The sequence below is a fragment of the Dipteris shenzhenensis genome, chromosome 12 (assembly GCF_047967505.1).
Source record: "Dipteris shenzhenensis isolate YYH24624 ecotype China chromosome 12, Dip_SZ_1.0, whole genome shotgun sequence".
Classification (NCBI taxonomy): Eukaryota; Viridiplantae; Streptophyta; class Polypodiopsida; order Gleicheniales; family Dipteridaceae; genus Dipteris; species Dipteris shenzhenensis.
The window spans coordinates 23,078,478-23,150,566 of record NC_141607.1 but is presented as its reverse complement, the minus strand read 5'-3'; the positions used below and the strand labels follow the sequence as shown (position 1 = coordinate 23,150,566).

At 43.4% G+C, this 72,089-nt stretch overlaps 1 protein-coding gene across 1 annotated transcript; it reads right to left on the bottom strand.

Moving 5' to 3' along the window:
* Window positions 1-20,955: 20,955 nt before the first annotated feature.
* Window positions 20,956-64,553, bottom strand: LOC147895989 (mechanosensitive ion channel protein 1, mitochondrial-like). The gene is made up of 7 exons (XM_087382849.1): window positions 64,417-64,553; window positions 62,927-64,295; window positions 54,600-54,877; window positions 32,769-32,869; window positions 30,668-30,775; window positions 21,758-21,979; window positions 20,956-21,653 (listed from the first exon to the last, which is right to left on the bottom strand). Exons 2-7 carry the CDS (start codon window positions 63,673-63,675, stop codon window positions 21,555-21,557), a joined length of 1,557 nt encoding a protein of 518 aa, XP_087238975.1. The 5' UTR covers window positions 63,676-64,295; window positions 64,417-64,553; the 3' UTR covers window positions 20,956-21,554.
* Window positions 64,554-72,089: the final 7,536 nt, after the last annotated feature.

Below are 72,089 nucleotides of genomic sequence, written 5' to 3'. Positions count from 1 at the left end.
GGGATTTATTGATTGGGATTTACTGATTAGGATTTACTGAAACCAGCGTGGTGGTTGTTTGGGATTTACTAAAGGTTATATTTTGTGGGGGTTGCAAACCAACAAAAATGCATTTCCTTGCTAGTGCCTACCTCCTCTAGCCTTAACTATCATACAACTAACCTGTCATATTCATCAATGTAATGTGTGGGGAATCTATGGGTACATGGGTCTTCAAAGATGGCAAAGATCTCACTAGATTACATCATTGAGCATGTCAAGACGGCTTGATTTGACATATTAGAATATGTAGACAATTACAACTTGGATAGCACGAGAGCAATCTAGTTTAAAAACATGACAGGTATCGACTGAAGGGACAAGAGAGGAACAGTGGAGGAACAGAGATGGAAAGCCATAGAGGCAATGACGTTTTTTCTGCCGCTTGTCCTGAGCTTGATGAAGCCATGTCCCTCGACAACCCAATATTATCATACATGAGATTGATCACTTGGAGGAGGAACATAGAGTTCCCAAGAGTGTCATTCACAAGATGGTCATATTGCAGGAGGAATTGTGGGAAGACCTTCGATACTATAAGAACCCATAGTTTGTGAATTATGTTGTTGAAGGCTCCCATTGTGCGAAGTGTCGAGCCCTTGTCCTGGAATCCTTGCATAAATATAAAGCCCTTCCAAGATCTCGAACTTGATCTCTTGGAATCTTGGATATATATTACTCTGGATTTTTTTAGGGGCTGACCACCCATCTAATACAGTCGACTTTTCAGTAGAACTTGAGTTAAGTAGTAAATTGTTTTCTTTGAAAAAAAATTTAGTAAATTGTCTTTGTATTTATCCATCCTTAGATACGATGGTGGTCTCTTTTCGAAAATGTAGAAGAGTAAAACTTGGTTGTATACTACCCGAGTATATAACTTTAGGGGCTAACTATACATTTGGCTTTTCTATATAACTTCAATTTTAAAGTAATAATATGCCACTTATCCATGTCTTATGCATTATGAGTTACGCACTATTTTGAATTGGGATGCCCCATGCCCTAGGTTGCCTATCACTATGGGTGAATCATGAAAGAGAGTTGAACTGGGAAATGGGTGAAGTGCAAGCGACATAAGTAGTTTATGAGGGAAAGCGAGAGAATTCTTGACTTGTGAAAGAGAGATGACAGACATGTCAATAGATGAAATGCAAGCAAGAAAACTAGTTAAGGAGATAGAGCACATTTGAATCTTTGATTCATCAAAGACAACTGAACATGCCAATGGGCAAAAGACAAGTGAGAAACTAGCTTAGGAGGGAAACCAAATTTAAGTCCTTGATCTTTTTCAAAGATGACATTGTTAGATTTAAAATCTTGTCAAGATCCAAAAAGGATCATTTCAATTATCTTTTGCAGTTGTATATCCATAAAGTATTGTATGTTTCTCTTATTTTATGGAATTATGCTAGTTTTTTTAAAATTTCCGAACATTATGTTGGTCCTCTTGTGATTGGTGGAGAGAAATTTTTTATTTTGGCTAAAAGGCCCAAAAATGAGTTATTTTCTTTCCTAATGGTACATATGATCAGTCAACCATCATTATGGAGTAGGGACAAAATGTCATAAACATGTATGATGATTGATGTCAGTAGCTCAAGATAGCCCTAGCCTTATTAGGCCAAAATAGAATGGCAACCATACCAAGACTTCCATGTGGAGGGGTAGCAAGTACTCAATCACCATGTGGAAGGTTAGGGTTGGTCAAGGTCCTATAGACTAAGCCAAGTAACATGTGGTAGGGCAACAACCTAATAGTACAGTCATTGTGGTAGGGTGCATGTGTGCGTGCATGCAGTGCACGTGCATGTATATGTGTGTGTGTGTGTGTTGGGGGGGACTCTCTCTCTCTCTCTCTCTATATATATATATATATATATATATCTTTCACACTTACCTTTCCTCTACCTCCTCTCGTGGTTAATGTTCTTTTCCTTTTCTCACAATCTTTTCACTATTATTCCCTTTCCATACCCATTCTCTTTCTCATTCTTCATGTGAACCTTTTGATAAAACCTTAATTTTGACCCTTAGTGGTCTTTCAACATTAACCTTAAAATAAATTGAACCTTAACCTTAAAATACATTCTAGTTGTTTCTACTATTTTGATGTTCCATCACTCCTACTCTTTTACGTTTTCTATCATCACTCCATTTCCTATCTACCTCTATTCATTGCCTTTCAATGATTCATCAACCCTTCTTCTCATCCTATTTACCCTTCTCCCTCTCCTAAGAAATTTCCATCCCCCTTGTAAGATTCCTTTTGTTGACCTTTCCATCCAAAACCATCCCTGTACGTATAGTGACATTGGTAAACACCTATCTGACCCTCCAAATGTTGAATTAGTTGCAGCTATCATACTCATGCGACTGCACCTATGGTGGCCATTCTAATCCAACACTCTTAGGCCTCAGCATGCTTGTGCGATGTCAGGGCTGTTGAGAGTTGTGGTGCCATGAGCACATGTAGAGCAAAGGTATGAGTAAAGGGCAAGCTGCCACATGGCATGGAAGAGATGTCCCACATGTGAGCAAGCATATGGATGTAAGTACCCTCACCTATAAAAGGGAGGTTCATTTGAAGTAATATCAATCAAGCACTTTGCAGTATCTCAAGATTCTCTTTATGAGTCCATGCTACTCTATCTTGGAACCTAATTGACTTGAGGTACATGTCATGAGCAATCTCTTCATCATGTTTGCACTTAGTATACATCCTCCTTATATTAGTGTTTCATTAGGACATTGTCTTGTGACTAGGAGAGCTCGATCCCTCTCTTTGTCATGGTATCAAAGCGTATCTAGGTCTATCTAGGTCTATCTAGGTCATGGTATCAGAGGCTATCTAGGTCTAGCTCTCCAGGATTAGTTTTAGTTTGGATTGAGAGTTCTTTGAAAGAAATTTCCGTCATGCATTTCCGTTCATTGAGGGACTCTTCTTAAGTGTTTGTGAGAGATAACATTCTTCTCTTGAAAGATTTATGAGAGAGAGAGAAGGACGTCTTGTGATTTTTTGGGGCTCGTTCATTATCAAAATCCAATCCTATTATGGCCGATTTGCTGGGCTTCCATGAGGAAAGAAAATCCTCACCAAGCTCCTCGCCAAGCTTTGTGTAGCGATAGAGTCAGAGCTGATTCCTCAAAGTTCCATGCTCACAACAAGCGACCATAGAGCCAGTAGCTACACAACGCGTCTTCCATCTGCGAGTTAATCTCCTACGTTGGTACCCGCAACTTTTGCAACCTGATCGAGCACCGCCAACTACAACTACGAAGCAGCAAGAGCGGCTCTTGATAGCCAGCAACCTCCAGCATCGAGCTCCTGCTAGCAACCATCGCTTCAGCTCTTCCGTCGCTCCAAGATTCCATTGAACGACTTCCAAAAGCTTTTTCTAAAGCATGACTATAAGCGCCAATAGCCTTAATGTCTACGCTTTCACCTCACAGCGCTCACAGCCTACATCCTTGCCAACCAGCACCCTCAAAGCCATGAAACACTACGCCATCTACGATTGCTAGCCGCCACAACCTCAAAGTAGACTCTCGCATCAAACGGCTCCTACGACCTGTGCTCAAACATCATGGCTGGCTCAACGCCACAGCAACAAGCGGCTGCTCTCAACTCGCAATAGAAGCCTATCCAAGGTGTAGGAGACCTTCACGGATCCCTTGACACCAGTTGCAAATGACTTGCTGCGCTCTAGCCTCCCATAGCGCCATCGTTGTTCATCTGCAGAGAAGCTTCAAAGCTTCCATTTCTTTTTGCTAAGGTTCTCCAAAAAAAAAAGAAAAAAGACACATGTGGCAGATAAGGTTGGGTGTGGGTGTGGTTAAGTAAACCTTGGTTAAGTTACTTGGGGGCTTAGTCAGGTTAAGTTACTTTGGTATTGGTTAAGTAAATCTAACCTTGGTTAGCAAGAGTTTGGTCAGTGGTCAGATTTAACCATGGTTCAATTAACCATGTGGTAGACTTTATGCCACATGGCAGCCTTATCCACAGGTGCCATGTCATCATGCACAATCATCAGTTGCTCAGTCAACAGCACAGTCAGCAAAGTGCCACTTAAGCACACAGAAGCCCTTACTAAGCACAGTTTGGTATTCAGCATGTAAATCCTTGTGCCACATCATTAAAGGCCCTCTTCTTCACAGAAACTTCGACAAGCCATAACTTGCAATCCAATAAGAATTTGGCCACGCTGCAAAAAGGAAAAGTGATAATTTTTTTGAGCTCTACGTGCTTGTCAAGTCAAAATCATTGTATGCAATTAGACACTACCAATATTGAAAGAAATCAATTGGTAAGACCTTTGCAACAAATGATAAAGCAACGTATGAACGCACAAAGCGTGCCAAAAGCACAAGTGCATGAGATGACCATAGCACGAAGCATGGCATCCACACATAAAGCATCAAGGCACATGGAAGAACAAAGCATCATGCATGAAGCTACACAAGGAAGAAGATTGCATATTGAAGAACCAGTAGGTCAACTACACAGCATCGTCATCAAGCCATGAGCCAAAAGGTGACATCAATGGAATGCATTGAGAAACAAAAAACCTTGCCAACCTTGCCTATATTTTGTAAATCAAACATGACCACCTGAGAGTAGCTATGAAAGCACCCAGGGGAGGTATTAACATGTAAAAACCACACTTGACCACCTTAAGTAGCAATGCATGCACTAAGGGGAGGTGATGGAATGTAACTCACATCTGACCACCTTGTAGTAGCCAAATGATCATGGCACCAAGGGGAAGTGTTGAGAGTTGTGGTGCCATGAGCACATGTAGAGCAAGGGTATGAGTAAAGGGCAAGCTGCCACATGGCATGGAAGAGATATCCCACATGTGAGCAAGCATATGGATGTAAGTACCCTCACATATAAAAGGGAGGTTCATTTGAAGTAATATCAATCAAGCACTTTGCACTATCTCAAGATTCTCTTTATGAGTCCAAGCTAATCTATCTTGGAACCTAATTGACTTGAGGTACATGTCATGAGCACTCTCTTCATCATGTTTGCATTTAGATTACATCCTTCTTAGATTAGTGTTTCATTAGGATGTTGTCTCATGACTAGGAGAGCTCAATCCCTCTCTTTGTCAATGGCATCTCTCACATGGATTCTCAAGTCACTCTTGCTCTCTTTTTGCATTCTCATTTTAGATCTCCTTGCTTCTTCATTGAGACCTTCTTTACATACTTCTACATTGAACTCTCTCATTCACACCACTTGCACTTAGGTGAAGCTCTCACTCCCCTTCCTCCTCTCCCCCCTTATTCCCTCCTTCCTCCTTTCTCCTCCTCATTCTCTCAACCTTCCTTCTCCTAGTTCTTCCTTTCTCCTTCCTTCCTTTTTTCTTCCTCCTACTCCCTTCCTCCTACTTCTCACTTCCTCCTTCCTCCTTCCTTCCTCCTACTTCTCACTTTCTCCATCCATCTTGTCACTCCATCTTGTCACTCTTCTCTCCCTTTTAATTCCTTTGAAAACACAATAACTTAATGCTCAAAATTGTACTCTAACTATAATTTTTCCTCTCCTTGCTAACTATGCTCTCATAGAAAACACCTTATTTACACTCATCATGTGGAATTAAACCTCTTTTTAGCTCTTGAAGAACTAGATTGCACTTGGTATATGCAAATTGTCTATGCTAGCTACTTTATAAACATAAAATGAATATGGTGTAAAATTATTTTCTCCCTATTTTATAAACACCGAGAACATTTTTAGGTTCTCATATGCTTCACCTTGGGGATGAGTAACAAGATCCCAAGCTCTCCCTAAGATAGCCTCCACTTCCAAGTTCTTATAGGATGATTACTCAAGGAAGGTACAACAATGGTAGAGGTTTCAAAGGTGCATGAGATGTAGAAGTCACCCACTAGACACATGGCCTTGGAAGATTACTTTTTAGGTTGGGCCATCGCACCTTTCGGTTGAGTGCTCCCCACTTCATGAGAATGATATGCAAGGACATTACTTGGCATCTTTATATGAGCGATCATTCTCTAATGTTGTAAATACACCGTAAGATTATCAACAGCAACTTTCTGACAATAAAAATAAGAGGTATCCTGTGTGTTTGGAGAGGAGGAGTTGGATATCTTTTCACTATTCCCTTCCAAGAGGCCTTGGATGCTACCTTCCACACAACCAGTACTCCCACTTGTTACCTCACCCAAGAAACTCTTGCACCAATTGATTACTCTTGCACAATTGAAACCTTGGAGTCACTAGAGAATAAAGTCATGGCAGATGTGTTTGAGTATGGAGAGATAATGATTGTGGCATACCAAATGAGAAAGAGTGATAGATACACACAGGCCAAGCAGTTGGCACAATGAGTCAAGGATGATATGCCTACATAATTAAGTACAACCATCTTCAACTCCATAGGTCACACCCAACAAATGCTATCCCAAAACAGCATATGAGGCCCATATGAAGATGGCATTGGATAGGCTCCAAAATTAGCTCTAAGATTAGGAGCATGTTAGGCACTCCTGCATTAAAAGAAAGAGGTATGGAAACATTATCAAGCTGAACTGCAACGCCAAAAAATCCTTTAGAAATAAGACTTGAATATACAAAAAAGAGTTATTTAATGATGGCATGTAGATTAACTACACATCTCAATTGTATGCACATGCCAAAGCTAACCTTATGGCAGCTAAGTTAAAAAATAAACTTGCAACCATGGAGCAACCACATGTGGAGCTCTCCTAGCTTCATAACACACATTTGAAAAGATCCCATGAGGAAAAGATCCCATGAGGCTTTATAGATAGAACTACTATCCCTTCAAGCTAAACTCTCTTATAAAAGCTAAGTATGGAAAGTAAAATTGGCTATCATCGATACAAAGAGATGGAAACTATCAAGGAGGAAGCTGATATGCAACCCGCTTCCACCGTAGCTCTATAATAATTTTCATTTGAGGTACTCCTTATTTTACTATACTAAGGATTTTGTTTCACTTTGGTGTACCAAGCATTAGTCTAGAAAATTTTGTAGCTTTCGGCGTTAGTTTCTGCAACAGTTTGACTACTTTGAGTTCGGGTGTAGACTATAAATTTTTTAAAAGTTGGTATTTATTAATTCGTCTTCACATAATTATAAGACCAAAAGCCATGTCAATTTATTTCTATATTTGAATAAAGTATAAAGCATGCAGTCCTTTCATTGCCAATCCACCATTAACCCCCCTATTCACCAAGATGGTGAATAATAGCAATGAGGAAATTTTAACAGGGATATGAAAGGTCATTCAACAATACAACGATGAACAAAGGCCATGATAGGAAATCCTATAAATGGATAATACAGAGGATGGCACAACGAGATATCTAAAGTCACCAAGAGACCATGTCTAAGAGAGATAAGAGGAGAACTAATAAGAATGGAGGGAAGAGATTCCACCAATGGTAGAAGTTCCAGATCATCATCAGGGGATGCAACCAGTTAAAAAGTACAAGTGGAGGAGAGGATCATTCAATGGAGCAAAGAGAAGAGGCTAGATCTCACCTTCTATTTGGTGTATTGGTAAAGGTGGAGTATTGTACTAGTGAATGTGACTGACTTATCTCTTCGAAGTAGTAGTTCATACTCTTTGTAGGCATTGGGTGTTTTCTTCTCACTCTTGTACACACCAAACAATTATGCCCATTCGTGCATTGCTTCCACTAAACCTCTAGTACTCAAGTGTCTTCATGCTACAACAATCATTGTATACATGCTTTGCAACGTTTCCTAGTGCATCCTTGCCTTACCTTGGTATTGCATCCCTCTCCATATACTTTCATGAATTATCACGATGTTTCCCGTTGCATCCCTTCTATGTGCACTTGTACTGTAGCATCCTAGACACCCGCACATCTCTTTCCATACATGTGGTCTCCTCATATGTTGTACCACATCAATGTTTATTCCTTTGGTGTCACAAAGTAGGAAGTAGTCACCTCGGACTAGTGGCCTAAGGCATTCAATAACTTCCAAAAAAGAATGATCTCTCAATCTAGAAACCATAAACTCAAGTCACATTGCAAATAGAGAATCGTGATTGGGATATTACGCAACCACGTGATTACCCTTTCAAACAAGAATCATAATTGGGACACCCAACCATGTGATTACCCTTTGAAACTGTTGAGATATCAAGCTCTATCCCCGACATATCTCCTGGATGACTATCATTTATGTCACCGCCTATGTTAGTTGTACTCGTGGTGTAGTTAGACTACCACGTATGTTTTGGTTTGGGTTCACATATGAACCACGTATTCTAGGTTTTGACATATAGGGTATTTCCCTCTTCTATTGTATGGTTGTTGTGTATGGTTGTTGTGTGCAAAAGTGAAGAAAGGCTTCACTCTCCAACCTTGTGTCCTCTCTCTTTTGTGTGTTGTCAAGAAAGCTGAACTTGAGTCTCCTATCTCTCTCCCTCTTTCTTTACATGGTATCAGAGCCTTGTTCGTGGTAAGGAGCTCAAGAAAGCTAGCCAAGTTTGTGGTGTCCTGGTAAGAGGACCAGTGTAGCTTTCTTATTTCGAGTTTGGGAGCAAATCTCTGCAGGTAGCACAGCCAGAAGTGCAGGAGTGCACTGCTTCAGATTGAGAGGCCCTTCGCGGTGCGGCGAGAGCACAGTATATGCTGCGGGAGAGGGCAGGGAGAGGGCAAAGCCCTTGGTGACTTTATTTTTTTGATTTGAGGCCGTTTCGGGGCCCATTTTGAAGGCGGAAGTTCTTCGCAGGCACTCAGAAAAAGGCCCTGTTTTTGCTGTGCGACCACCGCGCGGCTAGTCGGTGGAAAGGTGCCACTGAAATTGCATCGTATGCCTATGTGCAGAGATATTGGGAGTTGCAGATTCATGCCTGTTGCCTGTTGATGCAAAATCGTCACGAGGAAGTGACTGTGTGGTGAAATACCACTTTCGTCAGTGTTGCAGATCTGCCCCTGTGAGGCTTTTCGCAGAAGTTTTGCTATTTGCCCTTCTGAGGCATTTGCTGTGTTTACAGGTTGCTGTTGCAATTCGTGATTTGTAAAATGTCTGAGAATCTGTCTACCATTGTCAGTGAGAAGCTTGACAAGAACAACTTCCAAGCATGGAAGTTCAGGATGACAAACTTCTTTATGGGAAAGGGAGTTTGGGATTACATCAGTGGTGAAAGTGCAGAACCAGTTTTGGGTGCTGCTCCCACTCCTGCTGAATTGAAGGCCTTTAAAGAATGGCATGAAAAAGCCAGAAAATGCCTGTATTGGCTGTCTGTTAGCATTTCAGATTCTATGATTGTGCATATACAGGATCTAGAGACGCCTAAGGAGGCATGGGATACATTGGTGAAGCTGTATAGCACAAATACCAAAGCACGAAAGATGCAGCTAAAGCAGGAGTTGCACAATGTGCAAAGGAAAAATCTGAATATAAATGAGTATTCCTTGAAGGTGAAAGGCCTTGCAGATTCTCTTGCCTCCATTGGAGCACCTGTTGATGATGAGGACTTAGTGTCCGTAACCTTGAATGGTCTTGGGAAAGATTATGCACAATTTCGGACATCCATTGGAGTCCGTGAAACATTTCCTGATTTTCAGGAACTTATTGCTCTCTTGCTGAGTGAAGAGCAAAGGAATGGTGGTTCAGCCACCTCAACTTCTCAAGAGACTGCTTTCTACTCGAATACAGGTAGAGGCAGGGGTAGAGGAAGAGGCCGTTTTGGTGGCCGTGCAGGAAATCAGAACCAACAGCAACAACAGGAAAACCAGTCCTATGGAGGAGGACGTGGTAGTTCTAGAGGCAGGGGGAGCCAAAGAGGCCGTGGTTCATGGCAAAGGAACCAGCAAGTAAATAGCAGCACAGAATGCTATTATTGTGGAAAGCCTGGACACAAGGAGAATACATGCTATAAAAAACAGAATGACATCAAAAGTGGGAAGTTGCAGCAAAGCAACTATGCATCATCAAGTGGGCATGGTGACAACAGAAATGAGCACCTTTTTGTGATGCAGCATATGGTTAACTCCATGTCAAGAGATGCTGCAGCTTGCAATGATGTTTGGTATGTTGATTCAGGTGCCTCTAACCACATGACCAGTCATGGTGAGTGGTTTCATGATTTTAGAAATTTGGATAAGCCAGGTTATGTTGAAACAGGTGATGATACTGCGCACCCAATTACGCAGGTTGGTAAAGTGCCATTGGCTATGCAGGATGGCAAAACGAAGTACTTGGCAGATGTACTTCATGTTTCAAAAATCACTAAGAACCTGGTTTCAGTTGGCCAGATGGTTGAGCAAGGTCTGCAGGTTAGATTTAATCCTGATGGATGCTTTGTTGAGGACTTGAAAAATAAATGCCGCTTGGTTGCGAAAGGCAACAAAAATGGTAGAATGTTCACCTTGGATGTTGATATGCCTGAGGTGAAAGCTGCTATGTTTGCGCATGGGAGAGGTGTCATTGCAGATATTGAGATATGGCACAAGCGCATTGGGCACGTGAATATACAAAGGCTGAAATCTATGCAAACGAAAAACATTGTTGCAGGTTTGCCTAAATTCAGAGTTGAGGGAATGCAAAAGGTATGTGAAGCATGCCAAATGGGTAAGCAGGCCAGACATGCATTTCCCAAAAATGCTAAGGTGAGCAGAAGACCTTTGGAAGTGATCCATTCAGATGTTTGGACAACCAAAGCTGCTTCTATTGGTGGATGCCATTATTATGTGACGTTTATTGATGACTACACTAGGAAGGTGTGGATTTATTTTATGAAGCACAAAAGTGAAGTGTTCAGCCATTTCAAGGCTTTTAAGGCCATGGTTGAAAAAGAGAAAGGTGTGCATATTAAAGTGCTAAGATCTGATGGAGGGGGAGAGTACTTTTCAGAAGAATTTTGTGAATATCTGAAAGAACAGGGAATTCAAAGGAAGTACTCATGCAGGTCTACCCCTCAGCAGAATGGGGTTGCAGAAAGGAAGAACAGGCATATTGCAGAAGTAGGACGGGCGATCCTAAATGAGAAAAACATGCCTGATTATTTTTGGGCTGAAGCAGTAGCAACTGCTGTTTATATTATGAACAGAACCCCCACTGCAGCTGTCCATGGCATGACGCCTGAAGAAATGTATACAGGCCAAAAACCAGATATTTCTCACTTGAAGGTATTTGGTTGCATAGCTTATGTTCATGTTCCTGATGAGAAGAGAACAAAGCTCGATCCAAAGGCAGAAAAATGCATCTTTATTGGATATGCTCAGCACCAGAAAGGGTATCGCTGTTATAACCCTTCCACTCGCAAAATGCAAGTGAGCAGAGATGTTGTTTTTGATGAAATGAGCAGCTGGTATGCACCAACTGTTATGGTAGGAGATGCAGATGCAGGAAATGGGAATGCTGCAATAAATGCAGAGCAGCAATCTCAAGCCTTGAGTGGACCCAGAGAGTCCTCTACTAGTGGATCTAATGCATGGACAGGGAGATTGAGATCTAGTGAATCGTCACATGGCAGTCCTGATAGTGTTGTGCAGGTATCACATAAGGGAAAAGAAAAAGTGGACCATGCTCCAGTATTTGATGTGTCTGCTGGTAGCTCTCATGTTGATGGAGAGTCAAGTGGCTCTGAAATGAGCCTTGATGAGGAACTTGGGATTCCTTCTGTTGTTACACCTGGTGCAAGGAAAAGCAGGCATGATTTAAAGACTCCTGCAACTGATCCAGTTGTACGGAGGTCCACTCGTATTAAGTATCCAGTTGACAGGCTGAGATATGATGGGTATACAGCACATCACTATGCTTATATGGTCAAGGTTCTAGAGGAGCCAGAGCCCACATGTTTTGAGGATGCAGCAGGGCATAAAAATTGGGAAGCAGCTATGGATGAAGAGATGGCTGCCTTGGATGCAAACCACACTTGGGATTTGATGCCTTTGCCTCATGATAAGAAGGCTATTGGCTGCAAGTGGGTTTACAAAGTAAAGCACAATGCTGATGGGTCTGTTAGCAGGTACAAGGCAAGATTGGTTGCCAAAGGTTTTGCACAGACATATGGAATTGACTATGAGGAAACTTTCAGCCCAGTTGCAAGGATGGCAACCGTGAGAGCAGTAATTGCTATGGCTGCTGCAAAGGGATGGTCTTTGCATCAGATGGATGTGAAAAATGCCTTCTTGCATGGTGACTTGCAGGAAGAGGTTTATATGATGCAGCCAGAAGGTTATGAGGATAAAGCACACCCCGATTTTGTATGCAGGTTGCGCAAAGCCTTGTATGGCTTAAAACAGGCGCCGAGGGCATGGTCAGACAAGATAGGGCAATATCTTGTCACTATTGGATTTCAGATTTCCAATTCAGATTTTTCACTTTATGTGAAAAGGACAAACAGAGGGATTGTGCTTATAGTCATTGAAGCTGCTGTTGAAGCAGAAATTTGAGATGAAGGATTTGGGAGAGCTGCGTTACTTCTTGGGCATTGAGGTTATTAGATCCCCGAGTGGGATATGGCTGTTGCAAAGGCAATACGGTTTGGACATGCTGTCCAAATATGGGATGACAGGCTGTAAGCCTATCTCTGTTCCATTGGAGCAGAATGTGAAGCTCAATGCAGAGTCAGGTGAGCTTCTTGAAGATATTACTATGTACAGGCGCATAGTAGGTAGCTTGATTTACATGACTATAACCCGACCAGACTTGAGCTATGCTGTGGGGCTGGTGAGTCAGTTTATGCAGGCACCGAGGAAGCCACATTTGGATGCGGCTAGGCGCATACTGCGGTATGTGAAGTCCACATTGCATTATGGACTGTTCTATGAAGCAATGTGTGCATTACAGGTACATGGATACACAGATGCTGACTGGGCTGGTAGTGTCTCAGACAGGAGATCTACTAGTGGTTTTATGTTTTCCCTTGGGAGTGGTGCCATCAGTTGGAGCAGCAAGAAGCAGCCAACAGTTGCCTTGTCGAGCACAGAGGCTGAGTACAGGGGTGCAGTAATGGCTGCATGTGAGGTAGCTTGGTTACGGAAGCTACTTGCAGATATGGGACAGTCAGTTCATGCAGCAGTTGTCATTCATTGTGACAACATTAGCAGCATCATGCTTGCTAATAACCCAGTTTATCATGCTAGAACGAAGCACATTGAGGTGCATTATCACTTTGTGAGAGAGAAGGTTCTAGCTGGTGAGATTGATCTTGTCTATGTCAGCACTGAGGAGCAGGTGGCTGATATCTTTACGAAGGCATTGGGTACCGAGAAGCTTCGCAGATTTAGGAGCTTGCTTGGTGTACGTGAGATGGATTTGAGCTTGAGGGGGAGTGTTGAGATATCAAGCTCTATCCCCGACATATCTCCTGGATGACTATCATTTATGTCACCGCCTATGTTAGTTGTACTCGTGGTGTAGTTAGACTACCACGTATGTTTTGGTTTGGGTTCACATATGAACCACGTATTCTAGGTTTTGACATATAGGGTATTTCCCTCTTCTATTGTATGGTTGTTGTGTGCAAAAGTGAAGAAAGGCTTCACTCTCCAACCTTGTGTCCTCTCTCTTTTGTGTGTTGTCAAGAAAGCTGAACTTGAGTCTCCTATCTCTCTCCCTCTTTCTTTACAGAAACTATGTTCATGCCTTCAATAGTGAAGAGTCGTTAGATTATCGACAAATGAAATCAGTGGTATCCATTCTTTACAATGGCATACAATGTCCTCTTTTGATTAAATTTCAAGGATGACAATTTATATTAATATAAGATCAAAGATGTGTAAATTTGTAAGATTCCAAGGTTGCTTTCTATTTGCACCACATTCAAGGTTCAACAAGTGAAGGCAAATGTGCTTGAAATGATCCACATTTTCCCACAATAAAAAACTATTTGCAACTTGAATCTAAGGGGATGTGGGTTAATAATATCAATGATAAGTATTGAGAATTTTGGACCCATATTTTGTCAACCCAATTGGGAAGTCATCTTCCATGTGCGTGCGTGCATGTGTGCATGCATGCATGTGTGTGTGTGTGTGTGCGTGCACACGTGTGCATGTGCATGCGTGCGTGTGTGTGTGTGTGTGTGTGTGTGTGTGTGTGTGTGTGTGTGTGTGTGTGTGACATGACGATTGCCCTACGGATGGGAGACTCATGGATTTGAATCCTGAGTTTTATGCTCTTGCATGTGTGGCACCAACGTTCCTCTTTCTGGAGGTAGCTTACAAAGTGCCTCCGTATATAGACTCTTGGATTGTTGGAGGAGACTTAAACAACCTAGAGTTTAAGAAGGACGAGCAAGGTGGATCCTCCTTCTCGACAATGGCCTTTGCAAAGGGGGGGGTTCTTGGAGCAGTTCATCTTTGCAATCAATGGTCATGATGTCTAGAGGGAGATGGAGTTCTCCATACTTCCAGGTAGTCTTCGCTACTCCTTCTATCAACTACAACATGATGGTATAGTGGAGAGACTTGAAGATTTTAGGTGGGGGATTGGGCTACACACACACATATCACACACACACACACACGCACGCACGCACGCACGCACGCATGCACGCATGCGGGTGCGCACACATACACATACACGCACACGCATACACACACACACAACTCTATCTCTCCATTTCTTGCCTTTTCCTCCTTCTACCAACTGCAACATGAAGATTTTAGGTGGGGGATTTGGCTCTACACACACACACACACAACTTTATCGCTCCCTTTCTGCCTTTTTCTCTGCTCATGGTTAATGTTATTTTCCTTTTCTCCCAGGTTTCATGAATCTTCCCTATCTACCCACAATCTCTCTCTCATTCGGAACCTTCTAATAAAACCTTACTTAGGCCCTTAATAGTCTTCCAACCTTATCCTAAAATAAACAACCTTAACCTTAAAATACATTCTAATTGTTTCTCCTATTTTGGCAGTCCATTACCCCTCTTCTTTTATGTTTTTTTATCATCACTCCATTTCATATTCACCTCTGTTGATTGCTATTCAATGCTCCATCAACCTTCCTTGTCACCCTATTCTCCCTCTCCAGTGTCTCAACACGAGTAATTTCCATCCCCCTTGCAAGATTTTGTCTGTTGATCTTTCCATCCAAAACCATCCATGTACGTATAGCCACACTAGTAGACACCTATCGGACCCTCCATATGTTGAATTATTTGTGCATGTCATACTCCACTACCCCTACAACCAGACTAATTCACCACTCGTAGGTGTTAGTACCCTTGTGCAATTTCAAGGCGCCTCCCAACATAGATTCTCAAGTTACTCTTAGTCTCTTTTGCAATCTCACATCTTTTCTTTCCCTTTCTTCTTTGTTGAGATCTTCTTTGTGTTCTCCTATGGTGAACTCTATCATTCACACCACTTGCACTTGGGTTGACCTCTCAAGATCCTTAAAGATTTTAATCACTTCCCTTCCTCCTCTCCCCCCCTACTCCTTCCTTCCTCCTCCTTTCTCCTCCACTCTTCCTTTCTCCCCCTCATTCTCTCAACGGGAGTGTTGGAATATGAAGCCAAAGTGAGTCTAAAATGAGTGTTCTAGGTGGTCTAGGTGTGGTTTTATAGTCTAGTGAGTCCTAGACATGCCACGTGTCATATTGGGAGATATCCCATAGACATTGTGACTTTCTAGAGTCTAGTGGCACACTATATATTTTTGTACTTGTGTATTGTCTATGACAACAGTCAACATCAAGCTTTATATCATGTGAGTATTTTGGTTATGGTTGCCTAGCACTTGTTCTTTCATTTGCTTTCCCTTTTGCCTTTCCATTACGTTTTCCATATTTCCATTCCGTTCCTAGTTAGCTTCATGTCTCTTCATATGGTATCAGAGCTAGGCTAACTTCCAAGAGGTTGAGGACATTGAAGCCTCTCTCCCTCATTCCTCTTGGAGGGCTGCCTTCTCTATTCCATGTTTGAGCTCCACTCCTTCTCCACCTGAGCCTCACCAACAATGGCAACTTAGCTCAACTCCAATGGTTCGTGGTAGCTCAGCTCCATGGTTCGTGATAGCTCCTTGCTTAGCTCATAGACGCCATTCGTTTGCCTACTGGCCAGCATGCCGCAAGCAGCAACCAGCCCACCATTTAGCCCGCAGCAAGCAACAAACAACCCGCCATTTTGATCCCTATTTTTCCCGCCATCCTCCTGCTGTTCTACTCGCCTCTCTGCTCATCATTTTGCCCGCCATGCTACTTCTATTCTGCCCGCCATTCTTTTGAGTGCTTCCCACTTCATGAGAAGCACATTACTTGGCATCTTTTTTCGGGCGATCATTATCCAATGTTGTAAATACACGTCAAGATTGCTATCTCACAATAAAAATAAGAGGTAACTTGTGTGTTTGGATAGGAGGAATTGGATAATATTTTCACCATTCCTTTGCAAGAGGCCTTGGAAGCTACCTTCCACACAATCAATGATCCCACCTATTACCTAACCCTAGAAACTCTTGCACCAAAGACTGCACATCTCTATTGTTTGCACATGCCAAAGCTAACCTTAGGGTGGCTAAGTTAAAAAATAAACTTGCACCCGTGGAGAAACCACATAGGGAGCTCTCCTCGCTTCATAACACACATTTGGAAAGGTCCCATGAGGCTTTAAAGATAGAGCTACTATCCCTTCAAGCTAAACTCTCTTATAAAAGATAAGTATGGAAAGTAAGTCTGGCTATCATCGATACAAAGAGATGGAAACTATCGAGGAGAAGATAATGTGCAACCCGATACCACCGTAGCTCTATGATAATTTTCATCTCACGTACTCCTTGTTTTACTATACTAAGGATTTTCTTTCACTTTGGTCTACCAAGCATTGGACTAGACAATTTTGCAACTTTCTAGTTTCTATAAAAATTTGAGCACGTTGAGTTGTATATATGAGGGGTATAGATTGTAGTTTTTCTGAAAGTTGGTTTTTATTAATTCTTTGTCACGGAATTGTAAGACCAAGAGCCATGTCATTTTATTTATGTATTTAAATGAAGCATAAAGCATGCAATCCTCAATTGCCAATCCATCATTAACCCTCCTATTCAACGAAGATGGTGAATGATAGCAAGGAGGAAATTGTTACAGGGATATGAAAGGTCATACACCAGTACAAGGATGACTGAAGACCATCATAGGAAATACTATATAAGGATAACACTAAGGATAGCACAACAAGATATCTGAAGTCACCAAGAGATCATGTCTAAGGGAGAGTCTAAGAGAACCAATGCAAATGGAGGGAAGAGATTCCACAAATGGTAGAAGTCCCAGATCATCACTAGGGATGCGACCAACTAGGGCACAAGAAAAAGTACAAGCGGAAGAGAGGAACATTCAATGGAGGAAAGAGGAGAGGCTAGAGCTCACCTTCTATTTGGTGTATTGGTGAAGGTGGAGTATTGTAATAGTGAATGTGACTAACTTATCTCTTCAAAAGCAATATTTCATACTGTTTGTAGGCATTGGGTGTTTTCTTCTCTCTCATACATACCAAACAATTGTGCCCACTGCATCCCTTTTGTGTGCACTTGTACTGTGCACTTGTAGCACTTGTACTGTAGCATGCTAGACACCTACACCCCTTTCCATACATGTGCTCTCCTCATATGTTGTACCACATCACTATTTATTCCTTTAGGTGTCACAAAGCAGGAAGTAATCACCTCACACCAATGGCCTAAGGCCTTCGATAACTTCCGAAAAAGAATGAGCTCTCACTCTAGAAAACCATAACCTCAAGTCACATTGCAAATAGAGAATCGTGATTGGGATATGCAACCATGTGATTACCCTTTCAAACAAGAATCATAGTCAAGATATCCAACCATGTGATTGCTTGTTGAAACTATGTTTCATGCCTTCAATAGTGAAGCGTCGTTAGATTATCGACCAATGATATCATTGGTATCCATTCATTACAATGGCATACAATGTCCTCTTTTGATTGAATTTCAAGGATGACAATTTATATTAATACAAGATCAAAGATGTGTAAAGTTTTAAGATTCGAAGGTTGCTTTCTATTTGCACCAGATTCAAGGTTTAACAAGTGAAGGCAAATGTGCTTGAAATCATCCACATTTTCCCACAAAAAAAAACTATTTGCAACTCGAACCTAAGGGGATGTGGGTTAATAATATCAATGATAAGTATTGATTGAGAATTTTGGAAAACTAGAATGATAATTTCTATAGACTTTTATACAATACTTTGATTACACATGCACTACCGTAGATAAAGGTATTGCAATAACTCTTTGCGGATTAGATCAATGCTCAATGTCAGTATTAACAAATTGTTGATCACCCCCCCCCCCCCCCCCCCCACCCACCCACCCACTCCCATGCTTGTGCCCACCCATGTTTGTGTGCACATCTACGAGGAAACATGGGCACACACATCACTACTATCCTTTCTTCTATATAACCAAAACGAATAAGAAATAGCATGACAACAAAAAGGTTCCCATGGCCATCGATGGGATTGTTAAGCGAGATGAACTATAGATATGTGCCTTCTCAAACACTTAATAAACGCACGCTTGGGGGCTCGTCTTCCTGAGATTTGCTCACAGGTTGTCAAAACAAGAACTGTGAACGGCATAGTGAGAACTGCATACTCTAGCATCACTACTCGTAACTCAAAATCCATTGTATAAGATTGTTTGTAGACACAGAAAATTCAGTGCTCATTGATTTAGACCTTTAAGACCTCAACGATATTACATAGAAGATTCAATTTTTACAAGATATGTTACTATCTACTATCATATATCTTGTTGCCTTTAAGAATTAGGGCTAGCCTTCATCACGAATTGAGTTTTTCGTCCATCTCTATATTCAGCACAGACCTTGTCTTACATATGCATACGTGTATGGCTCTAGATATGCCTTGCTTGCAAGCTAATGCCTATAAACTAATATGCACCCATGAGCTGAGAAACTCAATCCATTTTCCAACAGTAGCAATTAACTACTCCATTGGCTTCAAATTTGTGGACAAACAATGGCATTGGAAGAATAATTTACATGATGTAGATATTACCCCGCAAAAAAGGTTCCCCCCCCCTAAATAAAAGAAAAAACAAAGGGAAGGGGGGCTAGGAGCTATAACTTGATTCTCCTTTGGAACCTTTCCTGACATTAAAAGGAAAATTGCTATCGAGCAAAGCAATCTTTTTTTTTTCTAAATCATAATTGTGAATAAGATACACCCTTCTCTCTCTCTCTCTCTCTCTCTCTCTCTCTCATCAGCTTAAGACTTTCATGGGGACACCAAGGGAGGCCAGTTGCTCTCTCACTAGTTCTTTGATTTAGATCCTCTTATATGCTGATGATGTGGTGCTACTCTCATCCTCATCAGAGGGCCTCTAGAGACATTTGGATACGTTGCACACCTTCTATGAATCACGTGACTTGAAAATAAACCATAGTAAGAACAAGGTTATGATCTTCAACACATCATGCACAGAGAGCGGTTCACGTTGGATGGGTCACTAGTTATACTTGGGTGTTCTTTTCTCTTGCCCGATTTTCAAAATGCGATGGGCGATGAAGGCCCTCGACTGAGCAAGGGATATGCTGGAATTGCTCAACTAGAGCGACAATGCTTCCACTTCCACTTCCACAATCCACGGACTAAGTCTCTTCTTTTATTCCTTGGTTCACCCAACAGGTATGCGTAGCAACCCTTGTTGGGGGCCTGATTTATCAAAGGTAAATTAGGCTTAGGTAGAGCGGCTCCAGGTTCCCTTGCTATAATGGATGATCTGTAGCAAGCCACCAGTCCCACATTAGATTGTTGTGGTTGAGTTCGATGCATCTCCACTGCAACTATTCACATGCATGCAGTTTAAGAGTTTAGGGATCCACATGGATAGATTGCCCCCTTTCTAGTATGCTTCCTTCAACTACGCTTACATATCAACAAAGTTACTTGAGAGGACCTTCTACAACTACACACATTCAAGACTTGCATGGCACCACCCAAGCTTTTAGTGAAGCTCAGCTTCTCCACGGACCACTATTTGCAGATTTCAAAGGAGGGTTTCATTGATCTACCAGGGTATACTCGTATGCACCTCCCACATTGGTTGAGTATATTGATCGAGCAATTTCGTGTCTCATCGCACACGACTCTATATTGAGAGTGAAAGGGATGACGGCATGCCTAGTGTGAGCTACATTTGTACCCTATGTGATTGGCATGAGATCGAGTCAGAGGGTCATTTTGCTTTCAAGTGCCTTGTGTACTATGAGATTCGAAATCCATAATGGTCTAGAGGCAATGATGATGCCATGTCCGACTACCACAGGAAGAAAAGAATCTGAAACCGAAATGTAAGTCCATTCATCGAACAACTAAAAGGACGGGGTTGAGGTATGGAGGTAAGGCAAGAAGCATCTAATGCCTAGCCCGAGTCTTGAAGAGATGGGACCCCTGGGTGCATGCGAAGAGGGTGGTAGAGCTCTTGAAGTCCACATCCTTTTGAAGCTGCAGCAACTCGTCTTTAGAGAATATGTATGTTCTCGCGGTCGGAAAAAGTGGATGAGGATTGACTGAATTGGGTAGCTATTCGCCAATCAAATGTAGAAGCCCGACTCAAACAAAATGAAGATCTATCCATCACTTGATAAAAATTTGAGATGAAGGGAGGGGCTGAGAGAGGAGCTGAGCATAGTTACCAGAAAATATGTTTCCCTTCAGGAAGGTAATTATGGAAGGGGCCAGGGGAGGGGGGAGGGTGCAGATGGCAGAGAGGGAGGGGAAGGGAAAGCAGGACAGAGGAGGGGTGTCGGGAAGGAGTTGCAGCTCCAAGCTAGTCATTGTGAAAGGATATGAGAAGACACTACGTGTTTTTCAAACAGAATTTAAAAATCAGGGATGACTGACTTTAAATTTTAACCATTGCTTGTGGTTTGACATCTTTCTACAAACTCAAATATGTAACTCCCCCCATCTCAACCCTTAACTATTTCAGCAGAAACTTCTGCAATGGGGTGGTGGAGAACAATGTTGTCAGCTCTTACATGGCTCAAAATTTCATCTCTGCCATCTAGGCTTTCTCAAACTAGCACCATTGGAATTTGGCATTCGGATGTCCAGGAAGGTTGAAATCGAAATATGATGATGCCTTATATATAAGACGAAAAGAGGACAAAGATTTTTCTGTTTTAAAATGTCTTGACAGTCTAGGCATTTGAACGTCAAATTTAAAACTTTTTTTGCCCTTCTGCAAACCTGGCATGGTGTGTTTTCCTGATGCACAAACAGCCCATGGGAACCATGGAGAAAGCTAGCTGGAAAATAGAGTAAATAGTAGAATATTTAGACAGGAACTACCAAAATCTGAAGACCAATTCAAGGAGATGGAATACACAGTTCCCATGGAGCCATCTTCATGGGCTCATACCAGCATTGATCATTGCTTTCCCCAAGCAAACGAACCAATCAAGAGAATCTCTGCCACATCATTTGAAGTGAAGAGGAATTTGAACACAAAGACATGGAGAAGAGTGCTTTTATTCAGTTCTCAAGGGCCCCAAGTGTTGCACCTATATCAGTTGCTATCTTAATTGCTCGCAATATGATCTCTTGCTCAGTTGAAAAGAGCTCCTCTTTAGGCTGAACAACAGAAAGAGAATAAGTAAATACGATTGATCTTCAGCCACAAAATATCCAATCTGCCGTAATGCATGGAGAATTACTTATAACCAAACAGTATTTACCATGGGCTTTAAGTTGCAGTACACAGTCAACTCCATCGATGAGCCAACTACACGTGCAACATAACAATGGGGTACCCCATTATGGAGAAGGACACTGGGGTGTTTCTTCAGCATATCTCTGACCTCCTGAGTTATCTGAGGTATCTTTTCAAAGTCTTTCAAATGCACGGGAATCTTCACAGTGAATGCTCGTGATGGAGCACGTGACTTGTTCACAATCACCTGCACATTTCCCATTATGTAGTCATCCTTTTCAAACTCATGATATTCCATTAGGAAGCTCATGTGAAAAGCTGGATAGCTTGAGCATACGAATGGAGCCATGGGTAGCAAAAAATCAAACATAAAACCAGATTCTAATCTTCTTCTAGTGCAGCACTGCGAGATGGATGGGTACCACAGATTGGAAGAACCCCGAACCAGCAATGATGAATTTGAATTTCCACGTTTATCCTAAACGAGCATAGAAGTACAAAATGTGTACATTGCCCAAAATATGTAAATTGCCCAACAATTTGAACAGAGTAGCACAAATCTGATACCCGGGAAAGTATCCATCCTAAGACAAAGAGTCAATCATCAGGCTCAAGTAAAAGGAATTTCAATTTAAAAAATCGACATGGCAAAACTTGGAATATCATTATTTAGAAGACTACAACCATCTAGATAACCTTTAGGCTGATAACTTATGGCTTTGGGAATGGCATAATCGTTTGCATTGGCCTCTCCATCAGTGTTCCAATAGATTGGGAGTAACGACCTCCTTTTTTAGAAATTGGGTCCTCAAGGTGGATTTGGAGCCGATGATGCCTCCTGTGTGGCATCGCATGGATTTGGACTACTCCCCTTCCAAACACCCACTGCAATCCACTCACTTAGAAGTGGTCAAGCAGGCTTCCAGGCATCGCAAGGCCTTGTTTGTCAAACCCCCCTTCTCCATGAATTGGACACTAAAGAGTTGAAACGTGCATAGGTTTCATGATTGTGCATGTCAATAGCAACAGTACCTAATCTTACGACGAGACTTGCAAAGAGCCCTTGTTGTGGGCAGTCACACTGATGATTTCGAGCATATGTTCTCAGCTTTGGATATTTGTTGCCGGAGCTGCGTTTTCCTTGGGAGGGCCTGGAGATTCGATCCTCATTTGTGGGACCTAAAGGGAGTGTGTGCATCTCAATTGGCCACACCCTTACCCCTAAGGTTTTTGACAAGGGAGAGCTCATAGTAGGACATGTCATGTGCATGGGTTTGAGGATTGGGGATGCCAAGCTAGGGATCTTGAATGTTCATGCATTTGTATGCCATCTTTAGAAAGCACCTTTTTGGTGACAGCTTACATTAAATCTACTGGATATAAATTCCTAGATTTTACGAGGTGAATTTAACAATCAGGTATTTAAAGAGAACACGCTTGGGGGGCCTCCTTCACCACACTGTCTCCCTCAGAGTGGGGCATGTGAGAGAATTTTATTTTCACCATCAAAGGCCAAGACCCTTGGGCGAGGCTGAGTTTTCTAGGGGAGCCTTATGTATGCCTTTGGCTAGCACCGGGATGATGGGCTCCTTGAGAGTCTACAATAAAGATTGGGCCATCCCATAGGTATTCTGGCCGGCAAAAGGATGTCAAACCATTGTTCCATTGCATTACATATGGAATAGCCATGGTGGGTTAGAATTCCAGATGAATTGTATTAGGAGGAGTCCAACAGGATATGACACAAATCTGGCTAGTGGAGGATGCCCTCCTACAAGATAGACAATAGATGCCATTTAGAGGAACAACGAAGAGCTCTAGGTTCATGTGCCATAGTGCAAATAGATCCTCTAGTAGGAGAAAGAATGTTTTATTGACGCCTGGTGAAGGCCAAAAAAGCCTACAAGAACAAAGAAAACTTAGTCCAAACTTGGAGATACACCCCCCATGGGGGATATTGGGAGCGCTAGCACCCTTCCATAAAACTAGTGATGATGAAAATGAAAGAGAACTAGAACTAGAGGGAGCACCGAAGGCTTTTGTCATCTAAAGTGGTGTCCTGTGTCAAACACAAGTGGTCTAAGCTAGATATGGACCTAACTAGGGTCCCATCAGGAGCCCTAGTCCCATCAAAGATTTGTCATTGACATCCCCGTCTCCTTTTTGTGGGATAGAGATGCCACAATGATGGTAGTTTGGATGGGTTGGGGGCTCGTACGGCTTATGTCTAGTCCATAGTTTTTTCCATACGCATATGGTTAATCTAGCAGATGTATGCAAATGTCTGAAAAAATAACGTATGAGATGGCAGAGTATGTTTTGAATATAATACTTTTCAAATGTCTAGATTGAAGATTCTATCATCTATTTAATGGTTTAAGATATATTTTTTTCAGAATGCTTAAGTGGTTGAAAACCCAAAACTTGAATTTGTTAATAAAATTTTATATACCTTATGTTTCGAAAGTATGAAAAATTTTAGGGCCACGAATGGTTCAGCCAATGGCATCTTTCCATACTTATTCCATGCTTCCGTACCCATATGCATATGCCGTATGGAAATGTATGGAAAAAAGCTATGGTCTAGTCTCCTACTGACCTAGCGTACATGAAAGTTAGGGTTCTCATCTCGACATCTCCCTGTCACATCTCTTCCTATTGGCGAGGCTTGTGATCCATGGCATGTCTCATGAGTCTAAACCTAGTGACCTCATGTACAAAGAGTATGGGACATTTTTTATCTGGGTAGTCAATGAGTTTGCTCAAGAGTGAATCTCTCCCTCGGATCTCATAGTATCTAGGACATCGCATCAAAACATGCTCCTCTACCTCTACCTCATGTCTATCACAAAGAGTGCCAGGTCGTCGATCTCTACGATGTTGTGTGGCTGCCATCTCCTATCCCGTCTCAATCTGGAATCAGTAGGATGAGGTCCTGAGCTGCTGTCCCATGGTGGTTCGTACTGCATGTGAGAGATGGATTTGTAGGTATCCTGGGGCTAGGATGAAACCAAAAGGAAGTGCTCCTGCAAAAGGCGATATTGGACATATATGGCAGCGAAGTGGGTATCATGTCCTATGGATGTATGCACGATCTGATGGATCTCCTACTCAGTTAGACGTAAAAGAAGGATATCTAGTGAGTACTGTTATGGTGGTGAATGATCAATAGACATACCCCACGATTGAAACTCCCACAGCTGAAAGCTGCATAGATAATGAGAGGGCCCTCCATGGTAGTCTCTACTAATCTTCATCTGTCCAACAAAACTGTCTGACTTGATCCAAGTAAATGATGATAGGAAATGAGGTGTCTCTGCGGAGAGGTCTCCCCACAAAATTTGGAAGAACCGGGGATATATCTCTTCCCCTAAATCTTGCGTGATAGTCCATTCATCTTCTCAAAGATCCATCGCCCAAAATGCCCATGCATATAGAGTTGCTGGTTGAACTAGAGAGTCAAAGAGGAGTGACTTTGTGAAAACATGTTGGACATGTATTTGGAAACATCGTCTCTCTAGCCTTGCTAAAGAAGCATGCCCTCTCGTCAATCGTGTATGCGCTGTTGATTTTATGGTAGACTTGGGACCCATCCCAAGTATACGTAGGTTGTAACTATCTCCACTCACTCCTCAATAAGCATGAAGGCTTCTCGCTGGAGTTGAACCTAAGGTCAACTTGGATAGCAAAGGTCATTGATTACGCATGTCTCTTAGGGTTCCACTGAGAGGCTTGAAGGTAGAAGCTGACCTCACAATGGTTAGAAAACGGATATGAGAACGCTAGACTTGATCTATAGGCGACATAGATTTGACTCGCAAAGTACGCCTACCACTCCTCTAGAGTACACCTATTACTCGTCTAGCACGCGGTGGGTTCAACAAGGTGATAAGATAACATGGTACTTCTTTTAGACCACGGGCCCAAAGTAGGAATGAACTCAGGTACTACAACAATTAAGAGACGAGAGAGGGTAGCTCCACTCAGACCCATAAGAAATCTTGGAGATGACTATCTTTTTCTACCAACAACACTTCCAACCAGAGGAGACCCTATGGATGGTGACAGCCTGAGAGGAGGTTTGGGCCCAAATCCCCATTGCAGTTATCCAACACAATTGGAAGCCCTATTCCAGATAAGGCGCTACTAGAGACCTCAAGGCCCTTCCTTTGCAAAAGGGTGAGGACAGCTTGTCCCCACTATTCTTTTGTTGTTTCTAGGAGCATATTTGCACTCCATTGCGTTTTGTTTCATTAAAAATCTTTGATTTTGGTTGGATTTGCCTAATCTTGAAAGGGGGAAGAGACTGTTCAGACGTTCGCCAATGGTACTCGATCAATGTAGTGGACATTGCCTACAAGATCTTAGCAAAGGTTTTGAGTTTGCGGCTCCACCCTCACCTCCTCGAAATCATCCATGACACTCAAACAGGTTTTATTCAAGAGGGGAGCATCTTGCACGTCTTCATTTTTCGGAAAGCCATTTACTAGGCACGAGAGGAGTCTCAGCCTCTTGCAATCCTCCTCTTGGATTTTGAGAAGGCCTATAACAAGTCTTGGAGGGCCCCATGCATAAATTATGCTTCACCGATCGGTGATATCTTCGCCTTACTGGCTGCCCACTCAACCCCCTTTCTCTCTTTTTTCCCCCCCAAAGAAAAGGAACTTATGTTAATGCTTGAAACAACCAACCATACAAATCAGCAATCCTTGAGGCGCTAATCAAGCAAAAAGAAGAAACCACCCTTTGCAGAGAACCCAGCTCACTGCCTAGGGCATCTCTAAAATAGGGGCTAACAACAAGGGAGGAGGACTATACAACCAACAAATCCCTCATGGTGTGTGAATTTTAAAAATTCCTGCAGGCCAAGCCTTGCAAAAATGCTCCCGACGGTCGCTCTAGATCCTAACATCCCACTCTCCCAAGAGGCGTGAAAGATGTAGATGATATCATGCCAAATAGCAACCAGAGTGGCTATGGGTGGCACATGGTGCTCTCCCATCACCAGGCTGCAACATGCAACCCATATGTTCCACGCCATATCGCCAGCCATATAATGTCCTTTGGAGAGGCCTTGTGGTGCCTAAGGAAAAATGTGTGGTTAATGACGTAAAGGGGGCTGAAAGGCCCAGGATACGTGCAGTTGATATGTGGAACTTGGGGAGGAAAGGAGATTACCATCAGATCTGCATTAGGCCAAAAGACGTCTCTAAGACGAGTTTTCTTACATAGTATGGGCATATCAGTTCTTGGTTTTGCATTTTGGACTGCTTGGTACTTTCCAAAAGATAATGAATCGTACATTTTGTCCATATCTAAGAAATTCTATCAACGCGTATTCTCATATGATATCCTTGTGTACAGTAAGAGTTCGTATGAACACAAAGAACACCTGAAGATAGCTTTTGACTATTCATTGACTTGAGATTTTTAAAGAAAAGATGTCTTACGTGTGAGATTCTTTTTACGATTCACTCAGTTTTTCCAGACATCTATCCATGAATGTATGCATATCTTGCACTACCACTCCCTAGCCTTCTAAAAGATGGAGAGAAAGGGTTTCAAGAAAATTAAACACAAACCTGTAGTTTGGACAATGCTCTAGATACATGCTTTCAAGGGTTGAAGCATGTTGTGAACACCACACCAATATCGTGTATAGTAGATCCAAGTAAATCATTTGTGGTTGAGAAAGAAAGAAAGACAGAAATTTTATTAAAGTCTTCCGAAGACCAATGGATCTATGAGACTATGAGAAACTTGATACAAGCAAGCTGAAAGGGTGGAGCTACTAAGGATTATCAACACCCATGCAGAAAGCAAAAGCTAAATGCTACATAGTCATATCAGAATAATAGTCCTCTCCATCATCACTATCATCAGAATCATGATTAGATAATATATCATTTGAGTACAAAGTGAAATATGCTCCAATGTCATGGATGTGGTCTCACGAGGGCAACCGTGAACCCTGTCGGTCGCGCTCCCACTCTGACCAAAGAGGGAATGTCCCCAGGCATAATCTGTGCATCAACCCTCTACCTGAGCTATTGTGTCACTTGCTCTAGATCCCGATTGCGTCTAGGACCTATAGAGTGGGAGCCTGTATGGTCCGGCTGGAAGAACTCTGTGATCATGCTCTGAGAAGAGTCTACCAGGGTATGCTCCTCCTGTCTCTGTAATCAAAGTAGGTACTCACAATGTCTGACGGCCTCATGAAAGAGCACAGCCAAGCATCTCTGATCTGGAAAAGAGAGGGATGCTAGTGATTATGCTGTTGGGACAGCTTTTATTTCAAGAATTGAGACATGGGACTTTTGTAAGTCAAATATTCTATTGGTGAGAAATGGCACATGTCAGATATTCCATTGGTGAGAAACGGCTTATGTTATTGTCCATGCTTTAAAGAAGTGGAGACATTGCCTTTATTGCTCGAAATTTGTGATGCATGTGTGGATAATACATCACTTTTGTAAAGGTTCGAACTTACGTGGCCAAAAGCTAAGATGGTTTGAGCTTATGCAAGACTTTGGTTTTGATATACGTTATAGAAGGTATGCCACTAATGCGGTGGCAAATGCCTTAGTCACATTGGGTACACGAACACTATGAATTTACCTGAGATCCAATTTGACCCCTTTCTTTTCCATAAAGACATGTATGTGCTCAATAAACATTTCATCCATAATTGCTAGCAGATTCAGCTTGGGGCATGCCCAAACAAACGAAATGATTTAAGCTCACAGAGAAAACAAATCAGAGATTAGTACTCTATTCGGAATGGTCTCTTATTCCGAAAGGGCAAAGCCAATAAGGCATGAAGAAAAACATCATTTTTTAGTGTCATGACACCCCTTATGCACAACTTTATGTCCAAGAATAGAATCAATGTCAAGTCAATAAGAAAGAAATTTAGCATTAAAGCAAGTGCTACTCCATGCCAAACTGTGGACCTTCTTGCATGTGGCATCAAATTAAATTAAGTGACAAATCCTAGTCAAACTCTAGGAGTAATATAGATAACTAAGAGGGATCAACCCTGGGTAAAGGTCTAGTTATTGTAAATTTACCTGAAACCCCTTTTTGACCCCTCTACAAACATTATAATCAATTAATTGTGTCCTTAGACAATACACTTTTTGCCAAACTTCTAAGGCTTACAACTGAAGCTAAAAATCTTTCGTTTACCGCAAATTCTGACCAGACATCTACCACTATGTAGACTAGAATAGACTATGTGAGTGCCTGGGTCAACCTATTACCACTATGAAACACTCAACAGTAAACTAGTCCCAAAGGTCACATCTCTAAAACTCTTAAGGTTATCTAGGTGAACTTTGGTTTTCCTCATTAATGTCTTCTCAATTGTTCAATTGTGCACATTGCACCAAGCTCACCTCCGAATGTTGAAGACTATATGTGTTGAAATGGAAGTCCTGCGACTAGAAGGCATCAAACACCACCTAACTGGATGACAAAGTCCGATTACTTGTGCACACTCAAGTCCCATGGATGAGCGAAGCAATCTCAGTTTCGTATCAGATGTTGGTAAACTGACCCAATGGAGGGTAATCCAATGTCTTTGACATTGGGATTAAGAAGCTCACTCTCAATGGGAATGAGACACTCCACAACCACTACCTCAAGCTCATTTCATAACCACAGAAAGTGATACAGTCATCATGGCATTGAAGACGACAAATATCAATATCTGATCACCATTGCATGGAGGGTATCAAGGATGCATGCATATATAAAATAGATTGTTACTGCAGTGCAGTGGATGACATGTGTATATATCTAAATATGATGTCCAGAGCTGATACATCGCATGTGGTGTAGCTGATATATTGCATGTCTTGCATGAGTGCCAAAGTCTTGCCAAGGAAGAACTCACATGAATCAACAGTACGTACTACGTACACAATACAAAATGAAAAACGAGAAATGTAATGCTTTTCTATGGAAATTAACGAAGCCCACTAGATTACAGCACAAATTTTAAAAATAGAGCTGTATAAGCAGTTCCTAAAGGTATACCCTACAGCCCAACTCTGATCTCATTGTGGCCTTTGGCAAGGCCAATGAATTGGTTAACAAAAATAGCATTGGAATTCTGTAGTGTACTTTCCCATAGAAAACAAGAAATCCCCTCCAAAAAGGAAGTCTTACAGTAACTTCACTTGTGTTAACTACTTATTATAGATACCTAAGCGTCGTCAACCCCACAACCAATGAGTTTTCCATATGACCACAAAATCTAACAGGCTACCTGACTCCCATCCAGGATCTACATCTTGTTTAGTGGTTACAACTGCAATATCCAATAGGACGAAGTAACAGGAAGGCTGAAAATGACAAGAAAGGACTTGGGAAAGAGAGGAGACAACAGAAACAGTGGTTTCCACCTTTTTGAGCTCGTTTTAAGTCGAAAGAGGAGGGGGCCAAAAGAGGGTGGACAAACAGAGAAGGGAGAAGAAAAAGAAGACAAAGAAGAACAAGGACACACTTTTTTTTCGGTGAAATGAAGGACACACACACACATCTTTTTTGTCAAATCCAGTTCTCACTATATTACATAAAACAGTTCCAAGAAAAGGGACAGCCAATTATAAAGCATCAGAAGATATCGTTATATAACAAGAAGGCAGGATAATCCAAATCCAGTGCATGAAGACAATCATAAAATGATTGCCTTAAGGATGCCCGGAAGAACTGATACTTAGCCAAAGAGGGATAACCAAAGGCTCGATGATTACAGTCCTTCCATAGAGTCCATAGTGCCCAATAACGAACCCAGTAGAAAAGAAGAGCATAGCCCTGCCTTACTAGATGAAAACCAAACAACCAGAATCGACGCGCACACACACACACACACACAGCGAGAGAGAGAGAGAGAGAGAGAGAGAGAGAGAGAGAGAGAGAGGATGGAAACCTGGGTGGACAAAAACGAATTGGGAACAGCAACAGGGAACTTGTCGTTGTCCAATAACTGAGTTGCAGTCAGACCTATATCAAGAACTTGCCCCTCAACGGATCCAGCCTGAAAATACATGCAGGGAGACAAATCCAAAACGCCTATATCTTTAGCCAGAATACTATTGAACAGGCAAGCAAAATAAAATTGAACTATCCACTGCTGTTAAATAATTGCATAACCCAAAGGAAAAGAATCTTAAGACGATAATCTTATAAAACAACTTTGCCCTAGGTGTTGCTTCAAGATTTCTCATACAAATCCTATAATTCAATTCAGCAGCTGTGAGATGCAATGCATTGTCAAGGTTGAAGCACAAAATCAATTCACTCCACTAACATGGTATCTCATCCCTTGACAGGTTACATGTAAGCATTCACATAATTTCACCTATGAAAGGCACATCGTAACCTCATAAACAACCATCTAAGTGAAACAACCTGATGCAAGACAGAAATTTGAAGCCAAAACATGTCATATTTTTACATTCTAAATGTGTCTCCTGAATTGATTGTGCATTGTTCCCAAAAAAGAAGACAAGTCTTTTCATTCCCCATCTCCTGTTGCCACAAGGCTGCCTCCACCTCCACATAGCTGACATATCTAACAACCTCTCTGATTCAAGCTCAAAGTTCTCCCTCCGTAAATCCCATACAGGCTTTCTACCATACATCTCATACCTCTGTGCTTTGTCACACTAATTACTATATCTCCAATCGAAGAGCTCAAGGCCAAGGGAGATATGATGCATTGGGTTAATGGAGGTCTTTTGGAGATTAGCTATTTCATGTGGAAGAGGTCTGGTCGAGAAACTTCCTCCACACCAGGGCCCCAATTTACAATGTGGTGGTGTACACAGGAGACGCCCCAATCCATGTCATATAAAGAGCCAATTAGGAAAAAGGTAAGTGATAAGATGACAATGTTATATGAAGAGTATTGTATTCTGCAAGAGTAAAATTACAGAGTCCAAAGGAGAGAGGACTATCTGCCACCTTTAAGCCTATTGACCGCATCTATCCAAAGTCCCACTAACTTGGCATGGGCTCACTATCAATGACTATGCACTATACATGCAAAAGTGTGAGGCAGTCTAAAATCTCCCTCTACGTCACAACAAACCATTTGTATGCTTGGCACTCAGTCTCCCAAGTCATATCTACAAGCAGGAATCCTCTCCATGTGACAAGGTTCTCTCAACACCGTGTCGTAACCTACACTCTAGAGTCTCCATTATGCCCTTGGTCCAAGCCTATGTTCAAACAACCAAATATCATGATTGGCAGGCTAGCAAAGGTCAAGTGAAATCGGTTGAAAAAGTTTGGCGGAAATTATAATCAAAGGAATAGAGTAATTTGCTTGTCGAAATTTGAATCCGTGAAAGAGGGCACATGGTTAGCAAGCTGTAGACCCCAATATGAACATATGCTCACACATACGTACCCATGCACCCACGTACAATCCAGCATCCCTTTATACTAAGATATTCGTAGTAAGAAGGGTTATCAACAGTCCACATTCTCTTCATTCAAGCTACATCCGGAGTATTTCAAGTAGTCTCCAACCTACACAATTCATTCCCATTGCAAATATTGCTTAGTGTCTTCAAGAACACCTGGGGCCCAGAAACCCGCCAAACTGATTATAGTCACACAAAAGTTCATTTCATGGTGACGTAGTTGTGCAAAGCTTCCATACCTCAACAGGCAGCCATGCAAACCCCAAGCCACAAAACCCCATCTAATGGCATGATATTCAGCCACAAATCTTTCCTTTGAATGGCTTTTGGATTATTTGACATCGATACTTGGCAATGTTAGAACAATCCAGTTTATTTAATTAAATATAAACCAACACCACAGTAAGTCACAACCAGTTTATTTTGTTCAGTTGCATTTTCTAAAAGTTGTTCTTGCAGCTACTAGAAAATTTAAGGAAATGCTAGACATCATAGGTCTTTCTCGACTTTGCATAACTTCCAGCTTGTGTAAATCACACAAGAACAGTACATTACCTACAACAAAGTAGAAGTTCCTCAGGAATGATGCACAAGCTATACCTTAATTGTATCTCCAATGGAGAAAGGCTTCGAAAATTGAAGGGCAACCCCACTAAGCATATTTCCAAGTATATCCCTAGCGGCGAAAGCAGTTGCCACCCCTATAAGCAGAGCATAGTGTCAGTTGTAGAACACTTCAGCTTACATAGGTGCTTCTGTGCAATCGTACAAAACTTATCAAAAACAGTTTGATACGCAAACATCCAAACCCCTTCATCTTCAATGTTTAGTTTTCTATTCCTAGACTTTGTAAGATCATGGCATACACACAATGTTCCATGACGAACACATTTTCACAAAGCACCCAAATGTGTCTAGTAAAGGGAAACAAGTATTAACAAGATCTACAAAACATTCCCATATCCCAGATCAAGCACATAGCAACAAAGTGAGTCCAATATTTAAGTGTTTAAAAAGATTTTACACCGCAGCAAGCACAAACTATTCCTTGATTAAAGCATTTTCACAAAGAGCCCAAACAAGCAACAAGAATAGACCTTGTTAAAGGGAAATAAAATATTCACAAGATTTACAGAGTATTCCCATATTCTAGATCAATAAGAGTGGTGCATACATCTCAAGGCACAAGCATGATACCAGTTATACAATCGTTATGAGACAATTTTTAATATTATCAAAAGATGAAAGGGCAACTTTAACTCCATCAGAACTCCCTTTGCACAAGCCCCATGATAGAGCAATTCCTAAAGACAATCCAAACTCAAGTAAAATTATAGTGTGTCGAATTTGGATCATAGAGCTATTATAGAGAGTGGATATATTATATAGGTTAGTAGTAGACACAAGTCGCACTTGATGAGTAGATGCATGGCACCACTTCGATGTGTTAGCAGTTCATAAGTTAGTCTTGGGTCAAGAAGTCTTACATATCAATTTACGCTTCGATAGACTAATTTGAAGGACTTGACCCAGCTTTAGAGAGCATGATAGGTTGAAGGACTGATGATAGTCGTAGATATGTTGGGCAGATGAACAAGTAAAATCTTGCCTTATGTAATAGATTGATGTATCAGCTTCAATTTTTGTAAGAGTAACAAGGCCGGTTGGCTTGAACTCATTTCATGAAGATATGGATCTACTTTTAAAGTCACTTTGCTTGCAACTATATATAATTGCTTGCACCCATATGTAATTTCTTATTTCAAATAGCCCTATTTCTCATAGCATACTTTGTTTTTCAGCTTCAAGATATTGTGTTCATTTGGTATCAGAGAAGACTAAACAATGTACGATTGTTTAAAGTGCAAGTTACTCACTCTTATAGATTCATCAAAAGGAGCACCTATCATTTTCAATGATGAAGAACTTGGCATGGATGCATGGCATCGATTAGAAGTGTTAGGTCAAGAGGGCTCATAATACCTCTTCAAGGCAAATTTGAAGAAGCCGATAGGGTTTGGAGAGCATGAGGGTACTGATGAGTGCTATTACCTTGGTTTATAGCATGAGCTGGCAATTGGAAGGGGTTAGATCCAAGCAATGGACCATTTAAAGGGTTCTAGCATGACTTGAGTCTTATACTAAGTAGACGAAAGGGTGGATAGCAGACGAAAGGGTACTCAGTAGACAAGTCTTCAGTAGACCGAAGGCCAACAAGCGAATGGAAGACCCTGATAGGCTCAACGGACGGAAGACCAGCAACAAAAAACCTTCGTTGATTTGGGAGAGCCTGCTTCTACGGGGTGACGTCTAGCTTCGTTGATTTGGGTGACGTCTAGCTTCCTCAACAGTTGTACGATGGCGTCTAGCTTCTTCAACGGCTCTACGATGGTGTTCCTTTGGTCTTGCTATAGCTATTCAGTGTTGTTGTCGTCACAGTACTGCTAGCAACTCCAGAGATTCATCTTGGAATGAGAAGAAAGGCTTAGAGTCCTAGGAAGGTGCTCTGATACCAATGTAGAGAAGGGGTAGGGACAAATTTGGAGAAAGGGGAATAGAGAAGCAGAAGGGGGAGAGAGAGAGAGAGAGGAAGAGGGAGAGGAAAGGGTAGGAGAGAGAGAATGAGGTAGGAAAGAGAGGGAGAGATTGAGTGGGAGTAGGGAAGAGAGAGAGAGTGAATGAGCGTAGGCAAGAAGGAGAAAGGGAGAGTAGATAGGATTAGATGTCACATCAAAAAGTACATAGTAGTGGCTGGATGGAGACTTATATAGTCCCTCCACAGTTTCCATCTAAAGGGCCTCTAGCTTGGCCTCTTTTTCCCCTTCATTACAGCACCTGATGTTTTTCCTTTCCATCTCTAGGGATTCAGTTGCAATGCAACGTTGCAAGCCGTGATTGGTGCATAGCTTGCCAAGCGACAGGCCTTTTGGTAGCAATGAACCTAGGCCACCCGCACTTAGGCGTCAGCTTCAATCAACCAGTTGTAGTACAGTCGGACCCTAAAGCAAGACAACCTTAGCGACCTACATACATAAGGAATAGCAAGAGTAATAGATACTACAGACGCCACGCCACTGCAACTCTTGCAAGGATAGATGCTGGTTCAATTGCTGGCCCAGAAAGAGCAACTCCCCCCCGTGGGTAGTAGCGCACAAGGATCACTTGGACAGGATCCGCCTAAACGATGATCAATACGAATAAAGAAAACGGAGCCAATGAACGCAAAATTGTCCCTTGAATTGCAAACCAAGAGCTCCCCATCAATGACCAAACTGCGGCTGGCACCAGAATTAGAGCGAGAAGGTTCACCCGCGCTGCTGCGCCGTCACGCTTAGAATCACAGCATCCTGACCCATCACCTAGCTTCTCTGGCGCCTGACAAATAGACCTAGCTCCATCGCCCGTTGCCCGCCCTCTTCCGCCCTTGTTGTCCGCTCGATCTCTAGCTTCAGCGAGTCCATCGTGAGTATGCACCCCTCTTCTTCTTCAGCGCTGTGACGCCAAATCTCCACCATCCCCGCTAACTCCTCCTCCTTCCGTCGCACCATGCAACCGCCGCCGCCTGAGCCAACCTTAGCCTAAGGTTAGTTTTTACCTTAGCTAGTTTAGTCGTGGGTTAGGTTGGAGCTTAGCGGTTTGGTTTGGTTTGGTTTGGTTTAGGTTGGGTCAGTTGGGCTTAGGTTAGGTTAGGTGAGGTTAGTGCTAGATAGGGTTCAATGGTTTAGTTAGACTAATTTAACCCAGTGTCCTATCAGTCCCCCCCCCCCCCCCAAAAAAAAAGAGGGGCAAAAACTCAGAATTCCAGCCTCTTTTAGGGGCTTTCCACATCCCTATTTGGGCTCATTTGGACCCTGTTCAAAAGCCTCTTCAACGACCTTCTTCCCGAGCATCTTCATCAACTTTTCTTCCAAGCCTCTCCATCATATTTTGAGCTTTGAGACTAGCAGAAAGTGAGCACATGTGCATGTATTTGGCATAGTGGGGCAGCCCAAAGGTTTAATGCTTGGATGTGATACCACACCTTCCATTTGCAGCTGTACATGCCTCTGTGGATACCTCTTGGGAGATTCTAGCGAGCATAGCAACCTGGCATATCTGGAGAGCTAGATGCACAGAGGCATTGGAGGGACCTCAGGTTCATCCCTCGCACACATTGGCTAGTATCTAGACAGACACCATACATACCTTGATGGCCGTATGGATGAGTATGCAGGGAGACTCCCGTGCAGCCTCAGCTAGGAGGGCTTCTTTCTTCACGGAATGGAAGGATTCTCCTTTCTTCTCTGAGACTCCTACATGGTTGAGGTGGCACTTTCAGCCTCAGCAGTGGTTGTTTTCCACCTCATTTTGAGGGGGTTTATTTATCCTCATGATTTCATGATGTATTCCACTTTGAGCTTGTTCTCACGGGTTTTTTCTCTTACTTAACAGAAGTCTCTTTCTTGAAAAAAAAAAAGGGTTTAATGCACACGATGGGACAGCCACATGCGTATGAAGGGAAAATGGGACGACATGCCTCTAGTTTTGGACAGGTTATGCAGGGCTCTATGCAGCATGCAAAAAGCTCAGGGCACCCGCAATGTCGGGAAAATTCACAGCCCAATGGAATCCTTTTTTGATTACCATCCACAATCTGGTGTACCCCATTACATTGGATGTGTTGTATCAAATATTTTCTCCAGTTGGGTGTATTGATAAGATTGTCATGCATCCAATTTCAGGTGGTCTGCAAGCTGAACTACACTATGCCTCACAGTATAGTGCACTGCAAGCACGAAGCAGCTTGCAAGGTCAGGATATATATGATGGTGGTTGTACCTTACATATTCAGCTGTTAGATTTGACAGCGATGTCCTATGCTAAATGTCGAGATACAAATGCCATAGAGCAAGTTGTTGGAACAATGATTCTAAGGGGAGTGATGCCAAAGGCTATGCAAGCCTATAAGAGCAGACACCCAACATCTAAGGAGAATGCAGCCAGGCCAATGTTTGTCATGCAGCCCAGCCATGCTATGTGTCTCCCTAGTACGCAGCTAAATCATGCTTCAAAGCCATGGAAGATGCCTCAATATCTAGGACAAAAATCTGGTTGTTTCCAGGCTATTACTTACAAGGGTTATGTTGGGATAGCTGCTGCTCAAATAAAAGCAGCAGCCCACATGATGGAAACGAATATGGACAGCAAGGACGCTGTTGTATTAGTTTGCAGGACCGATACATTTCAACAGACGATGCCCTAGCAGTTCAGCATACCAATGGAAGGAATACATGTATGCATGGTGATGGCAGAAGCCTACATAACAGTGACATTGAAGCAGGCCAAATGGTTGAAAAGAAGATGATGAGAAAAGCAATGTTGAGCAAATCTCTGATAGAAATCAAGATGCGGATGTTGACCAGCAAGGTAAGGACATGGATGCACTTGCACTTGACATGTCTAGGCATGCAAACTTTGAGGACAGTTTTTGAGGAGGTGGTGAGCATCCAGCGTTGTATGGTCTCCATTAAGGAAGAAAATATTGAAGACCACGGTGGTGATAACAAAGGATGCCAAAGCAAATCTACTAAGAAGCAGATCGTGCAGCAAGAGCAAGGTATGCATGACAGTTTAATCCCTGAAGCTACATTACCACACATTCACGAGCAGTACAGTGGGAAAGATAGCCACATGAATAATGCCCTTCACTATTGTGTGAGAAAGTGAGAGAGCAACAGTGAGAGCAAGAAACGGGAGAGAGAGTGAGCTGAAAGCTTAGTTGCAATAGAATGAGAGTAAGAGCAATACAACTGAAGGAGTGAGATAAGGTTTTGTCCTAGTGACAAAACCTTAGTAGTCACTAACCATAGTTAGTGGACTAACTGCGGTTAGGGGGAAAAACCTCTTAAAGAGGAAAAAGTGCCCCTAACTAGCTTATTAAATTACATTGGTCACTGCTGAATTATATCTATAATTCTAACACCCCCCTGCAGTGCCAATGTCATGTACAAGGATGATTAATCACCAAATGGATATAAGTTCAGGGCACTGCGAAATGCCTCAAACTTTTCACGTGGAAGTGCTTTGGTGAAAATATCTGCAACATTGTCATGTGTGGACACAAAGATCATACTGATCTCTTCTGCATGCAACTTCTCTCTGACGTAGTGATAGTGAACCTCAATGTGCTTCGTGCAAGCATGAAACACTGGATTCTTTGCCACTGCAATGGCACTCTGACTATCAGTGAGAATTGGAGAAGGACCCTCCAATGACAGATGAAGATCACCAAATAGACGACCCAGCCAGACACATTCAACTGTTGCTGTGAAAGCTGCCCTGTACTCAGCTTCACATGATGAGGTAGCCACTGTAGATTATTTCTTGCTCAGCCAGGAAATGCAAGCTTTACCCAAAAAGAAACAATTGCCACTAGTGGATTGCCTAGTGTCATAATCACCAGCCCAATCTGAATCACTGTAGGCCTGCATCTGCAAGTCACCCCCCCTGGGAAATAACAAGCCAAAAGACTTCGTGCCCTGCAAATAACGGAAGATGCGCTTAACTGCCTGCCAATGCATAGTTTTTGGGCTATGCATATACCTGCTCACCTGAGATACTGCAAACTGAATATCAGGTCTAGTGTTGCAGAGATAAATGTGGCATCCAACAGCCTAACTGTAAAATGTGGCATCAACTGATTCTCCTGCATCATGCATTGTGAGTTTCAGCCCCGGCTCCATGGGAGTGGCTATGGGCTTACAATCATGCATGTTAAATCTGTCTAAGAGTTTCTGCACATACTTGGACTGAGACATAACAGTGCCACGTCTCTCTTGAGAGAACTGGATCCCCAAATAAAAGTGAAGCAGCCCCAAATCTGACATGTCAAAGTTAGTCTGCAAATCAGCTTTGAAATCTGCAATATTATCTTCATTGGACCTTGTGAGCAGTAAGTCATCGACATAAAGAATGATGACTAAAATTTCCCCCCCATCCTTCTTGATGTAGAGGGTGCTCTCAGTAGGACTATTGTGCAGCCCCTTGCTGGTCAAAAAGGCACGAATCTTGGCATACCATGCAAGAGGGGCCTGTTTCAGCCCATACAAAGCTTTATTTAGCTTGCATACCTGAAGTGCATGTTCTGAAATTTCAAAGCCTGGAGGTTGTTTGACATAAACCTCTTCCAACAAGTCTCCATTTAGGAAGGCTGTTTTAATGTCCAACTGATGAACATTCCACTCAAAATGTGCAGCCATTGCAATAACAGATCGGATGGTGGTCATCCGGGATGTAGGAGCAAAAGTCTCCTCATAATCTATGCCCTTTTTTTTAGCATAGCCTTTGGCAACCAGCGTTGCCTTGTATCTATCAATGGAGCCATCTGGCTTCCGTTTCACCTTGAAAACCCATCGTGTACCAATGGCATGTTTACCTGGTGGCAAGTCTACGACATCCCAAGTCTGATTTTTTTGAATGGACTGCAATTCATCGTGCATGGCATTCATCCAATGCACATTGTCCTTTGCTTCTTCGAATGTTGCAGGCTCCTCCTCATCGAGAAGAGTACCTGCATATGCTGATTCCACTGAATTAGCACCTTCCATGTGCCTTACTCCACTGCGAGTCCTGCCAGGTAATGGAGCATCAATCTTACTCTCCCTGAGAGTCTGTAACAGCCAGTTTGGGACTGTTTTTTCTGCATGTATGTCTGCAATTTCTTGCTGAACCACCTGTTTCACTGCCTGTGGAGGTGGCAAGACATGCTGCGGCTGAACTGGAGCATTGGGAGGTGGCTGTAAATTCTGATTTGCATCAGAAATATCAGCAGGGGAACCCAAGGCAATGGGTAGTAACCCCTCAAAAACATCCTCTGAAGAAGAAGGCATATGAAATTCAACCTGAGTGTGAGCTGAATTTTCTGCAAATATCACATCTTTACTGACAATGATCTTGCGTGTAGCAAGATTGTAGAGACGGTACCCCTTGCTTTCTGCACTGTACCCAACAAATATGCACTTAATTGCCTTATCTGACAACTTATGCCGAAATTCAACTGGCACATGAGCATATGCAAGGCATCCAAAGACACGGAAATGATCCACTGAAGGCTTTCTCCCATTCCAGACTTCATAGGGAGTTTTTGTTTTCAAAGCCTTAGTGGGAGACCGATTTAACATGTAGTTGGCACACATTAGACCTTCAAGCCAGAATTTGTGAGGCATGTGTTTGCTTTTGAGCATACATCTGTCCATCTCCATAAGAGTTCTATTTTTCCTCTCAGCTTTGCCATTTTGCTGAGGGGTCAGACTCACTGTGAGCTGATGCACAATACCCTTGCCTTTCAGAAAAGCATCAAAATCTGCAGACAAGTATTCCCCACCTCTATCTGTGCGCAATGTCTGTATCTTCAGTCCAGATTCATTTTCAACCATAGCTGAAAAGTGTTTAAACACCATGAACACTTCTGATTTGCGCTTCAGCCTAAAGACCCAAGTGAAATTGGAGTAATCATCAATAAAAGTAACAAAGTAGAGATGACCACCCAATGATGGAGTCCTCATGGGACCACAGACATCACTGTGTATAAGCTGTAATTTTCGGACAGATTTAACTGAACCATCCTTTTTGAAGGGGAATCTGTGCATCTTGCCTAAAATGCACCCTTCACAGGCATGTGGAGGAGGTATCTCAAGAGGTGGCAATGCATCAACCATAGAGTGCTTCTGAAGTGTCATCAAGCTGTTGTAATGCATGTGGCCATATCTGGCATGCCATAACTCTGCATTCTACATGGCAGCAGTAGGAGTAGAAACTGCAAGAGCATGGGCTGCTCTTTTCTCAAAAAGATCAAGCTGAAAAAGCCCATGCAGCAGAGTACCAGATAATCTCAAGGCATAATCATTTTCTCTGTCTCGGACAGCACATTTGTCATCCTCAAAGATGACCTGAAATCCAGCCTTGTTAAGAGTGGACACTGAAAGGAGATTCTTGGTGATACCAGGCACATACAAGACATCTGAAAGTCTGAAAACTGAGCCATCAATGGCGGTAAGCTCAACTTCTCCTATACCACGAACTGAATATGACGAGTTGTTGGCACAAGTGACTTTCTTACCAATGGGACGTGGATGCAAGGAAGTGAAGAGACACTTCCTAGAAGTGATATGCTTGGAGGCACCGCTGTCAAAATACCATGTATTCAGTGTTTCATTGACACTGAAAGCTGATGCATCCGTGGAAGGATCATAACTGCAAGTCAAAAAGGCATATGTATCATCATTACAAGTGGCTGTACTATCCCGAGCATCTGGAGCAGCCAGCCTAGAATCTGGAATACAAGATAAAAAGGCATAATCCTGTCCAACAAAGTTGGCTGCAGCATCCCCACTGTCAGATGCATGAGGAGCTGAATCTGAAACAGCCATACCGGAGCTGTTTTTCTTCTCTTTTGCAAGCCTTTTCCTGCATTCTGCAATGTGATGACCTGGCTTTTTGCAGTAATGACAAAAACCCTTCTTCTTGGGCTTACTTGCATCATTCTTAGCCTTTTGTGAAGGCTGTCTTGACCCACTGGAAGGCTGATTTACTGATGTCTTTGCCTGTCCCTTTCCTTTTGACTTGAACTTTGAGAGCATAGCTTGATCGCCTGCACGTGAAGCCAAGTTTTTCCTGGTCTGCTCTTCCTGAAGCAGAAGTCCTATCAACTCATGAAAAGTGAGAGGATTTGCACCCCCCCTCAATGATAAGTTCAGTGAGGTATGAAAGCTGAGATAAGTCTCAGGAAGAGAATTCAGAGTGGTGGTAATCATCTTTGAATCAGGAATAATCTCATCAATGTTCAATAATTGCTCTCTGAGATCCTGTAGCTTTGTGAGGTGGACTGACATGGAGTCACCCTCTTCCATATGTGTATTACTTAACTCTCTTTTCAAGAAAGATACCCTTGCATCATTCCGGGCTGCATACATGCTTTCTAAGATATCCCACGCTGCCTTCGAGGTCTTACACGACCGGATATGCGGAATGATAAATCTTTTTACTAACAGAGAAATACACGACAAAGCTAACGCATCACATGAATCCCGTCTCTTCTGCTCTGGAGTAGTGGCTATAGCTGCACCAACAACTTGTCCTGCAGCTGCACCCTGTGCACGACCTCTTCCTCCTCCTTGTTGGGTAGGGGTATTAGGTCCCATACCTACTGGTCGGATCTCATCCCCATTCACATAATCCCACAAATTACGAGAAATCAGAATATTATGTACCATAAAACTCCAGAGGGAGTAGTTGGTACCATCCAACTTGTCTTCCTGTGAAAGACCACCGAACTGGAAATCATTTTGATTTTGCTGGGCCATATCTGAGAAAGAGATTTTAGCAGATACAAAACTGAATTCCCTTACTGGGAATGAAATGCACAACTCCCAAAAAACACAGCCAAGCACTGGCTGTATATGCAACTCAGATTTCTGCACTTGCACTGTCAAAAATCTGTCCAAGCATCGAAACTCTCCCAAAATCTGCCAAAAGTGCTGCAAAACACTTACAGAAAGGCAGTGTGAACTGAAATCTCCAAAATTGCTCTCCCAACACAAAAGCCCCAAAATAGGCCAGAAATTGCAACCAGAAAGGGGCAAATTGATCAAAAGCCCCAAATGTTGCAAGAATTGCGCTCTGTCTACAAAAGCCCCAAATTTCACTGCGAAATTGCAGTGTAATCACAAAATCCCCAAATTTTTGCAAGAAATTGTACTGCAAAACTGAAAGCCCCAAATTTCGAGCTTGAAATTGCAACCAGAAAGGGGCAAATTTACTAAAAGCCCCAAATCTGCAATTTCTGAGCAAAAGCCCTAAATTTCAGACCAGATCTGCAGATCTTTCTGCAATGCTTGCTCCAAGTGCAGCTCCAAATTTCTTCAACACCTGCAAAGTGTTTGCAATGTCTGCCCGCGAATACAAAATGCCCCAAATTTTCTACAAGCACTACGCCAAACAATGGCTATCTGTAAAGAAATGTCTGCCAGACGACCAACTGCAAGAATGCCTATGGATGTACAGCCTATACGGTGACTGTACGACAGAGGCACGGATGGCCGTATTGTACGGACGAGCTCTGTGCTGCAGGCTGTACGGCAAAACAGTACGGAATGTACATCATGTACGAAGGGGCATACGGAACTGTACGGCAAACCGTACAGTTTGGTGACGGGCTGTACGGCTGAAGACCTGCTATGTACGGAATGGAGCTGCAGGAGCAAAAGCAGGAAGAACCTGCTCTGATACCAAATGTGAGAAAGTGAGAGAGCAACAGTGAGAGCAAGAAACAGGAGAGAGAGTGAGCTGAAAGCTTAGTTGCAATAGAATGAGAGTAAGAGTAATACAACTGAAGGAGTGAGATAAGGTTTTGTCTTAGTGACAAAACCTTAGTAGTCACTAACCATAGTTAGTGGACTAACTGCGGTTAGTGGGAAAAACCTCTTAAAGAGGGAAAAGTGCCCCTAACTAGCTTATTAATTTACATTGGTCACTGCTAAATTATATCTATAATTCTAACATGTTGCTCACTAAATGAGTATACCTGGGAGTTTTGCCTCCAATACTTAACAGCCATAATGGGAATGAAGGCATTTTGCATGAGTGCTATAGATGCAAGGGCATCATGTCATAAATATTGCTGCCATGTATTGGCACTTTCAAACTTTGAGAACAAAGTTTTCAAAGGGCAATCAAAACTTGATAACTGCTCAACTTAAATGACATGTTTCTGAAGCACACAATAGAGATGCATTCATTTGGGACTGAACTTAATGGTAGGAATGGCCAATGGATTTCTTTCAATATTGGCAGTGTCTAATTGCTAACAATGATTCTCACTTGACATGCGCGTAGAGTTCGAAAAGATGGGAATCCGGTTTTCCATGCTCGCACAAAGCACATTGAGGTTCACTATCACTATGTCAGAGAGCAATTATTAGTAGGTGATATTGAGTTGTCTTATGTTCCCACTGAAGACAACTTGGCAGATCTTTTTACGAAGGCTCTACCTCGACCTAAGTTTGAGGCTTTTCGGTAAGCTTTAAACTTAGTACCTTTTGTAACTTGATCTGTTGTACTCTGTACAGTCATAGGTTGCTATATCCTACGAGACGAACATGTGCAACCATGACACTAGATATTTAGGTATCCTGAGCCATGTCCAGGATACTTCAGCCCATACCATGGAGGGGGGTTTGTAGGCTATCTCATGGGCTATCCATAGATGCCACTTATACCTTGGTATGAGCCTTGTAGACCTAGTTATAGCCAGTTAGGACTATTGGTACAGTTAGTTTATGTACCATCTAGGTCATTGAGGACACTTAGTCCAGTTAGGGCAGTTAGCCCTAGGGTTTTGTTATGTTGGCTCTCCCTTGAGCCTCCACACTTCAGTTTTGCAGCAATCTATTACAGCAGCTCGTTTTTCTCCATTGTGCTTCCATTTTTTAGCTTCCATTGCTTCCAACACCACAAAGAAGATGGCTGTTATGGCAATGGATGGTAGAAGCAAGATGCCTGTTATGACACTTTTGAGAAGGTGTATGATGGCACGCAACCCTTGCACAACCATATTGGTCTAAACAGCTACTGTTTCCAACAGTACATGGGTGCACAGCAGCATGATAATGCAAATTTGCCAGATGATGGAAAAGATGCACATGGAAGTGCGATGGAAGGAGACCAAGGTAGAGCTACAGTTAGCGGTGAGGCAAACTTGCCACAACACAAGTTGGGTATTGTACAGGACAAAGGCAATCAGCTTCTTTCTAAGAAGGGTGATCTCATACGACACGATGATGCTACATCCTTGTCTGTAGAGCACGAAGTTACACTCATGCATGTGGATTCCGTCGCATCCCCACACAAGATGTAGGGTGGGCAGGCAGTAGAGTATTTCCTACACAACCAGCCAAATCCTAGTGAGCAGCCCACTATGATCTCACCCATGGGAAATTTCAGCCAGAGACTTCCACCAACGACTCTTCCAAGGGGTGATATCCTTGAGTTATATGCAGGGGTTATAGGCCCATCTTCATTCCTGCCATTTGGCACATCCCAACCTCATGTTGATGTTTTTGGAAGAGCTTGTCCCTCTAGCACTCATCTTTCAGCTTTGTTTCAGCCCAATGCCTATGAGAGGGTTTGGCCTCGATTTGAAGCAGACATGAGGCTCTACATAGAGTCTAGGCTACCTCGAATGCAGCCTGGACAGATTTTTGTGGAAGGATATTACAGATTATATCCAATGGATGATTGGGGCAAGGTTCCTCATGATGGCATGCACCATGCCCAACACTTGGTTAAAGTCGAGGGCTTCGTCTTGGAAGCCCTACACATGCGCAGCTTTCAAAGACCTCATGGGTGTCATGGTTAGAAGTAAATTACAGCAATACAGCCTAGAGCTGAAGGCCTTACACGTGAGGACTGAAAATCCTTGGAATGTTGAGGAAGCACAAGCACTGCTGGAAGTGTTAAAGCCTGAGTACAGCAGCTATAATGAGAATGATTTTCAGTTCCTAACATATGGGCAGTCGAAAAATGCAATGCAACAACAACTCCTCAAAGCTGCCTTACAAGGTATATGGCAAAATAATGAACGCTTCTGACGTGGGGAAAAGAGGGCAGCAAGGCATAGAGAGGTCCCCAAAATAGCTGTCTTGGGGAGAGCCAATCTATATGTGCTTTTGAAGCTTCTTCATGACAAGTATGCTAGGTGGGATCAACACTTACATGACCCCGGTGGCGCCACAACTTATGGGACAAGGACTATCTTATTTTTCCTTTTGAACCCAGGTGGCATATGGTTCACCGTTTTGCAGCAGCAAAGAACCTTTGTTTCCAGCTGCAATTTTGAGGGCAAAATTATATTGAGTGGGGATGGTTGTAATGAAGGCCAAGATCAGGCCAAGTTAGTGAGGGTTAGGCTTGATTTGGCTTAGGGGATTTTTAGTCCTAGAGGGGGGCAAAAAGGAGATATAGTAGAGGGAGACTATATAAGTCCACCTCCACACCTTTGTACAGACTTTTTGATGTGACATCTAATCCTATCTACTCTCCCTTCCTCCTTCCTGCCTATGCTCACTCACTCTCTCTTTCTCTCTTCCCTACTCCCTCTCAATCTCTCCCTCTCTTTCCTACCTCATCCTCTCTTTCCTACCCCTTCTCCCCCTATCTCTCTCCCCTTCTGCTAGTCTATCCCCCTTCTCTAAATGTGCCCCTACCCCCTTTTCTACATTTCAGCACATCTACAATGCTGTTTTAGGGTTTCCAGGCCTGCTGCAGCAGAGGTGTTCATTTGCGCACGTTGGTTGCAGCATCTCGAATGATTTGGAGGCCTCCTCGACCTGTTTTGGAGAAATTACTTGCATTTCGAGTTGCTCTAGGGTTGCTGCTGCAGAACTGCCTTCAACAGAGCGGTTTTTGGGGCTGCCTAGTCTCTATTTCATCTAGAATTGCCGATTCTTGGCCTGGTGATCTGCTAGTGCATTTTGGTCCACCCATACCTCTACTACAGCCTCTTGGTATAGCTTGGAGCTGGTTTGCAGAAGCGCTTCACAAATTTCGAGCCTTTGGGGTCATCGACCAGCTGCTGGAAACGTTTATTCAAGCATTTCTTCAACTGCCCTGCGGTGTCCAAGAATATGGCTTCAGAATCAAGAAAGGAAGACTTCTGTTGCGAAGAAAGTCGAGAAAAGCTTCAAAAGTGGCTCCGAATGGAGGCGTCCAGGTCCAGGAAGCATGCCAGCAGCAAGAAACACCAAGGGGAGGAGAACTGTCACGAAGAAAGCTTCAAAATCCACTTCAGCCAGCAAGAGAGAAGCAGCAAAAATCTGCCATCTTCAGAATGAGGCTGCCCTGGTAGGGGAGAAGAACCAAAACAGCAAGGAAGGGCTCCAAGGGCTTTCAGGGGTGACACCTAGGTGCCACAAGGCAAGCAGATAAGCCACACACAGACACATGTACAAAATGAGGCGTGGGATTCTAATGCCCCTAGGGGTTCAAATGGCACACCATGACCCTAATGCTTGGGAACCAATTACCCTAGCTTGTAGGATCTCTAGGGGGTCAGTTTTTAAAGAATGACCCCGCTGAACCAAACCAATGACCTTAGAAATTGACACCACTCTAATAGCACTAGGAGTTGCACGAATTGCACATAAAATCATAGGTACCTTTTGGGCATTAACTGAGGCCCCTAGCCTGGTACCCTAGGCTAAATTCAGTGACAGCTAGTTTAGACACTTCACCATCACCACCACGTCCCCGTGACATACCCCCCTCTTGAAACAGCAAACTATCTCGTTTGCTGTCCAAAAATTACAGCAAATAGAAAAGGGTGTCATGATAGACATAAACAGCCCATAATCAATAGTACAACATCACATGAAGTACCAAAAACACAATGTACATACAGCAGGACTGCAGATCCATCCATATGGCAGTGTATCAACCAACTGGAGTGTCATGATCACTCATCATAGAAGTCTCACGGCAGAAATACTGTCAGCATCAGTGCCTCGGGTGAAACCCCAGTGTCACCAAGCGACCTCTAGATATCCTGTGAGCATGTCTGCACTATGGGTGCGGAGGTGCTCCCCCCCCCCCCCCCCATGAGCATCTAGTAATGCTCCAGACATGTGCTCTGCTGAACCGGCATGAGTCGCTACCGCAGTAGGCTCGAGACCAAAAGCCTCAAGATAGAGCTATAAAACCTGTGGTGAATCTACCAATTCACTCTCTTTCATCCAGATCGCATCGTTCGCAGGATAATTCTTGCACTTCACTCGATAGCGTCTGGCAACTCTACCATTAACTTTCTGTTCCTTATGTGCCACAATCTGCTCAGGAATCAAGACCTCATCTTACTCATCAACTTCACGTTGCTCTTCAACTGGCATATCTTGTGGCACTTCTCCATGGAAAGGCTTCAACAAGCTAACATGGAAAGCATTGTGGATGGTCCACTGCTCAGGTAACTTCAACCTGTCAGCTACCACATTGATCTTCTCAAGAACTTGAAAGGGGCCGTAGTACCTCATATTCAGCTTGGTGTACAGCTTTACCTTCCCTTTCTTGCTCCTAAGGCGTGCCTTAAGAAAACGCAGCAACACCCAATCACCTTCTGTGAAGACCAGGCTCCTGCAATGCTTATCTGCAGCTCTTTTCTGCTTGTCCTGGCTGCGTTAGAGGGCATACTTAACCTTTTCATAGGCTGCCCGCAAGTCCTCCACATACTCATCTGCCACAAAAATCTTCTCCTTTGTATGCAAAATAGGAGGATTGTTGTATTGTGCATACTCAATCAGTGGCAAATATTGTTCCCACTTTGCTCTGTGCTCAGACACATAACAACGCAGCAAATCCAAAGTTGTAGAATTTGCCTCTTCTCATTGACCATCAGACTGTGGATGATAAGAAGATGAAAACAGCAATGAGGTACCCATGTCATCAACCAAACCTCTCCAAAACATGCTGGTCATCCGTGGATCTCTATCGCTCACGATAGACTCAGGCATCCCATGATACATGAAAACAGATTTCAAGAACTCCTTTTCCATCTGCTCGGAAGTAATCTTCTTCCTTACTGGAATGAAATGAGCCATCTTGCTGAATCTGCAAATTATGGTCCATATGCCACCATGTCCAGAAGGAGTGCAAGGGAGATCAAAAACAAAATCCATAGCAATACTCTGCCATGGTCTATCTGGTATAGGCAAGGGCTGAAGTAAGCCGGGCTGTTTTTGTCTGTCATACTTCACCTTTTGAAAAGTGATGCATGTCCTAACATACGCCTCAACATCCTTCCATAGAGAAGGCCAATAACAGTAGTGCTCTCCTGCTTTGATTGTAGCCTCAATACCCCTATGCCCTACATACGGTGGGGCATGACTTTCAGTGAGCACCTTATGCTTCAATGGCTGCGTTACACACAGCTTTCCATGCATCATCATAAATCCCTCCTTAAGTGTGTAATGACCATGCCTATTGCCCTTACTCTAGCACTATCTGCTAAAGTACCATTCTTCCTTTCTGCTGAGGAGTATCTACATATGTGAATTGTCTCCGATTGCCATTACTTCATGAATGCTGAAGACATGAATTCACCTCCTCTGTCTGATCTCAAGACTTTGATCTTTCTGCCTCTGGTTTTCTACCATGGCTTTGAATTCTTGAAATCTGAAAAAGACTTCAGATTTCTCTTTCAGAAAGTAGATCTGCTGTAGTCATCAATGAAAGCCAAGTAGTAAAGGGAACCATTGATGCTACGGGTCAGGGCATAACCCCATACATCTGTATGTATCAAATCAAGAATACCTCTTGCTCAGAGGTGCTTCTGCTGAAATTGGTTCGCTTTTGTTTACCGAAGCAGCATGCTTCGCAAACTTTTCCAAGAAACTGAAGCTTAGGAATTCCAATTGTCATATTCTGATTTCTGAGCTCTATCAAGCTTTTGAAATTGACATGTTCATATCTTTTGTGCCATTTTGCGGGAAGTAGTATTTATTGCGATTGAGCTGACATGGCATGCAAATCCGATACTGAAGCTAGCATTCTGAACAAGCGTCCTTCCTTGACTGCTTTTCCTACTAGCTGATATCCTCTAGATTTGTCTCTGATCACGCATTCATCTCCATCGAAGATGACTGGGTAGTTGTGTTCCGTCATTTGACCATTTGATAAGAGGTTCTTGCTGAGCTTCCGAACATAGAGTACATCTTTCACCAATCCTTTCGTACCAGTGAAATTGTTCATAGGGACAATGCCTTTCCCTTAAACTGGATTCAGTGTATTATTTGCCGTGTAGATAGCATTCTTCTGTCCTTCTAATGGTTTCATCTCTGTGAACCATTCCTGATGTTTTATGATATGAGATGATGCACCAATGTCGATGTACCAAGGATCCTAATTTGGTTGATCTGTGACTAAATGGCGATGCTTTGAGAGGCTAAATTTACAATCATCAAGAAGGTTTTTGAACCCTTCCAAGAACCCACAAAGGAACTGGGACCTTTCTCCCATCTAGACCACTGCAAATATCGAGAAGTACAAAGAGGTATGCCATGATCATCAAGTATGCCGTCATAAGGAATGACAGGCTGCCTATCGATCTCTTCCAAAGAGGAAGGACTCTCAAAAGATTACTCTTGAAGCTGTCCCAAGCTTTAAAGATGGTAGCCATAAGAGGGGAGAAAGGGAACCCTCAGATGAGCTGACGTAAAAATCCACCACTATCCATCCACTCCCCGTTCGTGGAAGGAGAAGAGGACTGTAGCAACGAAGGAAAGGGAGTGTTTTGAATGTCTGAGAATTCTCAAACATCCAAAAAGATCAGCATAGAATAGTGGTAAATCCAAGCAACCCAACACAACTTTAGAACAAGTTAGAATATCAAATAATCCAAAAGCGAGGTAATCTATATGTGTGTAGATCTAATTATAGCTATCTACAACCCACAACATCAAATCCCTACAAAATGAGTCAAAAAATACATAGAAGTGTTAACCAAGAGGCCAAACCCTGATAGACAAGCCTTCTAGGGCAAATCACAATGTCCGAGATAGATAGCTGCTGAAAATGCCACCAAGATAAACAAATGATGAAAATATGCCAACATTGATGCTCTTTCGGCACACTCTACCAACAATTGAGTAAGATCAAGGTAGATCTCCTTCAAGATAGATCACCCCAAGTGCTATCAGCCTACAAATTGGATGGACTAACAACGAACTAGAGCCCTTAAACAAATCACAATTCTTGGACAGGATCTTTGGTGCAAGCTGAGCTCAAAAGCTGTCAAAAGGAGCATCATGGCTGCAATAACTATCAACAATTTGCATACACAGGAGCCCATGAGGTGCTACTATAGAACGTCCTACAAAGATGCCTAGTAAAGCTCCAATCTCATAGTCCACCCACCTATGCAAAGGGCTGACCACTCACATATATCCTTCTATCTAGCCTTGCCCTACCCTTACCCCGTCCACTTACTATCACTACGACTCACTGCCTATATCATATGTATAGAAACTACTTGACTACATTTCTATTGGGATATAGATAAAACCAGCCATCCTTCAATGCCAAAGCCAAACTTTTCACTGCCTTCATCTAGCCATATAACACTCATTCACTTTGCACGATCAAAATTCTATCAAAAATAATAAAAAGTCAAGCCACTGCTGCTCCGCATCGCTTGCACCCCCTCCCTCTTCCTTTCTAGCCTCATTCGTGCACCCTCTCCTCCCTCCTCCCCCTGCCCTTCAGCCTCCCATTTTTAATTGCCTTCCTCATGCTTTTGGCTCCCATTTTCCTGTTTTTCTGCCTCCCGTACTTGCTCCCATTTCCTGCTCCCTTTTTTGCCCATCAGCTCCGATTTTTGTCTGCCTTCTTTTATTGTACAGACCTGCCCCTTTTCTCACGTTTTTCCTCTCCTTCCTGCCAATTTCTGCACCTTCAATTTCCATCTGCATCATACCATCCCCCTACAGCCTCGCAACCATGCTGACACTCACATTCACTCAAACACACACCTACGCACTCACATTTCGTCTTAGCCTTTCCACTCACAGCATCCACTCACACACTCATGCACAATCACACACCACACACTCATCTTTCTGTCACACTCAGCCTTTCCACTCAAACATTCATGCACCCTCACACCCACACTTACTCTAACTCACACTCTCGTTTCTACCTTCACACTCTGATAACACAAAGTTTTGAAGCTTCATAATGGCCGAGCAAAACATCATGAGGGACTATGTACTGTGAATACATTGCATATGGAATAAGACCATAGCCCCAATATTAGCAAATCTTTTTAATGAAGCGGTTTCAACGGTTCCCCAAATACATAGACCCTTAACACCATCACTACATCCACACAGCAAGGGATCTCATGAGCCCGAAATCCTATAGGACCATTATGATTGGGCATGTTATGTCCAAGATCTAAGCATCAGTGCTCAACACAGAGGTTAGCCGGTTCGCAAAGCTCTAAGGACTCAGGGCCGAGGGACAAACATGCTTCCAGGCGGATCATGCGACTCTAGATCACATACTCACACCCAAAGGTGTCATTGAGGAGGCCAGAGCGCGAAGACAGAGGGTTTATTGCTGCTTGTGGATTTTCGCAAAGCTTTTGACATAAAGCTTTGACATAGTGTCAAGAGCTCGCCTCATCAAAGGCTTGTAGGGCAGCCATGCACAGAGAGCAGTTCACGCTGGATAGATTACCGATGGAGGTCATCACATCCTACACATACTTGGTGGTCCTTTTCTCCAAGCCATTTTCACAATGCAGGCCTGACTGAGTAGGAGATACGCCACACTTGCTCGACTTGAGTGCCACTCCTTTCAGTCCGATTTCCAAGATCCCCGAATCAAGTCTCCTCTCTTTGACTCCTTGGTTCACCCAGTGGTCATATATGGCAGTCCTTGCTAGAGGCCTGACCTATCACAGGCAGATTGGGCCCAAATGGAGAGGCTACAGGTTCTCTTGTTGTCACGATGATCTACAGTAAGCTATTCGTCCCACATCAGATAGTTTTGGCTGAGTTCCACTAAGCTTAACATAGCATTTCAATGCCTCTACGAAGTCAGGGACTATGGTCCCTCCACCTCAAGGAGACAACACTACCATGGCTGGCTCTATCTTCATCCATGACTTTAGCAGCTAAGGGTGACACATACACATAGATGGTTTGAGAGTATGGAGCTCTATATTTACAGGTTACCCTCCTTTTAGTATAGCATTGAGGCCCCTTTTGTTCCACTCACCTACCACAAGGTTAACTAGGTTATCCGGGAGGATCTCTTGCAGTTACACACATTGAGGAACTAGTTAGCCCCCAATGAGCTTCCTAATGAAGCTCAGCTTCTACAAGGACCACTGCTTATGGATATCAGATGAGGACTTCATCGGCTCGCCAGGCTATACACGGATCCACCTCCGCTATTCTTTGAGAATACCAATCGAGTAGTTCCATGTCTCATCGCACCGACTAGGGCAGGTTGAGGGTATACCAAGAGAAGGTCGCATCTGCACCCTATGTGATCGACAGGAAATTGAATCGAAAGAGCACTTTGCGTTGGATGCATGAGATTAGAGGTCGTTACCGTTGTCTTTTCAGGTCTGACAAAACAAGCCCATTTCATCAATGATAGAGATGCAAAATTTATGGGTCATTTTGACAAGAATTTTTTACTGCAGTGGGTACTTTCCTTACCCCTAGCACTCCATATCATCCTAAGACTTTTGGTCCGCTGAACAAATGAGTAGAGGCATTTTCTCATGATATCAAAAGGTCATGGGACAAGTGGTTTACGATTGCTGAATTTTGCCACAACAGCACAAGCATCTCTCTAGTGGAATGAGCCTGTTTGAGGCAATGTATGGGTACAAATTGCCTTCCTCAATTGCAGACACAGTTGAGAAAAACCAGCGAGAACGAGATGACTTGAAGGGGCTCAATGAGCGTGAGGGAATTGTGGAGGGACCATATAAGTCCAAACCCACCACTCATGTACTCACTTTTATATGTGACCTCTAATATTATGGAGCTTTTTCTTTGTGCATGCCTAGCCTACATGAGATACCACTGTCACTACCAGGAGGGGAGCGGCTACGGTTCACTCTCACGACTAATCCACATCCATGCCTAGGTCTGCATTGGGCTCAATCTGTTTGAGATGTGCTGACATAGGGAAACGCTACTATGAAAGATTAAAGAGCAACAGGAGGCGACCATACCACAGGATATAGAGGCTGACCAAGCACAGAGACGTGTCACAGATTTCTATGCATTTGAGTCAGCTCAAGGGCACAATGGAGTGAAGGAGGAGGAGCTAGCTAATATGAGGGCAGTTTGGATTAGCAGAGAGCCGACACGGTGTCTTCGACAGAGGGACGCTGAGACCACTCGTGACTTGGAGAGCAACTAGAGCGCAGTCTATTGAGGTCCGACCTATCACAGCTTTCCTCAGAGAAGACCGCCAAAGAGGAGGGGTCACTCTGGACATAGCTCAGCTAGGTCCAGACATCAAGGAGACAATGCCCGGATAAAGCCATCCTTCGGAGAAAATGGTCTTTGTAGAATGGCATTTTGGTGCATGTGTCTTCTCTTCATCCAAGCTACAATGGGTTTTTAGGTAGGTTTCCTTTTAGTCTTCTCCTGAAGTCTTCTAAGTGAAACCGCTTGGAAAAGGTAACTCATAGGGCATTAGCAAATGAACCCAATTTTTTTAATATTTGAAATATCCAAAGGAATCTGTTGAAAAAGTAAACTTATAAATCTAGTATACAATTGCATTGTACAAATCACATTAATAATCGCCCTATTTTTAAAAAAAACTATCAAAATCGATGAACACACTGTTTGAATTTAAGGCCTACAAATCTTAATTTACCTCCAATTCCTCCAATGGTAAGGATGGATTGGACAGCCACACCAGACGTCTCAGCAATAGCCATTCCACCAAGAATAAACAGACCCATGGAAGAGATCTTATCCAATGCAAGGTAGTGCTCTCGCTCGACAGTTGACATGCTTCGACTAGCTAGCAATCTCGAGAGAACATTACTCTTCCATCGATGCAAAAACCAAACTAAAGCAACAATAGCTCCCCCTTTCCATATCTGCTCCAAATAATGAGATGCAATTGTGCTCGGTGCAATAAGTGCACCCCTACATCATAAAAGACACCAACGCAACTTTAGAGACATACTAATTCATAAGCCTAACAAGAAAGACACTAGATTTCACTTTATTTAGCAAAAAATCACAATCACAAAGGGTCATCATACAAAAGATGCTTGGCTTGAAAAGTTTTTGAGATGTAGGTGATCAAGGCCATCCAATGCCTCGTCAAAAAATTATTGCTTTAAAAAATGATGACTCATAAAGTTTTGAAACATATAAAACTCGAGCAATATGAAAAAACATACTACATAGTAGCTTATGGAAAGGTGCACATAGTCTGGGTTTCTCCAAACACTTGCTTATTGATTTTTCCAAACCCTAGCTGCACCCTACTCGTCATCCTCGCTGCCCTATTCGAGCTGGGTCAGCGCTGAGCTTCCCTATTCGAGCTAGGTCAGCAGTGCTGAGCTTCTTGGCTCAGCACCGCCCCCCCTTTTCTTTCTCTCCTTTGCCTGGCCCCACTCGCTTGACGTAGATCTACCCCTCCCCCTATCTCTCCTGCCTACTTTGCTCGTAGCTTGGGGGGTTTCTCTTTCCATTCAGCCTTGGGCCGCCGATAATAGAGAAGGGATCTTCGAGAGGGAGCCAGTTTAGAACGACATCAAGTTTCTGAGCTAGATCCTTTGCCTACTACAATCACATTATTAGGTCAAGTTTCATTTCGCTTGATTGTTTGGAGGTGCCCTTTTCTACCCCATTTAGTTCAAAATAGTTACAAGAACAGATCATCTCTCATCAAGTGTTTCAATGCTTCTTTTTTTTAGCATGGCTTTCACTATTTGTTCATTTCGAGCACGCACATTTACATGAAAGCACGCCACTACTTGTTCCCTCAAATTGTTTCTGGCACATCATGCGGGAGGAAAGCAGGTCCCTCAAATTGTTTCTGAGCTTCCCTATTCGAGCTAGGTCAGTGCTGAGCTTCTTGGCTCAGCACCGCCCCCCCCTTACCTTTCTCTCCTTTGCCCAGCCCCACACGCTTGACGTAGATCTACCCCTCTTCCCTATCTCTCCTACCTACTTTGCTTGTAACTTGGGAGGACCGAACGGTGTTGTCTGCATGCTGAGGCATACACGTTTAGGATCCCGATCCTGGACTCTCCCATCTTGACTCCCATCCAAACTGCCTACCCTAGGATAAGCTCACCTTGATCGAAGACCTCTGGGCCCACCGCCCGGAGACTAAGATGCAGACCCTCCGCCCCGTTCTACGCCAGGAGACCACACCTCCTGACTCCCATCCAAACTGCCCACCCTGGGATAAGCTCATCTTGATCGAAGACCGTTAAAGAAAAACTGCCTTTCATGGTTGTAAGACACGTTAAGACACGACACGTTAGACACGCTTCAAACACGAGTGTCTAAAGTGTCTTAAAGATAAGACACGTAAGACACGCCATTGTGGTTATAATAATAAATATTTAATTAATATATGTATAAGTATACAAATGTACAACTTGCTAGCATAGCTAGCTCCTAGATTCTAGAAGTACAATAAGCTACACTTAAATAATGCAAGAAGAAACAATGCACTTGTACAATGTAGTTAAGAGTCAAGACTCGTCACTCAAGACTTAAAGTTAAGACTCACGACTGAAGAGCTCACAAGTTTTGAGTACTTAAAGGTTTAAACTGACAATTGAATCTTGTCACATGTGACATGAATGAAAACTGCATCTCGATACATATAATTGAAGGGAAGCTTTCGACTCTCAAGACTCAAATCTCTGAAGATTCATCCTAATCTGAATCTGTGAGGTCACTGCCAGTGCTAGATCCAAAGTCACCATCAATGATAGCATGGCTAAGTCAAACTCAATGTGTGTTGTTACTCCCCACCCACAAAAAAAAAAAAACGCAAGTGTCTAAAGGTGTCTTAAGTGTCTTTTCATAAGACACGAGTGTCTTAACAACCATGCTACCTTTTGTGACTTTGAGGGGGGTTTGGAGAGCGAGTACTCCGTGTCACTGCGACGGCGTACCAGGGTGGACATCAACTCTATGCCAATCTTCCGTGCCCACGGCAACATGAAGGAGACATCCACTTCGAACATCTTAGCACACTTCTATAGTGGCCAGTCATGTGCTGGATCAATCCTTCCCTCAGGTGGCAATCTAATAACCCCTACTATCAAACCATAGATCGGCTTCTCCCGCGTGAAGCTCAACTAGAAGTTCACTTCCGCACCATGACTGTGCCAAAGATCAAGTCCCAATGGGCCCATCCACTCATCCATCATGCGTGAGATATGATCCCCCATCATAGCATCCTGGGATCCACTTCTCCAACCCTATGGAGGCAAACTGAAATCGCCAAACTGGATGTGTCAAGGAGTCCACTACGCTAATCGAACCCACTTTCTGGGGCTGCAAGATCATGAGCGTCACCTCTAGTGATAGAGGGTAGGAGTCCGAGATCTCCAGATAGTTCCAGGGCCCCGATCTCCAAAAGTCTCTCGATGAGGCACGACTGATAGGGGGTGGGAGGGGGGGAGGCTCAAGAAGCTACTATGGAGGCGAAGGCTAGGATGGAGGGAGGGGGGGAGGCAAGGAGATGGGGGGAAGGGGGCGAGTGGTGAGGATGACCATGGCAGGAGTGGCGAGGCGGGGAGGAGGGGGAGGGGGGAGCTCGGGAGGGGGGGAGGGCGTGGAGAGGAAGAGGGTTCCAGAGGGGGAGGGGGGTGGGAGGGAATAGGGGCAGTCACGGGTACACCTGAGCTCTGGATCCCCTTCTCCTCAACCACTACCTGGCTACCCTCTGTAGCTTCTGCCATCATGTCATGAGGTCCTAAGGCACACTGCTGACGCAAGGGTGACTATGGTCATTGTACCTCCACTATTGGAGGATCACCTTGTTGCACCGTAGTCCGGGGGGAGGTCTCCAACCAGAGGCTCCTACGGTTGCTCCTCCGTGGGTGCCTCTCATCCTGCTCCCTCTCTCTCCCTGCGTCTAGCCCATTGTTTATAACGCTTTCAAGCCAATTTGCTTCGTTTCTTTTTCTTTTACCCCACCTGGGTTCACTCGCCCTCTAAAGGTGTCACCCAGGGGGTCAGGGACTCCTGTTGCTCCTGTTTGGAGGAGTGTCGCGCTCTAACCTACTAACTCTACCTATCCTGTAGGGGTGGGAGGGAGTCGTCTGCCATCCCTGACCACGAAGGCAGTTCCGGGCTAGATGGGCCATCTGCCTGCAACGAAGACACTGTCCTAGCAAGCCGGAGATCTCTTTTCTCTGATGAAGTGTATCCCGCTCAAGGGTCTCAAGAAGGATCAGCTCTGGGAGGGACTATGGGCTCTAAACCACCAATCTGATCCTGGGGACCCCGTCACCTACTACCACTAAAGCTGCCGAATCTGGCGGGGACTCCAGCACCGTGTAAAACGCTCTACCAATGGAGGGAAGGATAGCTCTGTATTCCTTTGGAAGCCTCGGGAAGCAGAGCGTCACTGGGAATCGGGGAACATAAAGTGTCGTGTCCATGTCCTCCACTGTAATGCCATGGTACCAAGGGAAAAGGTACTCTAGATGCGGGCCAAGGAGGGTGGGGCATTGCTCCAAAAGTGTCAAGGCAGTAGCCAGAGAGCTCAACTGGATGAGGAAGACACCTCTTCCATAGATGGTGACTTCCTCGATGTGGTCTCCTTCTAATGTCAAGCTCGCCTTGATCCAATCTTGCACATGTCTCCTTGTAGGAGTGAGGCCTACTATTCTACCCACAACTGCCTTGTCCTGAATGACCGGTCTACATGCTACACCTGTTGCTTATCTGCTAGAGAATGGATAACCTTGACGGCTGTGGATTTGAAGGTGCTTCCATTTAAGCCCTTCTGGCTAGATAAGCATCACCACCAAGCTTACTTTCTCCGAGGCATAATCCAATTAACCCGAAGCTGCACGGAAGGAAGAGGAGGGATGGAAAAAGGGGGAAAATAAGAAAGCTTAAAGAAAGACGGTCAAGAAGCAAGGGCGAAGGCTGCCCAAGCACTCGATAGTCTAAAAGAAATCCTTTGGCCGGTTGCGAGTCGAAGCTGGACTAGCAGCAAAATGACCAGCAGAGGCGGTAGGCAGGAAAAAGCGCAGGAGGGGAGGAAGAAAACGAGGGGTGGGAGGGAGATAAGCCGGCGGGGGAGGAGAGGAGAGTTCACAGGGGGGGGAGGAGCGGAGGCAGAGGGGGTTAGAGGCGGGAAGGGAGAAGGGCGGGGGGTAGCGGATGTAGAAGGAACAGGGGTGGAGGAGAAAGCGCGGGGCTGGAGGAGAAGGCGCAAGCGGGGGGCGGATGGCAGTCGGAGGAGGAGCGAGGGGGGCAGAGGAGAAGCGGGGGGGTGGAGGAGAAGGCGGCATTAGTGGGGTGAGTGGGACATTGATGCTCCCTTGTCAAATCTGCAACATGCTAATCTCAAAAATGTTGAGGAAGCACAAGAACTACTAGAACTATGATTCTCAGTTCTCAGCACATGGGCAGGCGGAGGCAACGAGGCGATTTTTGAGGGGGCCAACGGTGCCTAGGCGAGGGCGACGGTGGCTGACCAAGCATGGCTGGTGCTCACGAGGACCATTGAGGCTGGTGCAGGAGGACTTGGTTGCGTACAACGCACCGAGTACTGCAGTGTTGCTAAGGAAAGCAATGAGAGGGAATTGCCTGATGGAAGAGGCCATACCCGTCAAAATGAAACGGACTGCTGACAATGAAATGGAGAGCTCCAATGGTAGCGACTAGAAGACCAACTTTCAACTATGGTTGAGCACAGCGCATGGCAAATGCAAACTATCCACCTCCCGGTGCTGCCAATGGAACAAGCATATTGTGCGTTAGTCATTGACTGCACTCATACATATCTAGAAAGCAAGATTCAAGAATGAGTGTGGCAGTTCCGTCAAGTTCAAGAGGAGACACCTATTGCGTTGGACTAGCTCAGAGAGGCTCAACTGGCTCCTTGAGATTCAACGCCTCTCTAAGCCAGACGAACACAACAAGCATCTCCTCCTGAACCAAATGGAACTACCACGCTTATTCTTGAATCTTGCTCTCCAGATGCTATGGGTGCAATCAATGACCAAGGCACAATAACTCGTTTCACCAGCAGTACCAAAAGGTGGATAGTTTGCATTTGCCGTGCACTGCGCTCAACCATAGCTGAAAGGTGGTCTTCCAGTCGCTACCATTATCTCCATTTCATCGTCATCAGTCTGTTTCATATTCCATTTGACGAGTATGGCCTCTTCCATCAACAATTCCATTTCCATTGCTTTCGTTGGCAATGTTGCAGTGCTCGGTGCGTTGTACGCAGCCAAGTCCTCCTGCAACAGCCTCAACGGTCCTCGTTAGCACCAGCCATGCCTGCTCAGCTGTTGTCACCCACGCCTAGGCGCCTTCGCCCCATCGAAAATCGTAGTTGTTGATGTGCCTCCTTTGCCTTTTTAAATGCTAAGAACTGAAAATTATGGATGCTATTATCACGCTCAAACAGTTCCAGTAGTTCACGTGCTTCCTCAACATTCCAGAGGTAGTTGATCCAACGAGCTATGTCGAGTGAGTAGGACCAAATTAGCGAGCGATAAAAAGCGAGCGAAGCAAAAATGGTTGTGCTACTAATACATAATCCCATTGAATATCGCATATGGGATCGACACGTTAGCCCCGATCCTAGCAAAGCTATTCAATGATGCTGTTTGCCTTGGCTTCCCCTGCACTTGGACACTCAACACCATCACCCCCATCCACAAGGTAGGGGATCCCATGGACCCGAGTAACTACAGGGCTATCATGATTGGACATGTGATGTCCAAGATCTATGCAGCTGTATTGGATGCATCGATCAGCCTATTCGCAAAGATGAGAGGACTCAAAGCAGAGGGTCAGGCCGGTTTCAGGCGAGACCATGGGACTATGGATCACATACTCACACTCATGAGTGTCATTGAGGAGGCCAGATCACGGAAGGAGAGGGTATACTGTTGCTTTGTGGATTTCCGCAAAGCCTTTGACACAGTACCTCGAGCTCGTCTTATCACACGCCTACAGACACTCGGATTTGATCAGGAGATCATCTAGGCAGTCATGGCACTGTACAGGCGTAGGTTGGATAGATGTGATCCTGAGTACCATAGGGGTCAAACAGGGTTGTCCCTTATCACCGACCCTGTTTGGCTTCTACATCGATGAGCTTGAGACTTTCATGGGGACGTTCGGAGGGACCGGTTGCTCACTTGTCGGGATCATCATCAGGATTCTTCTTTATGCAGATGACGTGGCACTCTTGTCGTCCACACCCAAGGGGCTCCAATGACACCTAGATGCATTGCAGGCTTTTTGTTTATCCCATGATTTGGAGGTCAACCTTGGCAAGACCAAGGTCATGATCTTTAACACCTCTCGAGCAAACATGCAACGAAAGCAGTTTACTTTTACTTTGGGTGGGTCACCAGTTGAGATCGTATCCTCAAACACTTACTTGGGGGTCATCTTCTCCGGCACGATCTTCACGATGAGACTAGCGATGCAAGCCAGACTGAGCAGGGGATACGCCTCACTGGCTCGACTAGAGAGACAGTGCTTTCACTCCCACTTCCAGGACCCTCGGACCAAGGCTCTTCTCTTCGACTCCTTGGTCCGACCAGCCGGTATGTATGGCAGCCCTTGTTGGGGGCCTGACATGTCAGAGATAGAGTGGACACGGGTGGAGCGCTTGCAGATCCTCATGCTCTCACGGATGATCCGAGGGAAACTGTTTGTACCACATCACATCATTCAAGCCGAGTTTGGTGCTTCTCCACTCTCCAGCTAGATGCAGCCTTTCAGACCACCACATATCTACACCAGGTTAGATCATATGGGGACTGCACATCAGGGAGACGAGGTTGCCATGGTTGGCTCTCGATTCCTCCATGAGGTTGGCAGCAGAGGGAGAGGAGCGATGCTGGTATGCACGGACTCACAGATGGTTTGTGAGACTAGGGTTCCACAACGATAGGATACCTCCTTTTCAGTACAGTTTAGATGCCCCTCCGGTACTCCCACCCACCATCTCGATTGGGCCACATACCAACCAGGTCATTCAAGAGAATCGCCTGCAGCTACACACCTTTAGGACCTGGTTGGAGCCGAGGGAGCTTCCAGTGAAGCTGAGTAGTTGTGAAAAGTGCTCCTTATCCAGGATCTGATAGCAGGCTTTGAAGATGCAAAGGGCAATACAGTTAGAAGAAGGCAGAGATGGAGTTAGTTTGGATTAACCCAGACAGTTTTCACACTAGTGGATAGTACCAATGGTGGTATCTTAGCAGAGCCACGTAAGTCATTGATCAGCTTCAACGGCACACTTTCCATCGTGTCTCTTCATGCTACAACTACCCAAGTTTGCAGCAATTGACCTAACCAGAAACTTTCCATTGATTGCTGGATAGTGGGAGGGAGTTTCAATTTCCTGAGGACCAAAAAAGTTGCTCTTCATCATAGTCGAGGAAAATTGCGATTTCAGAGGGATTTCTGCGTGTGTGGCTCAGGCTACTTCAAAATTAATGTTGTTAAAAGCTTGTCCCCATTCAAAAACTGCAGGAAATCCATCCTAGCTCACTCTTACTTTCTGGGTAAGTTGGCACACATCTGAGAAGATCTCCTTGATATTGAAGCAGAAATTCTAGAAGGGTTCAAAGCAACTGGTTACTGGTCTTGTCTACATATTCCTGAGAGGCATGAGAGTTTCAAAAAAAGAAACAACCTTCATTGGTCGTTTTAAATGGCCTCTGTTTCTTGGGGCCAATAAAGGTCAGGATAGCTTATAAAGAAGCAAGCAGAAACTTCTTAAAGAGTAGCAGGAAACATCAACAAACACACAGAGGAATGTCTCAGCAAGCAAAGGAAACGATGCTTGACCTAATTGGCACCATTCAGCGCACAGTTTGCAGTTAAAGAATCGAAATAACACATCTATGTCCAAATTATTATAAGCAAACAACCAAAATACCAGATGTAACATGCAAAATTTGATATGCAAACGACAAAAATATTGCAGATAAAGAACCACCTTATATTACTTACAATTGAGAGAACGCCACAACAGTGATCAGAATCCTAGCCGGATCTTCCAATGCAGCCCAAAAACTCAATTCATAGGGCACCATCTCGGTACGTTTCAAGAAGCGAGTGGACCCATCCTCAAAATATCTGTGAAACAAGCGAAAAAGCCTGGGCATAACGAACCAAGCTAACACTGCAGCAATCGTGGTATAGGCTAGCTGCGTAACCGTCTCTGACATGTATTCTGAAGGATCGAACCGCTCCTTTATGACTGGCAGGACCGTTTCTTTCGTCTCTTGGACCCATGATATTGCGGCCGTCGTTGCTTCTCTTACTGAATTAAAAGCATTATTGGCAGCCTCCACTATCTCCTTTGTTATGGCTTGCATGTCGTCTCTTGGGGCCGTGGAATTATCTGGCGGAGGGGTTAGTTGTGGATCGACTTCCTGATGTGCGGGGCTATTGGAGCTCGTTTTGTCAGCTGAACGGGAGAACAAGCTCCTGGATATTCCCAAACAGAACGGATTCAACAGGCGAGAGGAAGAGGGACTTGCTGCATCGAAAATGGAGGATCTCCTAAAGAACGAGCCTGCGAGGCTCTTCTGGGAGGGTATCAAGGAAGAATGGTAGCTTTCTGTAATCAGTACACCGAGAGATTTTATGTGTTTCGGAAAAGGAGAGGAGTGCATGGAGACAGCAGCTGTCGAAGCAAAGCATCGTGCATCAAAGAGGAACGAACGCAAATAAAAGAGACCGGCTGTTTTTGCCATTATGAGCACTTGCTTTGATTGATGTCTCGCCGAGACCAAGCTAATCTATGGATCATAAAACTGAAGCGACGCAAATCTATTGATCATAGAACTGAAGCTTCCTTCCATTGCGCTTTCCATTCCTCCTGTGATGGACTGATGAATTGGAGGCGCACGGAGCATTTGCAATTTTAAGCGTCTTCAGAAAACTTGTGCGCTAAGTTTCATTCAAAACTCCTGTCCAGACTATCAAAAATACTAGAAACATGGCTTGTGATCGACTGAGCATTTCTCCGAAGAAGAAAAAACGCAACGGAAGATACAGTGTTGCACGAAATGTTTGTGTTCCTCTCTTTCGCAGGTGCGATTCTTTGAAAAAACGCTGGAGAAATCTCCCCTCTCCCAAACAACTCTTCTGTGCGAAACAAGCAACCGCACAGCTGCTCTCCTGAGCTTCTATTCGATTAAAATGCCTGCATGTAGCCTTTTTTCAGGTATTACGCACCTTCCGAAGCCTTTCCGTCACAAAAGCGTTGACAAATTGCTGTCAATTTTCTCGGCGGCTTTACGACGATATTGAGAGAGGAGGAGCAGTAAGCAAAGAGCAGCAGCTCAGCTCTCGGAACGTCGCCATAACGCCGCTAACCAAAATAACGAAATGGATGAACTCGAAGCCGTGCTACTGGCTGCCTTTTCCCGGAATGCAAAAAAGTTACCAAAATTGACTCGAAAAGGAGAAGAGAAGGGCTCTCTAAATCTTACTGATGAAAGCAACAGCTAAGCTGTGGGAAGATCGGAAAGAATCATCGCCATAGCCAGAACGTCGTGCTGTGCTTGTGGGAATTCCGCCATAGCCAGCGTTTCTGAGCTCGTCTCCTTTCCAAGTTGGAACTTTCGTGTTCTACACTCTTCTTCAACAAATGAACAATCACCATAGCCAACCTTACCTATACTCTTAACTCTTCTCAGGCTGACCCTGGTCAATCACCACCCCAGGCTTGGACGTCCCCCGCACCATCTTGAGACCCGGCGGCCACAGATTTGCCCCCTAGACCCGGTCCCCATGCCGTCGAAGAAGTAGAATGAAATCCACCTGGCGTTGCATGACGCCCGTCTACACGCAATTGAAACGAAATGAGGCCCCGCGGTGGGACACCATTACTTTGCATCAACATACTTGACAACTTCACACCTGATTAGTTGGCAGGTACTTGGGCAGGGCTCACCCACCCCCTCATACCCCCATGGTCCACTACAAGGGGCGTGCCCAAGACCTACACTACTACTCAGTAGGAGTAATCCTTGGGGGTTTCACCTCCAAAAATTTTAGCATACCACGTGCATTCAAAAGGAGGGGTATTTTAATCCCACTATTGGGAAAAAATTAACAAGTTACAATAACAAGAGGGGTTATTTTATTCAACTTTTTTTTAAAATCCATTAGCTCATAAGTAAAGAGGGGTTGTTTTATTGGAAAAAAACTTTTAGTTGAGGGGTTTTTTAAATACCCCTTGAATGCATGTGATACCTAGGGTTTCTTACTACTGCATCCCCCGAGGAGTAATCATTAGGTTTCGAACAATGGCAACCGCTCAGGCGGGCAAGTGCCCTACTGCCTAAGCTGCCACTGCTCCTCAATGGAACCAATCAAAACTGATTCTGATTTTTCGAGCAAGGCCTGACTTGGCTTTATGGAGATGAACCTCATCCAAAGATCAACTAGTCTAAAACTAGGCTACACATCATGGTAAGAAATATAGCAAAAAAATCTTTTCGTGATTCCTTTGAAAGCCGATTTTAATATGTGACACGGTCATCAATGCCAAACCAGGTCAATGAAGAGGCTCCAATCAAACAAGAAGTAGAGCTGACGATGCACCTAATTAAACAACAAAGCTAGATAGGTCAAAATGTGCATGTGAATGGATCATTGACGTACCTTCTTTTCAACTAGAGGTTCTTCCAATATGTGTTTCCTATGATTTGCCTCTGGCATATCTGGTGCTCTAAGTCTTGCCCGAACTACGCAGGGTAGGGTATGATGCACGTGCAGCAAGGCATGGCAAAGAGAACCGCTTCCACTTTCTTAGGGATGCCTATAAAACCTTGATCGGGGAAGAGGGGCTATCAGATCGATTTCTGCCGTGTCATGGAATGTTCGTGGTTGCTACAACCCGATCAAACAGCAAGCGTTGATGGGTTTTTTTGTGCAACTAGTATCTTTTTGTATCAGATGAAATATGCTATGTAAATCACATATAAGAGCACTCATACGTAGAAGAAAGTAGCACTGATTGGCGCACATGTAGATAGTATGGATAAGATAGAAGATAGTAGCTAGAGAATATCATGACATTGGCCCTCTCTATTTTTTGGGATGTTTTTTGTATTGAATATATATTCTAATAACTATGCGCTTGTATGAAGAACCCTGATTGAAGGAGATGATGACAAGAACTTTGCAACCAAATTGATGATTGGATGACCCATGGAGTTTGGATGAGGGCCTTGGATCTTGCACTGGCACATGGAATGGATGATGGAGGGAGTGGTCACTAAGGTACTAAAGAACATTAGTAAGCAAGGCTCTATCTGATCCTACAGGGGGTTCTATCTACAAGTTCATGGTTGCTTGGAGGTTGTGATCTCTATACATTTCATTATTGTATTTTTTACAGTTATTGGTGGCTATCAATATATGATATTTCTCAATGTTTTCCCAGTTCATAGTGTTTTGAGTTCATCTTGGGATTCTGTTTCCTCTCGGTGTGTTTGCAAACGTGACTGCTCATCTAGCTATAAAGGCATTTCAGTGTAGCTTTGCCAGTCTCATCACATTTTTGGTGCCTCCACAAAGGATCAAACTCCGGGCCTTCAAGATTGGGATCATTGGTGGTTGATCATCAGAAATCATGGCGGCTCAGGACTTCCCGTTGTTTCATGGGATGCCAGGCGAGGATGCCGAGAAATTCGTGGAACACTTGGAAATTACTTGTTTGATCAAGAATCGGCGAGATGCAGCCTTCATGTTACGGATCTTTAGTTATTGTGTGCAGGATGAAGCAAGGAGATGATTTCATGCTTACGAAGCTACTCAAGCAGCAAATAATCCACCAGTAGAGGTAACTTTTGAATTGGCAAGGGATGCTTTTTTACAGCATTACAGGAGGGTAGAGGATCCAAATAAGTTGTGGCATGAAACACAAAATTTTGTGCAAAGAGGTCCCCTTGATGCATATATTTAGGACTTCAGCCGTTTGTGGGATCATTGGTGCGTGTCACTAGGGAATGAGCAGCCACCTGCCATGTTGAAGAAGGAAAATTTCATTTCAGGTCTTAAAGGCCCTTTGTGGATGAAGTTAGAACTGAAATCGGTCATTTCCAAGAAGCTGTGGATCTGGCAAAAGCAAAAGAGTGAAAGATGATCAAAATGGAGCAGTTGACCACAGGAGTACAGCAAATTCCAAGGAGGGAGAAACAACCTTCCATGGGCGTTTTGGTTGCACCAAGAGAAACAACGAATATAGAGAATGATAGTTTGTGTAAAGAAATGCATGAGGTGGTTAACATGTTCAAAAATCTCAGTCTCAATCTCTTGGGAGGTGTAGGAAGAGGGCCCAGGCCACCATATCAAAATCTAGGGAACAAACAGGAACTAGGAGCAGGTAGAGGAGCTAATCAAAGAAGGTTTGAACCCTATAATTGTAGGAGGAGACATGTATCCTTTGCCAAGCAATTTGAATAATCAAGCAAACTACTTCAGCATAGAAATCAATGATAAGCCTAGTTCAAGCAGTTTGACAACATAGGAAAAAGGGAAGCAGAAGATGGATGAAAAGCAGCCTGTAGTGTCACCAATATATTTAGAAGACCTTGAAGTGATGCCAGTGAAGAGGGCCAGGGAAAAAGAGCTTGAGAATGGACAGTGATGCAAAGAAGGGAAAACAGAAGGAAGGGGAGTCTCCTTCAAGCAAAAAGAAGTCAAGGCCACGAAGACATTTTCAAACAAGGAATTTACCACTTGGGGGAACTCAAGAAAATTACTCTCTTCAGAAGGATTTGATAGGTAAGAAAGTGGATATTTCGTATGGTCAGTTGATGGAGCTTTGCCCTCGGCTAAGAAGAAAATGGAAGCGGCTAGTCAACCCACCCAAGCCGAAGAAGAAGAAGATGGTAAGGGTTCAATCCTTGGAAGATTTGCTTGATATATGTCATGTGATTGGCATAAGGGAAAATCTATAGGAGAAGCGTATGTTGATGGTGGAGCCCAAGTATGCGTAATTACATAGTCTTGTGTTGAAATGTTAGGTCTCAAACTGAATGGAGTATCAGGGTAAAAGATTAGACTGGCAAATCATTCCAAGGTGAAATGCTTGGGGATCTTGAATGCCATGGATGTGAAGGTTTTTGGGGTTGATGTAAAGGTGGATTGTCATGTCATGCCAACCAGGATGGGAGCCTTTCCACTAATCTTGGGTAGGCCGTGGTTGAGACTAGTAAAAGCAGTCCAAGATTGGGGGAAGGGCACGCTTACTCTATTGGATAAGAAAGGGTTACGAAAAAAATTTAGCATGGTAGATAGGAAACTTCTTGAGAAAGAGGAAGAAGGGAAAGAAGAAAGTGAAGCCAGCTCTAGTGGAAGCGAAGGAGAGAGTGAAAGTGATAGTGAGATCACAGATTCAAGTGGTGATGAGGTAGGGATGTTGTTTTTAGAAGAAGAAGGAAAAGGAAGTGAGGGATTTGTGGGACAAATGGAAGAGATGGAAAAGAGGAGTATCGAGGAAATAGAGGCATTCTTAGAGCCAAAGATGGAGAGTCATGAGGATATATTTTCAAAAATGCTTGACAGTGACTTAACAAGTGGTGAACAGGAATCTTATAGGAAGATGTTGGATCAATTCCCTGGACTTTTCATCACTTCATATGAGGAGATCAAGGGGTTTCAGGGAGAAGATCTTCGGATAGAATTAAAAGAAGGAGCCAAACCCATATGTTAGAGGTTGAGGCCACTAAGCAAGGAACAACAAGATGCCCTGAGAGAGGAGGTAGAGAAATTATTGAGGGTTGACTTCATATATCTGGTATCAAACTCAGAGTGGGTGAGCCCAGTGGTTACCAGGAAGAAAAAGAATGGTAAGTGGCAGATTTGTATTGATTACAAGCCACTTAATGCTGCAACAAAGAAGGATCATTATCCACTACCTTATGTTGATGAGATTCTGGATTCAGTGGCTGGTCATGAGCGTTACAATATCTATGATGGCTATTCTGGCTACTTTCAACTAAGGATAGCTCCTGAATATCAAAAGAAAACCACCTTCATTACACCATGGGGATATTTTTGTTATCGTGTGCTCCCTTTCAGACTAAAGAATGGACCATCCCACTATCAGAGAAAGGCAAATTATGTGTTTGCTCCATTCATAGGCAAGTTTGTTAAAGTTTTCATGGATGATATTTATGTATATTCCAGTAGATTGTTGCATTGTACCAGGTTGGAGATGGCTCTGACGAGGCTACACTCTCAGGGTGGTCAACTCAATCGTGGTAAGTGTTTTCTAGCTAGGAGAAAGATCAAATTGCTTGGGCACATGGTTTCAGAGAATGGTATTGAGCCTGATGAGGACAAGGTAAAATCTTTACTTCTTTTGCCACCACCAAAGAATGTGAAGTAGTTGTTGACATTTATTTAAAAAGTTAAGTACATGGGCAGGTTCATTTCTATGTCATCAGAATTATTATATCCTCTACAATGAATGGCAAAGCAAGAAAAATTGGAGTGGACTGAAGAATGTAATATTGTTTTTGAGAATGTGAAAAAGGTATTATGTGAGATGTCATCTATACAAACTTCAAGATGGGATCAACCATTTTATGTGAATCCATCAGTGGGGTTAGAGGCTTTTGGAGCAGTGCTTCTACAACAAGGAGATGGTAGCATGTACATGAGACCAGTTTACTATGCAAGCAAGATAAAGACAGGAGCAGAAAGAGACTATAAAGAAGCTGATCAAATCATGGCAAGCTTAATCTTTGCATGCTGAAGATTCCGTCATTATCTTTTGCCTAATCCATTTGTCATTCTTACATGTTATGATCTTTTGCCTATGATGGTGAATAATCCAAATTTATCCAATTGGATGATATCATGGATTATTGAGCTCCAGGAGTTTGAGTTTTCTTTTGTAGCAAAGGCTTCTACAAGGGTGAGCTTGGCAGATATCCTTACTTATCAGGAAGGACCAATACATATGAGACAAGTAAAATCCAAGGAAGAAGGTAAGGAAATGGAAGATGATTTGGAAAATTCATATGCTATGTTCTTTGATGGATCATACCAGAGGGCCCATAATGAATCATCAGGAGGAATTGTGTTATATGACCCTGGTGGTAAGAAGGTTTCAGAATGGAGCATCCGATTGAGTGCCAAGAGTCACAATGAAGCTGAATATATGACCCTTGAAAAAGGGTTGAGTCTAGTTCTAGACATGGGAGTGAAGAGGATAAAAATCAGGGGCGATGCATTGCTTGTATAGTAAGACAGGTTCTTGGCATATGGCAGAATAAAAATCCCACATTGAAACAGTTATGTAACAAAGTGAAGAGATTGCTGAGTAAATTTCAGGCATGGACGATAAAGCACATAAGTAGAGCAAAGAATGAAGAAGCCCACTCTATGGCCCAACAAAAGGTATCTAGTCTCTTTGTTGTCAAATCTGACTCTAGTCTGTATGGTGGTAGGGAAACTTTGGAGAAAGAAGAAAATTTTTTTATGACAGGTGAGGTGCCAAAGAACTTGAAGAAATCACAAAGATACACTTTCATCAAGAGAGCTACTAGGTATACTTTAATTGATGATGCTTTGTTTATGAAAGGGGCTAATCTTGTACTAAGAAGGGTGCCTTGGAAAGAAGAGATTTATAGGATACTTGAGGCAAATCATGAAGGTGCTTGTGGTGGGCACTTTGCTTTGAAGATCACTTTGCATAAAATTTTACTGGAAGGACATGTTTGGCCTACTATAAGGAAAGACGTGGCACACTGGTGTAAGTCTTGCTTGCAATGCCAGAAAATGGGAAAGAGAATATATAAGCCAGAATTGACAAGTGTTTTTCTTTCTTTTGATGTTTTTGAGCGTTGGGGGATTGATGCTGCGACATGTAAATGAAAAAGAGATAGCAAAATTTGTTTATGAAGAAATCTGTTGTAAATTTAGAGTTCCCCTTGACCTGCTTTCAGATAATGGGCCACGCTTTTACAGAACTCATTTCTTACTTGTGTGAGAAGTTGGGTATAAAACACAAGCACATCACTCCAGGGTATCCTCAGTGTAATTGGTTGAATGAAAAATTTAATGGGGAATTGACTCTCATGATGATAAAGGAAATGGAAGGGTATGGCACTACATGGGACTTGGAATTGCCAAGGGTCTTATGGGCATACATAGTAGCAATAAAGGTAGGCACAAGATTCTCTCCATATCATTTGGTATTTGGGAAAGAAGCATTGTTGCCTATAGAAGTGGAGATTCCTATCGTGAAGATTTTAATGAAACAATTGGATGAAGACACTAACATGATACAACAAAGGTGGTTGTATTTGCAGGAACTTCAACTAGACCGCATGCAAGCACATCAACATCATACTCAAATGCTTGAGAAAAATCAAGCTATAGCAAATGCAAAGGTAAAGGATAAAGGAATCAAGGAGGGTGATCTTGTATTACGCTATAAAACTTGCCTAGAGAGCACCTTTCAAACAAAGTTCCAAATCAAGTGGGAGGGTCCTTTCATGGTTCTTGAAAAATTTCCCAATGGTACGTACCAATTGGCAGATTTAAATGGTAAAGAGCATTGGTTGAGGGTGAATGGATATCGATTGAAAAAGTATATTGCTCGGATGATGACAATGGTACATGATGAAGCAGATGAACAGGTGGAACAATCGATTGATGACGTGCCTCGTGAAGACTTCAATCTTGTGACACCTCTCTCTAGCAGCTGCAAGACATGAATGTCCTAGCAGTTGGGGGGAGGGCAAAATGTGATGGGTTTTTTTGTTCAACTAGTATCTTTTTGTATCAGATGAAATATGCTATGTAAATCACATATAAGAGCACTCATACGTAGGAGAAAGTAGCACTGATACGCGCACATGTAGATAGTATGGATAGGATAGAAGATAGTAGGTAGAGAATATCATGACATTGGCCCTCTCCATTTTTTGGGATTGCTTTTGTATTGAATATATATATTCTAATACCTATGCGCTTATATGAAGAACCCTGATTGCAGGAGATGATGACAAGAACTTTGCGACCAAATTGATGATTGGATGACCCATGGAGTTTGGATGAGGGCCTTGGATCTTGCACTGGCACATGGAATGGATGATGGAGGGAGTGGTTGCTAAGGTACTGAAGAAGGACTAGTGCT

Bases quoted from the DNA above. Each gene is read 5' to 3' on its own strand.
- LOC147895989 (XM_087382849.1), bottom strand. From the start codon at position 63,675: ATGGCAAAAACAGCCGGTCTCTTTTATTTGCGTTCGTTCCTCTTTGAT. The intron at 30,776-32,768 runs GTATAGCTTGTG...ATGTATTTTCAG, and splicing joins CCATTGGAGATACAATTAAG to GCTGGATCCGTTGAGGGGCA. The intron at 21,980-30,667 runs GTTTCCATCCTC...GGAAATGTGCAG, and splicing joins ATTCGTTTTTGTCCACCCAG to GTGATTGTGAACAAGTCACG.